Source organism: Dendrobates tinctorius, unplaced genomic scaffold, assembly GCF_039654945.1.
Source record: "Dendrobates tinctorius isolate UK_male_01 unplaced genomic scaffold, ASM3965494v1 ptg000154l, whole genome shotgun sequence".
NCBI lineage: Eukaryota > Metazoa > Chordata > Amphibia > Anura > Dendrobatidae > Dendrobates > Dendrobates tinctorius.
In genome coordinates this window covers 737,031-809,119 of record NW_027361821.1, presented here as the reverse complement: position 1 = coordinate 809,119, position 72,089 = coordinate 737,031, and the positions used below count along the sequence as shown (strand labels likewise).

General features: G+C 45.1%; 1 protein-coding gene across 1 annotated transcript; it reads left to right on the top strand.

The window, feature by feature from the left end:
• The first annotated feature begins 45,757 nt into the window (after positions 1-45,757).
• On the top strand, positions 45,758-64,982 carry LOC141050868 (homeobox protein CHOX-CAD-like). Its single transcript, XM_073547536.1, has 4 exons — positions 45,758-45,811; positions 46,538-47,063; positions 60,220-60,365; positions 64,620-64,982. Exons 1-4 carry the CDS (start codon positions 45,758-45,760, stop codon positions 64,857-64,859), a joined length of 966 nt encoding a protein of 321 aa, XP_073403637.1. The 3' UTR covers positions 64,860-64,982.
• Positions 64,983-72,089: the final 7,107 nt, after the last annotated feature.

Sequence of the window (72,089 nt, the reverse complement as noted above, 5' to 3'; positions counted from 1 at the left end):
CGCTTTGGTCATTTATAGACTGATTGGCAGCTTGTTTACATGGCAAGATAATCATGAAACAAGTGTTTTTATCAGCACTTCTTCACCTATTATCTTGCAATGTAAATGCCCCTTAAGGGTGCATTTACACTGCACATTTATCGGGAAGAAGAGCTCCTAGGAATAGAGTTGAGCGACTTTAGTCGGATCGGGTTTCATGAAACAAAATTTGTTTCAGACGAAACTGGTCCGACTAGGGTAAAAAAAGTCGGAGTTTCGTCCGAAACCCGACCCCAATGCAAGTCAATGGGAAATAAAAGTCGACATTCAATAGTAAAAACAATCGGCGCTACGCTTTACATATATCACACACAAGCAGCAAGTTTTAAGGACAAAACCACTCGATTTGTCCAATATAATAAACCATAAGTCGACATTCATCCACTCAATGCCGACTTTTATTTCCCATTGACTTGCATTGGGGTCGGGTTTCGGACGAAACTCCGACTTTTTTTGCCCTAGTCGGACCAGTTTCATCTGAAACAAATTTTGTTTCATGAAACCCAATCCGACCAAAGTCGCTCAACTCTACCTAGGAATACTCATTCCTGATAATAATACAGTGTGAACGTGCTGTTAATCACCTGATAAAAATGCATGTTTGTTGTGTGAAATGTGTAACACCACCGCCTGCATCTCTGCATGGCTTCCCATCCCCCACCATGCAGGAATACAGACGTACTCACCACCTCAGGTCATGCAGTGAGCTCTTTGTCTTCTGCTTGCTGTGTGCTGTAAGCCCTGTGTCCCCTTGCTGGATGTGCATGTCTCCTGGCTGCATGCTTAGGGCACACGCACGGTAACTTCTTAATTCTTAAACAGACAGTGCATGTGCTCCTGATGTATCCACAACCTATTGCTGAGAGGCACTTGATATTTAAGTCACCTCCACCTGTTGGAAGGTGCCTGATAAACATTCTCTTTCAGTGTGTTTGTTCAACTATTGAGTTGCCAGGTCCTGTCCTGTTTCTGATCTTACCTCAACCTGTTTCCCTGGGTCTTGTGGTACAGCAAAGGGTGTTTTACTGGATGGGAGATACATTTCTCCCAGCAGATTAATGTTTGGCCTGGTTATTCCCTAAAGACAGGACCTGCGATGATGTCATGGTCACGTGATCAGCCCATGTGATGTCTACCTCACTTGTGGGAGGGGTTATGGGCTACGTAATGGAGGTTGGTGTTTGGCACATGGTGAGTGTGTGTCTGGAAGTTACAGGAACTTGGCTGGACTTAGCCTGAACTTGTATACAGGATCCCTGTGCTGTAGGACTATAGCAGCAAGACTCTCAACAACCCTGGGAATGGCACCTGGCGGATGCCGTGGACCTGGCAGCCGCTTAGTTAAGCCCGTCACGTGCAAGGGGTGAGTCTGGTACCAGTGGTTCTCCAAGCTGGAGTATATTTATGTTTTTCCTTACTTTCTGTTAACCTGCTGTTTGCATCTTGACATTAAACCACTGAAATTGGACTTTAAGCCTGTGTTGCCTCATTACTGAAGCCCTGCCATTACCTACCAGAGCAAATCCCTACAGTCTGTATACCCTGAATCTGTACCCATATCTAATCTTTCCTGTTTCTGTTACCCTGGGGGCTGAATATCCAGGTATGAACCTTGAACCTGTACCTGAGTCTGTCTGTCTGTCTTTGTATAAATGAGGACTAATCCTTGAACCTGTTTGCATCTACTTCTGCATCTTTCTCTAAACCTGCTGTCTGTATCTGTACCTATCCCTAAACCTGCCATGTCTGAACCAGTACCTATCTTAATCTGCAGTGTCTGAACCAATATCTGTTGTGAATTCTCTCTCTGGCTTCCCTCTGGTGATTACTGAAGATAGTGGAGCTGGTCAGATTGAGAGTTCTCTTTCTGGGCTCCCTCTGGTGGTTACTGGAGGTAGTGGAGCTGATCTGATTGACAGAGGCTTGCCACCTGATAATGAGGTAGACGATTGGCGATCTGGGGTTTCTGATTGGGATTTAAGACAGCTGATCCCTCTATCCCTGCTGGTGATTTTCTTCTTGTGCCTCCTGAGGTCTGATGTCTCCTGCTCTTTCCCTTCGTGTTCAGCTAAGTGGTTCATTTGCTATTCTGTTTGCATTTGATCTGGTTTTGTTTATCTCTGCTTTGTGCGGGTCAGCTAGCTCCGGTTGGGGCTGTGGTGAATCACCGCCCATATGTTACTGCTTGTGCCAGTTTGTTTTATCCCCTGTTAGATTGGTCTCTTTTTGCTCTGCTTTCAGAATATACCAGAGTGCTGATTAGTGGGGGCAAAGTCGTGTGACTTCAGTGTTTTTGTGCATCAGACGTGTTGGACTTTTTGCAGGGTTTTTTGCGTGATTGCAGACAGTGTCTTCCTTTCCTGTCTTGTCTAGTCAGTGTGGGCCCCATCGTTTGCTCAGTCTATTTTTCTGCCTGCATTTGCATTTTCATCTTGTCTCACCAACAATATATGTTTGGGGGCTATCTATTCCTTTGGGGTCTGCTCCGGGGCAGTTTAAATTTCCCCTTTCTTGCTTTAGGCTTAGTTAGCTCTCCGGCTGTGCCGAGGTGTCTAGGATCATCGTAGGTACGCTCCACGGCTACTGCTAGTTGTGTGGACAGGATCAGGGGTCTGCATCCGCTTAGTTACCAACCTCTCTGGTTTTCTGTGACTTAGCTTGGGCCTGCTATCCTCCTCGGTGACCCATTCATAACAAATATCTATTGCTAAACCTGCAGGGTCTGATCGTGTACCTATCCCTAATACTTGCAGTGTCTGAAGCAGTAACTATCCCTAAACCTGCAGTATCCGTACTTGTATGTACCCCTAAACCTGCAATGTCTGAATAAGTACCTATTTCTAACCTGCAGTGTCTGAGCCTGTATCTATACCTAACACCTGCAGTATCTGAACCAGTGCCTTTCTATAAAACCCGCAGTGTCTGAACAGTACCTATTGCTAAACTAGTGTCTGAATTAGTACTTACTGTTAAACCTGCTGTTTCTGTACCTATCCATACACCTGCCGTGTCTGAACCAATACCTATCGCTAACCTGCAGTGTCTGAACCATTACCTATCGCTAAATCTGCAGTGTCTGAACATGTACCTATCCCTAATACCTGCAGTTTCTGAACCAATAACTAACTCTAAAGCCTGCAGTGTCTGAACCAGTAACTATCCCTATTCTTTTGTCGCTGTGCAATATTAATGATGTGTGTACACTTGCTACTTCATTGTAATTATCATGTGTGAATCTGGTAATGTTTGTCCTGCATGTACCTATCCTTGTATTGGTTTTGTGTGACATTGTTCCTGACAGCCATGTATGTACTTGTCCTTGTAATTGTCCTGTGCTTACCTGATCCTGCTTATTCCTTTTGAACCATGTCCTGTCACCCTGTCTGCATCTATGGTTCCCTGCCAGTCTGTTTGTGCTGTTCCTTGCCTGCCTGTCTGCATCTGCAGTTCCCTGTCTGTCTGTGTGGCGCCCCTGAGGGTTCAGTCGCCACAGAGGTACTGCACCTCCTCCTGAAGTGTAGTATCCCACTCCCCAGGTAAGATGGTAGCACTTGACCAGACTCCAGCACCTACATCTAGCACAGACACCTTAGAACAGCAGAGCACCCTTTATGGCAGCTGCTTTGGTTCATGAAGGGTGCTGGGTAGTGGGTGGAGCTTAGATTACACTAGTGGGGAAAGCTGACAGGAAGTTAGATCAGTTCCCCGCAGGGGGAAGCAGAGATAGGACCTCTCTGCAGTCAGAATTCCCATAGAAGGGAAGAAAAATGGTTCCCCACTGGGGGAAGGAGGGAAAGGACGTAGTTGCAGCAGCCTCCTGTGAGCTGGAGCTGCTGGCAAGGAAAGAGAAAAAGAGAAGGATCAGTTGTTCAGAAGGAAGATAGATAAGAACAGAATGTGAGGAGGAGAGAGACAGGGGATTAGGGCTAGAGCAGAGCCCTTTTCTAAGTTTAATGCGCCAAGGCCGGGCGCCGGTATCCGAGGCTGTATGTGATACTAATGATCCTACGGCAGTAACCGGAGGAATAGAAATTGTGACCACTTTATTCCCACCTAAGACTCGAAGACACAGCAGCAATGTGTGTGATCCAGGACATGATTGTAAGGAGTCCCCGAAGCAGGCTACAGCCCCCTGTCATGCGAGTGGAGTTATAAGTAACATCAAGGAGCAATTTTAGTGTAATTCAGAACTACAAGTACTTCAGATTAGCGCTAGAAAGGAGACGTTCAGAAAAGGCACATTTGGAAGGGAGTGCTGGAAGGGTGTATTATATCTGCCTGGGAATTGGCTGAGCCCCTGACCTGGAGAGCACGGCACTGAAGCGGGAACCTGTCTGTGCCAGAAACGTGAGTAAAGTATCGGAACTGCATTCAGCTGTGTCATTGCCTCCTTCCTGCACCAACCTGCTCAGCACTGCTACATCTCTGTGCCTAACACCACATAATCTACCTCAACACCTACTCCCGCTGTCCTGGGACTACAGCTCTGCCTGTGGAGAGCTACTACATCTTTGCTGCACCACACCATCTGTCCCAGAGGATCTGCACCGCAGTGCTGGTCCCTACCTTCTGACCAGATACCACAGGTGGCGTCACAAACTATCTACCTATAAACTTTATTCAGCTTCATTTCACCTATTTTACATGGACGCCCAGGGCCACAGACCGGGTCACTGCCACTGCGACACTTCCCCCTTTAAGACACCTGTCCGGTACCAAGTGATCCCCACACCTGCCCTGGGGGTGCTCCATTTTGGCATCACGAACAGGATTACGAAGCCCAGTGCCACCGGGTCCTGTGTGCCGAAGATTTGATTGATATGAGAAATGCTAAACCTAAAATGTGCAAAGGAATCGATTTATTGAACTGTGATTTTGACTGTAAAGATGGCCACCATGGAGGTGAAGTAAGATGTGCCTTCGTGGGCGGCACCCAAGAAAGAGCGCGAAACAACATGAACCTCCCCTGCCTGTTCTTCTATGCTACTGCGTCATGGCCGACCCAGAGAGGGGTCCAGATCTTAGCCTGGTATGGTGGCAAAGGTAAAGGCGCCGCCCCTCGGGGGTGGAGAGAAGCCCCATGGCGGGAAAAGGACTGGAAGAGAAGACACACTACCAGGAGGCCATGATGGAGAGCAGCAGGAGGCCTGTGGAGTGCAGCGGAGAAATGTCAGCCTCTCCCGACTCTGGACGCTGGGAGTGTCGCTGATCGTTGGCTCCCGCTGCCACACGCAGCGATGCGTGCTGGCCAGCGGGAGAGCAACAATCAAAAAACGGCTGTGCACGATCAGCGATACCCAGCAGGGGGGCTGGTCGCTGATCCCCGTCACACACAGCGATCTCGCTGGTGAGATCGCTGTGACGTCACACAATCATCGATCTCGCTAGCTAGAGCCTGCTAAAGCTGATCTAAAGCTGGCTGGATTGCTGGATCTGACTAACCTCAGTCCCCCAGCACTTCACCCAAACTGCAGAAATAAAGGTGCTTGTGTGAACAGCCTGGAGAGCGCACAATCATGTCTATATTCAGGAGCGCATCATTCCCCCAACAAATAAGAAGCTAAGAGGCAAAAGAGTGGTGTGCTCCTGAAAATGGAAATTGCCTGTTGTGTGATTCAGACCACCAATGGTCAATGTTATTGCTCATTGTCTAACATTAAAAGAGTTGCTAAATTTCAGACATTTAAAGCATATATATCAGATATGCCATAAATATCTGACAGAGGTGGTCTTACTGTTGAGATCTGTATCTGTCTTGAAAGCAGCAAATATTCATAACTCCCACTAAAATGAATGGAGAGTGCGAGCATGTAGCACATCTGCAGCGAATCAGCATCTAAAAAAATGTCTGGCACATTCTGTGTAAATATACAGTATGACATAAGATAACACCTTTACCTGGCAGTGATATAGTTCAGATACATTTGCAAAATGTTAATAATTCCATTACATTATTTTATGGCAAAGCAGTAAGCCTAGCTGTGACCTCTGACATAGTGACAAGCAGTAGGATCATTAGGAGAGATTTACTAAGAAAATGTTGTTGAGGTCTGGCACAAAATGCACCAAAAACATATTATCTACACCAAATTTATTGTGTTAGGCTAGGTGCACATTGAGTTTGTCACCGCAGTCTGGATGAACACCTTAAAGGGAATCTGTCACCACATTAGACTTCTGAAAAAAAGTCCTCTCTGTCTGTCTCATATCAGATGCCTTGCTGTGAATAATCATCTTTTCTCTCTTTGTATAAATGACCTCTTCCAGGCTCTGGGGAGGATGGTGCCTGGAAGATAACTCTGCCTCCAGAGCTTGCTTTACATGAAGGGGCGTTAGCAGAGTGATGTGTAAGGGCCGCTCTTGATCTCCCTGCAGAGCTGTGTGTGATTATAAATGACAGATCTGCAGGTTCCTCTCAGCTTCCAGCTCACTGCAGACAGGGCTGCAATATTGTTACAATACAACATAGCTCAGAGAGAAGCAAAAAATGTGTTTGTAACACAACAAATTTAATTTCTCCTGTTATGCGTTAGTTACTTGTCTCACACTGGTAACTCTCTCTTCATGTTAAACAAGCTCTGGAGGCAGAGTAATCTGCAGGCACCATCCTCCACAGAGGCTGGAAGAGGTCATTTATATAAAGTGATAAAAGATTATTTCTAGTGTTGAGCATTCCGATACCGCAAGTATCGGGTATCGGCCGATACTTGCTGTATCGGAATTCCGATACCGACTTCCGATATTTTTTCAATATCGGAAGTCGGCATCGGAATCGGAAGTTCAAAGTTGATTGACAGCCTGACGTCATCATGATGCGCGGTGTGTGCGCATCATGATGCGCCGTCATTTCGGGCCTTCCGGGGGTCTCTGCCGGCCTGCCGGGGGGCTGTGCCGGCCTGCCGGGGGGCTGTGTGGACTGCCCGGGGTCTGTACCGGCCTGCCGGGGGGCTGTGCCGGCCTGCCGGTGGTCTGTGCACCCTGTGGGGGTCTGTACCGGCCTGCCGGGGGGCTGTGCCGGCCTGCCGGGGGGCTGTGCTGATGTCCGGGGGTCTGTGCAAGCATCGTCCGATGGGACTACAAGTCCCATCTGGAGATGCCTGCTACCATGACAGTGATTGACACATTAGCCAATGATGGGACAGTAGTAGTCCCATCATCCGGCTAATGTGTTAAATGTAAAAAAAAAAAAAAAAAATACTACATACATACTACATACATGCTACATACATACTACATGCTACATACATACTACATACATACTACATACATACCACATATATACTACATACATACTACATACATACTACATACATACTACATACATAACACATATATACTACATACATACTACATACATACCACATACATACTACATACATACCACATATATACTACATACATACTACATACATAACACATATATACTACATACATACTACATACATACTACATGCATACTACATGCATACTACATGCTACATACATACTACATATATACTACATGCATGCTACATACATACTACATGCTACATACATACTACATATATACTACATACATACTACATGCATGCTACATACATACTACATGCTACATACATACTACATATATACTACATGCATGCTACATACATACTACATGCTACATACATACTACATATATACTACATACATACTACATACATGCTACATACATACTGCATGCTACATACATACTACATACATACTACATACATACTACATGCATGCTACATACATACCACATACATACTACATACATACTACATACATACTACATGCATGCTACATACATAACACATATATACTACATGCATGCTACATACATACTACATGCTACATACATACCACATACATACTACATACATACTACATACATACTACATGCATGCTACATACATAACACATATATACTACATGCATGCTACATACATACTACATGCTACATACATACTACATACATACTACATACATACTACATGCATGCTACATACATACTACATGCTACATACATACTACATATATACTACATGCATGCTACATACATACTACATGCTACATACATACTACATACATACTACATACATACTACATACATACTACATGCTACATACATACCACATACATACTACATACATACTACATGCTACATACATACTACATATATACTACATGCATGCTACATACATACTACATGCTACGTGCATGCTACATACATACTACATACATACTACATGCTACATACATACCACATATATACTACATACATACTACATACAATACATTCATACAATACATACATAGACATACAGTACATATAACATAGAGTAACATACTTACCTATACTTGTCACATTGTTCCCCGAAGCCATTGTCTTTTACGGAATAAATATTAACATAACAAACCACAAAAATACTCACCCACGATCCGAAGCAGTCCACAAGTGTGTCCCACGACGATCTTGGGTAGAGAACTGCAGCATCAGCTGTTGCTGCCGTTCTCTACGGGCTGCAGGAATCCAATGACGGAAGGTAGGTATCCTTCCGCACTGTATTCCTCCGCCACTTAAAAAAAAAAAAAGTCCCTAGTCTCACTTTATGCATGCAGTATGTATGTAGCATGCATGTAGTATATATGTAGTATGTATGTAGCATGTAGTATGTATGTAGTATATATGTGGTATGTATGTAGCATGTAGTATGTATGTAGCATGCATGTAGTATGTATGTAGCATGCATGTAGTATATATGTAGTATGTATGTAGCATGTAGTATGTATGTAGCATGCATGTAGTATATATGTAGTATGTATGTAGCATGTAGTATGTATGTAGTATGTATGTAGTATGTATGTGGTATGTATGTAGCATGTAGCATGCATGTAGTATGTATGTAGTATATATGTGGTATGTATGTAGCATGTAGTATGTATGTAGCATGCAGTATGTATGTAGCATGCATGTAGTATATATGTAGTATGTATGTAGCATATATGTAGTATGTATGTAGCATGTAGTATGTATGTAGCATGCAGTATGTATGTAGCATGCATGTAGTATATATGTAGTATGTATGTAGCATATATGTAGTATGTATGTAGCATATAGTATATATGTAGTATGCATGTTGCATGCATGTAGTATATATGTAGTATGTATGTTGCATGTAGTATATATGTAGTATGTATGTAGCATGTAGTATGTATGTAGTATGTGTGTAGTATGTATGTGGTATGTATGTAGCATGTAGCATGCATGTAGTATGTATGTAGTATATATGTGGTATGTATGTAGCATGTAGTATGTATGTAGCATGCAGTATGTATGTAGCATGCATGTAGTATATATGTAGCATGTATGTAGCATATATGTAGTATGTATGTAGTATGTATGTAGCATGCATGTAGTATATATGTAGTATGTATGTAGCATGTAGTATATATGTAGTATGCATGTTGCATGCATGTAGTATATATGTAGTATGTATGTTGCATGTAGTATATATGTAGTATGTATGTTGCATGTAGTATATATGTAGTATGAATGTAGCATGTATGTAGTATGTAGTATGAATGTAGCATGTATGTAGTATGCATGTTGTATGTATGTAGCATGTAATTTTTTTTTATTTTTTTTTACATTCAACACATTAGCTGGATGATGGGACTACTACTGTCCCATCATTGGCTAATGTGTCAATCACTGTCATGGTAGCAGGCATCGCCCGATGGGACTTGTAGTCCCATCGGACGATGCCTGCACAGACCCCCGAAGCCTGCACAGCCCCCCGGCAGGCCGGCACAGCCCCCCGGAGCCTGCACAGCCCCCCGGCAGGCCGGCACAGCCCACCGGAGCCTGCACAGCCCCCCGGCAGGCCGGCATAGACCACCGGAGCCAGCACAGACCCCCTGGCAGGCTGGCACAGCCCCCCGAAAGGCCCGTACAGACCCCAGAGAGGCTGTACAAGGGAAAAACAGGATTTTTCTTATTCCGATACCGGAAGTCCCATAGACTTGAATGGGACTTCCGGTATCGGAATCGGCGATACCGATACTTTTTTTTAAGATCGGCCGATCCATTCCGATCCGATACTTTGAAGTATCGGACGGTATCGCTCAACTCTAATTATTTCTCAACACGACATCTGATATGAGGCAGACAGGGAGGACTTTTATCAGCAGTCTATAACCTGTATGCCTATAGTAATAGTTTAGATAGGTCAAATGTGGTGAATGTCCTTTACTTTTTTGCAGTGGGTCTCATAGTCTTTTTCACTTTCCCAACCCAATAAAATAAACAATATGCAGACCTGCTAGGTGAATACCGAAAGAAAACAATTTTAGCCTCTGTCTTGGTAATAGGGCCTTTGGTAACATTACAGTATGTAACATAGTAACATAGTTATTAAGGTTGAAGGGAGACTTTAAGTCCATCTAGTTCAACCCATATCCTATCCTAACTTGCCCTAACATGTTGATCCAGAGGAAGGCAAAAAAACCCCATGTGGCAAACAGTAAGCTTCACATTGGGGAAAAAAATTCCTTCCCGACTCCACATACAGCAATCAGACTAGCTCCCTGGATCAACACAATATTAAGGAAACTAGTGTATATACCCTGTAATATTATACTTTTCAAGAAAGGCATCCAGTCCCTTCTTAAATTTTAGTAGGGAATCACTCATTACAACATCATATGGCAGAGAGTTCCATAGTCTCACTGCTCTTACAGTAAAGAATCCGCGTCTGTGAGTATGCTTAAACCTTCTTTCCTCCAGACGTAGAGGATGCCCCCTTGTCCCTGTCACAGGTCTAAGAGTAAAAAGATCATTAGAAAGGTCTTTGTACTGTCCCCGCATATATTTATACATTGTAATAAGATCACCCCTAAGCCTTCGATTCTCCAAACTAAATAACCCCAAGTGTAATAACCTGTCTTGGTATTGCAGACCCCCTAGTTCCCTAATAACCTTGGTCGCTCTTCTCTGTACCTGTTCAGCTATGACTTTCTTATACACCGGAGACCAGAACTGTACACAGTATTCTAAGTGTGGTCGCACTAGTGACTTATATAGAGGTAAAATTATGTTCTCCTCATGAGCATCTATGCCTCTTTTAATGCATCCCATTATTTTATTTGCCTTTGCAGCAGCTGCCTGACACTGGCCGCTAAATGTGAGTTTGTCGTCCACCCATACACCCAGGTCTTTTTCAGTGACTGTTTTGCCCAGTGTTTTACAATTAAGCATATAATTATACATCTTGTTTGTTCTACCCAAGTGCATGACCTTACATTTATCCCCATTAAAGCTCATTTGCCATTTATCAGCCCAAGCTTCTAGTTTACATAAATCCTCCTGTAATATAAAATTGTCCTCCTCTGTATTGATTACCCTGCAGCGTTTAGTGTCATCTGCAAATATTGAAATTCTACTCTCTATGCCCCCTACAAGGTCATTAATAAATATGTTAAAAAGAAGCGGGCCCAAAACTGACCCCTGTGGTACCCCACTGCTAACCGTGACCCAGTCCGAGTGTGCTCCATTAATAACCACCCTTTGTTTCCTATCCCTGAGCCAGCTCTTAACCCACCTACACATATTTTCCCCTATCCAGATTGTTCTCATTTTATGTATCAACCTTTTGTGTGGCACCGTATCAAAAGCTTTTGAAAAGTCCATGTACACCACGTCCACTGCATTCCCTTGGTCCAGTCCGGAACTTACCTCTTCATAAAAGCTTATCAGGAACGGTCCCTTGTAAACCCATGTTGATATTGGGTCATAAGGTTATTCTTCTCCAGATACTCCAGTATAGTATCTCTTAGAAAACCCTCCAGGATTTTACCCACAGTTGAGGTTAAACTTACTGGCCTATAATTTCCAAGTTCAGTTTTTGTCCCCTTTTTGAATATTGGCACCACATTTGCTATACGCCAGTCCTGTGGTCCTGTGGTGTTGGGAAAAGCTCCTGACTGTAACACTATTGCCAGTGCGCTTGCATGGTTTCCCTTCCCCCTCCATGCATAGATGCTGGCATACTCACTGCTCTGGACCCCTGCTGCCTTATCACAGCTGGCATATCTCCTGCTTGTGCAAGCCGCACTTCCTGGCAGTGCACCTAGTGTGTGCATGAGTGCGCTCCCCCCTTCTGGAAGTGTGCGTGTACATAGCAAAATGCCACCAGCAATTGCTGAGAGGCATTTAGCATAATTAGTACACCTGCAAGATGGCGCTCAGCAGTACTCATCCTGTATTAAAGACACCCTCTCCCTTAGGGAATCGCAAAGCAATGAGTTTAGTCATTAGGCAGTGTGGTGTTCTACCAGTGCAGTTGTGAGGTCCTCTGGTCCCGGTGTTGCCATGGTCCTGAACCCGAATCACTGGTCCCATTGAGACCAGTGCCTGAACATTGTCCCTCGGTCTGTGTTAGGCCAGTCCCTGATCCAGTATCCTGGACCAGTGTATCTGAACATAGCCCTAGTCCGTGCCAGTGATCCTAACCCCTGGAGTCAGTAGCTGCAGTACTGGGATTTGCCTAGGAATGGTACCTGGTGGCTACCTGCTGCCCAATCTGTCTCCACCATCAGGAGCTCCAGTGAGCACCTAGGAGATGCTTAGCTATGCTCCTTCCTAGGCAGGCCTAGCCCTGTGGACAGTGGGTCCACAAATCCACTTGCGTCACCGTTGGGTGTAACGCTGACATAATGTATCCTGTAGAATAAGTGCAGAAACAGTGTGTGCACTTAGCCTTAGGAACTTGTTTAACGTCGTACTCAATTAAGGTTAAAGTGACTAGAGAAAAGGCATGGCTAACAGGAATTGTAAGTATCAATGTATTTCCCATTGGCATGTGCCCGTATTGACATAAAATGTTGGTGTAAAGTACACCAGCAATGAGGTGTCAAAAACAAAAATTCTCTGGGCAGCATTTTAATACATTCACCACTAGAGATGAGCGACTTTGCCTTTTTTCGGGTTGAGTCGGGTTTCGTGAAACCAGACTTTCGCAAAAGTCGGGTCGAACGAAATCGGCCGATTATCGTGAAAAGTCGAAGGCCGACTGAAACACAAAACCCAATGCAAGTCAATGGGGAAGCAAAGTCGGCAGGGAGTGGAGGACAGGAAACAAACCTACAGTGCCCTTTTGAATGCCAAAAACATCAATTCTGATTACTGAAGCTTTTCAACCTTAATTTACTTCATAATACTAGTTACGCACTGAAAAATGGGGGTTATTTGGCTAAATTTGTGGGGGGTGGGGCTGGCTCCAGGTTTTCATGTGCCCTGGGCCAAAGAGCGCCCCTTTAACACATACCAAAACTCATGATGCTCCGATACCGCAGAGAAATAGTGGCATAGTACAATGAAAAATACTTCACTTTTTATATCTCATGACTGATATCCATTTTTAATAGCTCCAAAAACGGACAGTATATTACTCCATACAGTATTATGGCCACAGCATAGTGCACTATACAGAGTAATGAGGCCCATATATTTCTCCATACAGAATCATTGGTCCCATATAATGTTTGAAACAGTATATGATGAGCTCCACATAATGCTACAGTATATGTTGGTCCCCATGGATGAAGCTCCACTGTTTTATGAGCCCAAATAATGCTCCATACATAATGGGCCCCATTTCTAATGCTCTAGTGTATAATGTGCCCTGTAAATGCTGCTCCAGTGTCTGATGTCCACCTTTGGAATACTCCAGTGCATGGTGGGCCCCATATATCATTCTCCAGAGTTTAGTGCTCCCCAAAAATTGCTATCCCAACATTGAAAACAATTAAATAAGTCTCCTCGCTATGGAATCCCTGTACTAGTCTGGTCTGGATTCCTCGTCGTCCCCATCATCCATCTCACTGCACTTGGCTGTTTAGGCAGAGGGCGTACAAACGTGATGTCATTGCGCTCTCTGATCAGACTTTCACTGTCAGGAAACGCGGAAGACGTCATGGCGGTGGAGCAAGGAGAGGTAAGTATTTCAACTTTGCAAGTGCTGTGATCCTGAGCAAGCAGGGGGGGCCCACTCGTTGGCGACGATAGTGGCACAGGACCCCTCTAATAGTACGGCGGTGTGTGGCGGTGTGTCTGATGGCGGGTAGGGGTGGGAGGAGTGGCGGGTAGGGGTGGGAGGGCCCTCCCACCGGCAGAGACACTTTTGCGTACTATGAGGGGCCCTGTGCCAGTGCCGTCACCCATGAGTATGCCCCCCCACCAGCTCAAGGAACCTGCACTTTCATCTGCACCTTCTTCTTTGTCACCGTGTAAGGTGGTATAGTATGTGGGAAGAGGAACCTGAGTTTCCTCTGGGTCAGATTCTGGCTGTGTAGAGTGTGAGGGGAATGTAGTGGTCTGGGTCAATGTACCAGCAGAATCATCTAGCAGTGGCTGGGCATCAGTGCACTTGTGGTGTCCCCAGGAGTACGGCCGCCACAGTGGCATTACCTTCCTCCTAGGGAGTGTGATGTCATGCTTGGGAGCAATGAAGGATCTCTCTAGCAGTTAAACCAACACACAACACATTTCCCACTCCACGCCAGCAGGGAGACCTCTGAACATGACTGCTGAGGAGCAGCTCTCTGTGGTCGGGAGGAGGTAAGTTAGGCCATTCTGTGCAGGGAAGGGGAAGTGTGTGGACGTGAGAAGGGGAGCTGGAGGATGGGCAGAGTTAAGGCTCACTCCTAGCTGGAGTGCATGGTCCGGATTCCGGTCTCCGAGTTTGTAGGGACACTGACGTTCCTGCAGCAGAATCCGGAGGAAGTAGCAGCTGTAAATGCTCTGTACCCAACTGAGGCTCGGAGGCCCCAGCATCGACGTGTGTGAGCTAGAAGGAAAAGGCTACGGCTGCCAGCCATACGAGAAAGTTCCAAAAGAGAGTCAACAGGGGGAACTTCATTGAACTCAGCACTGCGAGTACCTCAGATAAGCGCTAGAACGGAGGCCACACTACCTATCTGCAGAGAGAGAAATCCAAATTGGCTTCCAGGCTGACCAACGCCTTCTCCATCTGTACTCTGGGTCCTGGACAGCACCTACCAAGTACAGGTAAAGGAACTGCACAACTGTGTCTGTCATCTTTCTCCTGCGCCTGGCGCACGGCTCAGCTACATCCTGCACTGCACACCATCTCCCAACTCTTTCATCTGCCCTGCGACTACGGCCCTACCTGTGCAGGTCTTCTACATCTTAGCTGCACCACAACATCTGTCCCACAGAAGCGACACTGCAGCGCTGGTCAATCTAATCATAAACCAGAGGTGGCCTCATGTATCATTCACCTATAAATGTAATTCACCCCTTTGCATGGACGCCCAGGGCCACGGAACGGGTCACCACCACCGTGACACATCCCTGTGAGACACCGGCCCGGTACCGATTAACCCCACTGCCCTGGATGGCCACCCACACTCCATGTCAGATTCATCTTGGACTGGGGAATTCACGATTTGACTTGATAACCCATGCAAGTTAATGATAGAAAGAGCTACATGGACTAATGTGAAGTGTGGCCTGTGCCTCATTCAGTTTTGGTGGGGGTGCAGGACACAAGGAAAGGGGTTCTTCCTGACCAGGAGCCAGCACTTGACCACTCAGTGCTTGCATTTTTTAAAACTTCAGAAGAGGCGGGCATATTTGTTGGAGTCTGTTTTGGCAATGTAAGCCAAAAGCAGTTCCTCATGCTCCACCTTTAAAAGCGGTTAACCTACTCCCAGAAAAGGTATCATTCCAGGCGTTCTAGTGCCAGACCATGACGCAGGCTCTACACCTCCTGCCTTAGCTGCTATTGTGCTTTTGCCACTACCAGCAGATGCACCACCACCATCATCACCAGCTGGCCCCCCCGCACCCACGTCCGCTGCCTCTTCCACCAAACTTCAAAATTTTGCACAAAATAGACACAAAATAACATCAGATATATGGCACTGTATCAGAAATGTACAGCTCTATTCAGTCAAAGGTTAATTGTCAATCTCCATATATATTCCATCAGTCACACAGAGACGCTCACAGGCTCAGTATGGATTAGACAAGAATATAAAAAGTAGACAAAGTGTACAGTATCATCAGATAGCAGGTATATATAGCATAGATTAAACATTAACAATGTACGTCTATATATCAGGAGTAGTGTTGAGCCGCCACGCTAGTGTTTTGGTTCGTCACACAGGAGGCAAGTTCGTCGAATTTTCGTCGAACCCCATTGAAAACAATGGCAGGCAAACACAAACACATACAAACACATAGAAAACAATTACAAAACACCTTAAAAGGAGTCCCAAAGCAGAGAAAATGCTCAGTAGACAAAAATTACATATGGAAAAGGGCAACTACATTTACAAAAGAGGTGGAGGAGTAAAAGGAGGAGGTGGAGGAGACACAGATATAGGCTTGTCATTCCCTTATGAAGTCAAGAAAGGCTGGAATAAAAATGTAAAATACCAACCAAAAAAAAAAAATTCTGTAATCGAACACGATCATATATCGTCGGACTTCCCACCAATAAATTATGCCAACTGACGATCGGGCGGCGTTATTCCCACGAACCTCCAAACAGCGTCCATGAAGGCAAAGTGTTTGCTTTCCGGGGGCAGTATGATTGCTAAGCTGAACCTTAAAGGAATGTCCAAAAGGGCACCACCAGGAGTGGAGCCTGCGACTTAATTGGACTCCACCCAGGAAACCAAAACCATGCCACCTCAAGAAAAGATGCACATATTGAAAGTTTTGTCGATTGTGTGTGTGGTGTGGTATGTCCGTTTGTAGTTGTGCTAGCAATTTGTCAGCTTTATTCCGTTAACGAGCGAGACTCTGGCATGCCCCCGCGGTACACGTCAAGCTTACTAGAGGGATACGCGAGGCTCTGGCACTATCATGGTCTATCATGGCGTTACATGTCCGGGGCTGCATGCGCGCTACACTGAAAGGACCAGCTTTTGTCGCTTACAGGTGCAGATAACCAGCAGAACACCGTTAGTGATGGGGATCTGTGATTCCAATTATTCCCCGCGAACGATGATTTCCCAGTAAGTGCAGGTCAAACGCAATTCCTGAATTAGGCCTAACCGGCATTCCTGAAAAAATGCAAAAAATTACGTGTCCAAACCACAGTTGCTGTAGCTTGCTTAACAGCTCAGCAGCCATTCTCAGGCCCAGTATGGATTCGACAAGATTCTAGAAAGTTGATAAAGGGTACAGTTTCACCGGGTAACACGTATATATGTAAGATAGTTTACACATTAAAAACCTATGTCTATATATCAGGAGGCAGGCTCAGACGGTCTCAGGCCCCGTATGAATTAGACGTGATTGGACAAAGGTGAGAAAGGGTACCGTATCACTGGATAATAAGTATGTATAGCATAGTTTACACATTAAAAATGTAGGTCTATATAACAGGAGGCAGGCTCAGACGGTCTCAGGCCCTGTATGGATTTGACGTGATTGGAAAAAGGTGAGAAAGGGTACAGTATCACAGGATAACAAGTATGTATAGCATAGTTTACACATTAAAAACGTAGGTCTATATATCAGGAGGCAGGCTCAGACGGTCTCAGGCCCAGTATGGATTAGACGTGATTGAACAAAGGTGAGAAAGGGTAACGTATCACTGGATTACAGGTATGTATAGCATAGTTTACACATTAAAAACCTATGTCTATAGATCAGGAGGCAGGCTCAGACGGTCTCAGGCCCAGTATGGATTTGACCAGCTTGTACAAAGTTGAGAAAGGGTACATTATCACTGGATAGCAGGTATACAGTGGGGCAAAAAAGTATTTAGTCAGTCAGCAATAGTGCAAGTTCCACCACTTAAAAAGATGAGAGGCGTCTGTAATTTACATCATAGGTAGACCTCAACTATGGGAGACAAACTGAGAAAAAAAAATCCAGAAAATCACATTGTCTGTTTTTTTTTTCATTTTATTTGCATATTATGGTGGAAAATAAGTATTTGGTCAGAAACAAAATTTCATCTCAATACTTTGTGATATATCCTTTGTTGGCAATGACAGAGGTCAAACGTTTTCTGTAAGTCTTCACAAGGTTGCCACACACTGTTGTTGGTATGTTGGCCCATTCCTCCATGCAGATCTCTAGAGCAGTGATGTTTTTGGCTTTTCGCTTGGCAACACGGACTTTCAACTCCCTCCAAAGGTTTTCTATAGGGTTGAGATCTGGAGACTGGCTAGGCCACTCCAGGACCTTGAAATGCTTCTTACGAAGCCACTCCTTCATTTCCCTGGCGGTGTGCTTTGGATCATTGTCATGTTGAAAGACCCAGCCACGTTTCATCTTCAATGCCCTTGCTGATGGAAGGAGGTTTGCACTCAAAATCTCACGATACATGGCCCCAGTCATTCTTTCATGTACCCGGATCAGTCGTCCTGGCCCCTTTGCAGAGAAACAGCCCCAAAGCATGATGTTTCCACCACCATGCTTTACGGTAGGTATGGTGTTTGATGGATGCAACTCAGTATTCTTTTTCCTCCAAACACGACAAGTTGTGTTTCTACCAAACAGTTCCAGTTTGGTTTCATCAGACCATAGGACATTCTCCCAAAACTCCTCTGGATCATCCAAATGCTCTCTAGCAAACTTCAGACGGGCCCGGACATGTACAGGCTTAAGCAGTGGGACACGTCTGGCACTGCAGGATCTGAGTCCATGGTGGCGTAGTGTGTTACTTATGGTAGGCCTTGTTACATTGGTCCCAGCTCTCTGCAGTTCATTCACTAGGTCCCCCCGCGTGGTTCTGGGATTTTTGCTCACCGTTCTTGTGATCATTCTGACCCCACGGGGTGGAATTTTGCGTGGAGCACCAGATCGAGGGAGATTATCAGTGGTCTTGTATGTCTTCCATTTTCTAATTATTGCTCCCACAGTTGATTTCTTCACTCCAAGCTGGTTGGCTATTGCAGATTCAGTCTTCCCAGCCTGGTGCAGGGCTACAATTTTGTTTCTGGTGTCCTTTGACAGCTCTTTGGTCTTCACCATAGTGGAGTTTGGAATCAGACTGTTTGAGGGTGTGCACAGGTGTCTTTTTATACTGATAACAAGTTTAAACAGGTGCCATTACTACAGGTAATGAGTGGAGGAAAGAGGAGACTCTTAAAGAAGAAGTTACAGGTCTGTGAGAGCCAGAAATCTTGATTGCTTGTTTCTGACCAAATACTTATTTTCCACCATAATATGCTAATAAAATGAAAAAAAAACAGACAATGTGATTTTCTGGATTTTTTTTTCTCAGTTTGTCTCCCATAGTTGAGGTCTACCTATGATGTAAATTACAGACGCCTCTCATCTTTTTAAGTGGTGGAACTTGCACTATTGCTGACTGACTAAATACTTTTTTGCCCCACTGTATATAGCATAGTTTAAATATTTAAAATCTCCATGTTCTCAGTATGGATTAGATAACTATCTAAAGAGTAGAAAAAAGGAAATGTATTTGAAGCTTACACCAGTATACACCTTCGGTGGTATTTTTAAATCTTCATATATATATTTCTGTCTCAGTAAGACAGTCCAGACTCTCCGCAATAGGAAATGAGATGCATACAATTACTGACATAAATTCTAGTGATTGCAGAAATCTAGGAATTCCTATTCACGGGATAAACTTCCGTCACAATTCTCAGAGGCGATGCAGACCCTCAATTAATTAGTGTGTGGAGACAGCGAAAACCTTTTTTTGTGAAGAAAGTGTTGCTGTATCACAGTACCGTTGATCCCATCGCCATTACTCATATCTATATAATTTTGATCACAGGGAGAGATGTAAACATGGTGCTCACTGCCTATCATGCTCTGTCACGTAACTTTGGAGTGCAAAAGACAGAAGCCACAGGCCGTAGGCGATTCATTTGGATTGGCATGAGAGGGCACATTTAAAAATGTGCGCTGGAATGTCACACGTCTGTGGGTAGGAAAACTGTGAAAGCTGATGACAAACCACCACTGCATCTCATTGTGAGTCGACGTCCATAAGAAATGGAAGCCATTGATCATCTGAAGCTAGATCCCGGCCAGCGGGACAGGGCATAGCTACGTCTTAACCATCATCTTCTATCAGTTCACCAAATTTGTAGTGGCGGTCCCAGTGAAGGATTTGACAGCCCAGACTACACAGCGGAGGAGCAGGGAGAGGTAAACATTGCAAATGCTGGGGCCCTGCCCAAGCAAGGGGTGCCCATTGGTACTGGCACTGGGCCCCTCATAGTACGGCGGTGTGTCTGATGGCGGGTGTGCACCCCCACCGTCAGAGACACTTGATTGCACTATGAGGGACCCTGTGCCAGTGCCCACGCCCAAGAGTCAGCCCACCCACCTGTGCAGGGCAACGACACTCGCACGGTCGTGTGCGCTAGGTGGTGACCCCGGCCATGGGGGGAGGAGGCAGCCCAGTTAGGGAGGTTTACAAAAAGGTAAATGTTGTTGTGGGACATTCACCTACTGCTAAAGGCGAAATTGATCAAGTCCCAGGAAGAGGAGGACCAAAGAAAGCCATTTTTCTGGCAACCTATGTGTCATCAGGGTAAGGTGTGACAAAATCCTTGGAAACCCATGCATGGTTCATTTTAATGAAGGTTAGATCATCCACATTTTGGGTCGACAGACGGGTCCTTTTTTCTGTCAGGATTGATCAAGCAGCACTGAAGACTCTTTCCGATAGCACACTTGCAGCTGGGCAAGCGAGCGCCTGTAAGGCATATTGTGCCAATTCAGGCCAGGTGTCCTGTTTAGCTGCCCAATAGTCAAATGGGAATGACCTGTGAGGGAGAACATCGATATGGGAGGAAAATTAGTTTGTAACCATAGTTGACAAGTGCTGTCTCCTGTCACTTTCAATTGATGCAGTATTACCAGTCGTGTGAGCGGGACTTGAAAAATCAGTCCACAACATGGTTATGAAACCCCTGTCTCCAACGCCACTTCTGATGTGTGCACCACCAACACCTCTTCCAAGTTGCCCACCGGCCCCTAAGGCTCGAGTGACAACCATCACTGCTGCTGTGTGCTGGGAATGCCTCAACCAACCGGTTTACCAGAGTTGCTTGTTTGTTAGCCAATATTAGGTCAAGGTTCTCCTGTGGCATGATGTTTTGGAATTTGCCTTTATAGCGTGGATCCAGGATGCTGGCCAACCAGTAGTCATCATCGTTCATCATTTTGGCAATGCGGGGGTCCCATTTTAGGATCTGCAAGGCATAATCTGACATGTGGGCCAATATTCCCGGTGTCAATGATGCACTGCGAGTGCTGGGTGGAGGAGCACTTTCAGGCAAATCCACATCCCTCCAGTCATGCACAAACCCAGTACCAGACCTTGCCACGCCAACATTTTCTCTTGCCCCACGAGAAGCATCCTCATTCCCTAAATAATCATCCCCATCATCATCCTCCTCCTCCTCTGTTCGCACAGCCGCTCAACCATGTGCAGGGTGGAGTTCCAACTTGTTGCAACATCGATAATTAGGCGGTGCTTGGGAAGGTGGCGTAATCGCTGCAGCTTCTGCATACGACTGGAGTGCACCGGCGACCGGCGGATGTGCGAGCACAGTCTTCGAACCTTATGGAGCAGGCCTGTAAACTCCGGATAATTAGTGAGGAAGCACTGCACCACCAGGTTCAAGGTGTGAGCCAAGCAAGGTATGTGTCTGAGTTTTGAAAGGGCTATGGCTGCCACAAAATTTCGGCCGTTATCACTACCTTGCCTGCCTCAAGATGTAGACTGCCCAGCCATGACTCAGTTTGTCGCTGAAAGTAGACGGCCAGTACCTCCGCCGTGTGTCTATCGCCCAAACACATCATCTGAAACACAGCCTGCTGACGTTTTCCACTAGCTGATCGATAGTGGGACACATCGTGTGCACCACTGTCAGCTGCGGATGCATTGCTCGTGCGACTGCGCTCTGTGGATGAGCTTTCGCTTCTGGAGGAGGAGGAGGGTCGAACGCCTACAGCCAACTGTTTCCTATACCGTGGGCTAGGCAGCACTGTGCCATCACAGCTGTCCCCTGTGGACCCTGCATCCACCACTGTTATGATGAGTCACCGAAGGAGGAAGAAACAAAATATCAGCTAAGTCCAGAAAAACCAGAGAGGTTGGCAGCTATCGGATTGCAGACCCCTGAACCTATCCACAACAACTAGCAGTAGCCGTGGGGGGTTCCTACAGTGCCCTAGACCCCTCGATCACAGCCGGAGAACTACATAGCCTAAAGACAGAAAGGGGAAAAACTAAACTGACCCAGAGCAGACCCCAAAGCAATAGGCAGCCCCCAACATATAATGACGGTGAAGCAAGATGAAAACACTAACACAGATAGAAAGATAGGTTGAGCAAATGATGGGGCCCAAGCTAACTACATAGGACAGGATAGGAAAGCTGCTGTCTGCCATCCGCAAAAACCCTATCAAAATGAGCCAACCGACTGATAGGAAAAACAGGCCCTGAAGTCGCTAGGCTTCAAAAGACTATATCAGCACTCAGGTATATTCTGAAGACAGAGCAAAAGATCAACAGATCAGAGACAAAAATGGAGTTCAGCTCATCCCCAGCCGGGGATGGCAGAACTCCCAAAAAAACAAGGCAAAACAAAAACAAAACTGAAGAGTACAAAGAAGAGCAGAAAAACTTAGCTTTGAGATGCAGGAACCAGACTGGTCTCCAAGAATCCAACAGGAAAATCACCAGCCAGGAAGAAGGGCGTCGGCAGCCTTATATCCAGTCCTCAATTCCAGCCACCCAGTCATCATCTAGCTGCCCAGGTGTTTGGCAATCAGCCTCACTACCTTCCTTCACCAGAGGAGGGAGTTCATCAGACCTCAATGATGAATGGAAAAATGAACTCACAACAGTACCTCCCCCTTGAGGAGGGGTCACAGAACCCTCATCCATGCGACCAGGGCGATCCGGGTGAGCCCGATGAAAGGCACGCACCAATCTTTCGGCATGAATATCAGAGGCAGAGACCCAGGAATTATCCTCCTGACCATAACCCTTCCACTTAACCAAATACTGGAGTCTCTGTCTAGCCAGACGGGAATCCAGTATCTTCTCTACCTCATATTCCATGTTACCTTCAACAAATATAGGGTCAGGAGGTGCCACCACAGGAACTACTGGTTCAACAAACCTCTTCAACAAGGACTTATGAAACACATTATGAATTTTAAATGTGACAGGAAGAGCCAACCGAAAAGGGACCGGATTAATAATCTCCAAAATCTTGTAAGGTCCAATAAATCTAGGCTTAAACTTAGGAGAAGCCACCTTCATAGCGATATTTTTTGATGACAACCAAACCATATCACCCACCTTAAACTGGGGACCAACAGTCCTACGCCGGTTGGAAAACCGCTCGGCCTTTTCCTGGGAGAGAGACAACTTATCCACTACTTGGTCCCAGATCTGGTGCATTCTCTCCACCACAGTGTCAACACCTGGACAGGCAGAAGGCTCCACCTGCCATGAAGAAAATCGAGGGTGAAAACCAAAGTTACAAAAAAAAGGTGACATCAAAGTGGCAGAACTAGCTCTATTATTTAAAGCAAATTCGGCCAAGGGCAAAAATGAAACCCAATCATCCTGATCGGCAGAAATAAAACATCGTAAATACGACTCCAAAGTCTGGTTTGTTCTCTCCGTCTGCCCATTGGTCTGAGGGTGAAACGCAGAGGAGAAGGACAACTGAATTCCCAGATTGGGACAGAAAGTCCTCCAAAATCTAGACACAAACTGAACTCCTATGTCAGATACAATGTTCTCAGGAATCCCGTGCAAGCGAACCACCTGTTACAAAAACAAGGGCACCAACTCAGAGGAAGATGGCAACTTAGGGAGTGGTACAAGATGGACCATCTTAGAGAATCTATCACAAATCACCCAAATAACAGTCATTCTCTGAGAGACAGGCATATCAGAGATAAAATCCATTGAAATATGGGTCCATGGCCTCCTGGGCACCGGCAAAGGCATCAACAAGCCACTAGAGCAAGAACAAGGTTTAGACCGGGAGCAAGTCCCACAGGACTGCACAAAATTCCTGACATCATGAGACAAGGCTGGCCACCAAAAAGACCGACTCACCAGATCTCTAGTACCAAAAATACCTGGATGACCAGCCAATGCAGAGCAATGAACTTCAGACATCACTCTCTTCCTCCACTGGTCAGGAACATACAACTTTCCACTGGGACAACGCTCAGGTTTGTCCTGAAACTCTTCCAGAGCACGTCTCAAATCGGGCGAGATGGCAGAAAGAACTACCCCATCGCCTAAGATGGTAGCAGGCTTAGTCACAACAGGAGAATCAGCAAGGAAACTCCTAGAGAGGGCATCTGCCTTGACATTCTTAGTGCCCGGAAGAAAAGAGACCACAAAATCAAAACGTGTGAAAAACAAGGCCCACCTAGCCTGTCTAGGATTCAAGCGCTTGGCCGACTCCAGGTAAATCAAATTCTTGTGGTCAGTAAGGACCACGACTTGGTGTTTGGCTCCCTCCAACCAATGTCTCCACTCCTCAAATGCCCATTTCATGGCCAACAGTTCCCGTTTCCCCACATCATAGTTACGTTCGGATGGGGAGAACTTTCGGGAAAAGAAAGCACAAGGATTCATTTTAGATGTCACAGGATCTTTTTGGGACAACACCGCTCCTGCACCAATCTCAGAAGCGTCCAGCTCCACCTGAAACGGGAGTGAGACATCAGGTTGCCGCAAAATCGGAGCAGAAGTGAATTTTCGCTTCAGCTCCTGAAAGGAAGAAACAGCCTCCGGAGACCAATTCAGCACATAAGCACCCTTCCTAGTCAAATCCGTCAATGGCTTGGCAATACCAGAAAAATTAGCTATAAATTTCCGATAAAAATTAGCAAAACCCAAAAACTTCTGGAGGGCCTTCAAAGAAGTGGGCTGAACCCAATCATAAATGGCCTGTACCTTGGCCGGGTCCATTTCAATAGTTGACGGAGACAAAATAAATCCCAAAAATGAAATCCTCTGTACCCCAAAAAGGCATTTCGATCCCTTGACATACAGGTAATTCTCCCTCAAAATCCGGAACACAGTCCGAACATGTTCCACATGAGAGTCCCAATTCTTGGAGAAGATCAAAATATCATCCAGATAGATAATCAAAAATTTATCCACAAAGTCTCAGAATATATCGTTCATGAAGCACTGGAAGACAGAAGGGGCATTAGTGAGCCCAAAAGGCATCACCAGGTACTCAAAATGTCCCTCCGGAGTATTAAACGCCGTCTTCCATTCATCCCCATGCTTAATGCGAATAAGATTATACGCCCCCCTGAGGTCAAGCTTGGTAAACCAGCAAGCACCTTTAACTCTGGAGAATAGATCAGAAATCAGGGGTAACGGATACTGATATTTAACAGTAATTTTGTTGAGGGCACGATAGTCAATACAAGGCCTAAATGAACCATCCTTTTTAGCCACGAAAAAAAAAACAGCACCTAACGGTGAAGAGGATGGTCTAATATGACCCTTCTCCAATGCCTCCTTAATATAGGATCGCATAGCCTCGTGCTCGGGTACAGATAAATTGAAAAGCCGACCCTTGGGGAATTTACACCCCGGGTTCAGCTCAATTGCACAGTCATAACTCCTATGAGGAGGCAAAGACGCAGACTCATTCTCACTAAATACATCATAAAAGTCAGCCAAATAGTCAGGAACATCATGCGACTGGGGAGAGGTGGAGAAAACAGGAGCATCACTAAGGGCACACCGACAACCCCAACTCACCACAGACAAAGATTTCCAATCCAGAACTGGATTATGGATTTGCAACCAGGGAAACCCCAGAACAATGGTATCATGCAAATTATGCAACACCAAAAATCTGCAATTTTCTTGATGGTCTGGGGCGACCCACATTACCACCTGGGTCCAAAAGTGAGGTTTATTCTTCGCCAAAGGAGTAGCATCAATACCCCTCAAAGGGATAGGCGTCCGCAGAGGTGTCATAGGAAATCCACAAAAGCTTAGCAAAATCCAAGTCCATCAGGTTCAGAGCTGCTCCTGAATCCACAAAAGCCTTGGCGGAAAACGTGGACAGGGAGCAGATCAGAGTAATTGCCAGAAGAAACTTAGGTTGAACACCACCCACAGAAAACGTGTGTGCATGTTTCTCTCGTTTAGGGCAGACAGAAATAATATGCGAGGCATCTCCACAAAAAAAGCACAGCTTATTACGCCTTCTGAACTCCTGACGTTGCGCGCTAGACAAAACTCTATCACATTGCATAGGTTCAGACATTTGTTCAACAGGTGGCAACATCTCTCGTGTAGTTTTGCGCTCACGTAAACGCCGATCCACCTGAATGGCTAATGACATAGAATCGTCAAGACCAGAGGGAACAGGAAATCCCACCATAGTATCTTTTACAGTTTCTGACAAACCCTTCCGAAAGAGGGCTGCCAAGGCACCATCATTCCAGGTAGTAAGGACCGCCCACTTTTGGAATTTTTGACAGTACAACTCTGCCGAATCCCGACCCTGGCTTAATGCCAACAGGGTCTTTTCAGCCTGATCAATAGCATTAGGTTCATCATACAACAGCCCCAAGGCTTGAAAAAATGCGTTCACATTATTCAGAATAGGATCATCAGGTTTCAAAGAAAACGCCCAATCCTGGCGATCGCCACGCAGCAAAGAGATGACAATTTCAACCTGCTGCGCGGAGTTCCCCGACGAGTTAGGCTTCAAGGCAAAAAATAATTTACAATTATTCTTGAAATTCAAGAATTTAGACCGATTCCCAAAAAACACATCAGGAGTAGGAATCTTTGGTTCAGCAGTATGTGAATGAGCAAGATAGGCGGAAATTCCCCACACTTCAGCAGCGAGCTGCTCCACACGATCAGACAATTGCTTCATCTCCATTGAGAGAAAAATTCCCCCTACGGCCTCAGAGATATAGAGGAAAAAATATGCACACAAAAAAAAAAAAATCTGACACTTTTTTTTTTTAACTCTTTCTTTTTTTTTACTTTTTCTTCTTTACAATTCTCTCCTGCTATTGAGTACCCTAGGATCTGCGGTATGGCTGGTGATACTGTTATGATGAGTCACCGAAGGAGGAAAAAACAAAATATCAAGTCCAGAAAAACCAGAGAGGTTGGCAGCTATCGGATTGCAGACCCCTGAACCTATCCACAACAACTAGCAGTAGCCGTGGGGGGTTCCTACAGTGCCCTAGACCCCTCGATCACAGCCGGAGAACTACATAGCCAGACAGAAAGGGGAAAAACTAAACTGCCCCAGAGCAGACCCCAAAGCAATAGGCAGCCCCCAACATATAATGACGGTGAAGCAAGATGAAAACACTAACACAGATAGAAAGATAGGTTGAGCAAATGATGGGGCCCAAGCTAACTACATAGGACAGGATAGGAAAGCTGCTGTCTGCCATCCGCAAAAACCCTATCAAAATGAGCCAACCGACTGATAGGAAAAACAGGCCCTGAAGTCGCTAGGCTTCAAAAGACTATATCAGCACTCAGGTATATTCTGAAGACAGAGCAAAAGATCAACAGATCAGAGACAAAAATGGAGTTCAGCTCACCCCCAGCCGGAGATGGCAGAACTCCCAAAAAAACAAGGCAAAACAAAAACAAAACTGAAGAGTACAAAGAAGAGCAGAAAAACTTAGCTTTGAGATGCAGGAACCAGACTGGTCTCCAAGAATCCAGCAGGAAAATCACCAGCCAGGAAGAAGGGCGTCGGCAGCCTTATATCCAGTCCTCAATTCCAGCCACCCAGTCATCATCTAGCTGCCCAGGTGTTTGGCAATCAGCCTCACTACCTTCCTTCACCAGAGGAGGGAGTTCATCAGACCTCAATGATGAAGGGAAAAATGAACTCACAACACACCACATTAACCCAGTGCGCAGTGATGGACACGTAACGGCCCTGGCCATGCCTACTGGACCATGCATCAGTTGTGAGGTGCACCTTTCCACTCACTGATTGCTTGATTGCGTGGACAATGCGGTCTTTCACATGAAGGTGGAGGGCTGGGATGGCTTTGCGAGAAAAGAAGTGGCGACTGGGTAGGTCATAGCGTGGTACTGCGTAGGCCATGAGTTCGCGGAAAGCTGCACTTTCAACCAACCGATAGGGCATCATCTCTAACGAGATTAGTTTGGCAATGTGGGCGTTCAAACCCAGTGTACGCAGATGAGAGGATGAGTACTTTCTTGTCCTACTCATAGTCTCTGGTAGGGTGAGCTGGACTTGAGAGCTGCATATGGTGGAACTAGCGGTGGACATGGCGGACTGAGAGAGGGTTGATGATGGTGATGGAGTTGGTGTTCTTTCTGATGGCCTAGATTCAGTCTTTCGCTGCAATAACAGTGTGATTCCCTGACTGATTTGCCCTTGCGATGACAACTCAACATTTGCTGCTGGTGGTGTGCTAACCGGTGGACTTACAGTGGAAACAATGTAGCGTTGCTGACTACCTTCTTTGGGAGCAGTAGCACATGTGGTACGTGAGTTTTGGTAGTCCGTCCATACTTGCAAGTGCATGGTGGTTAAATGTCTTAGCATGCAACTGGTATTCAAATTTCTCAGATTTTTCCCTCGGCTAAAGGTCTTTGCGCACTTCTTTGCCTGATCATTAGGATTTTGTTCAAAAAAAGTGCCACACTGCACTCTTCCTACTATGGAAGACATTTTGAGGCCTTGCACGCTGTGCTATTTTGACCGTCTGGCCAAGCTGTCCTGCAACTCTTTTGGTTTTTGTAACCCGTTTTTGGACTGCTCCGGGACTGCCAGATAACAGCTGTTGCGATGTCGATGCCCGCTGCGGATGCTCCTCCTCCTCTTCTGAGCTATTGGCAGCGGCACCCTCTACCCCCAATGGATGCCAATCTGGGTCAACAACTGGGTCATCCATCACCTCCTCTTCAATGTCATGTGCACCTTCCTCTGTGTCACCGTGTATGGTGGTATAGTATGTGGGAAGGGGCACCTGAGTTTCATCTGGGTCAGATTCTGGCTCAGTACACTGCGAGGACAATGTAGTGCTCTGAGTGCATGTACCAGCAGAATCATCTATCAGTGGCTGTGCATCAGTGCACTCCATGTCAGATTCATCTTTGCCTGGGTAATTCACGATTTGACTTGATAACCCAGGCATGGTATGTGAAAACAGCTCCATGGTGTAATCTGTAGTGTGGCCTGCCGCACCCTTCAATTTTGGTTGGGGTGAAGGACACAAGGAAAGGTGTGGTTCATGAACATGAGCCTCCAATGATGACTCAGTGCTTTTACTTTTTAAAACTTCAGAAGAGGAGGCGATAGAGCTGGTGGATGAGTCAGCAATGTAAGCCAAAACTTGTTCTTGAAGCTCCGGTTTTAAAAGCGGTTTACCTACTCCCAGAAAAGGGAGCCTTCGAGGCCTTGTGGAGCCAGACGATGACGCAGGCTCAACACCTCCTGCATTAGGTGCTATTTTGCTTTTGCCACTACCAGCAGATCCACCACCAACACCAACACCATCATTACCAGCTGCCAACCCCCGCCAGCTTCCATCACACTTCCTCATTTTTTGGGAAAATGTACCCAAAAAACCACCAACTATATGGTACTGTAAAACAAGGTACAAGGTGTATATAGTAGTGGGGAGAATTTGAATCTCTTTAGACTTCAGGACACAATTGGATTCTGTCAGGCCCTGTTTATTTTACACCGCAATGTGACAGGCAGATTATGGATGGTGTAATAAAGGTGGATAGAGGACTGTGGAGAATTGTAATCTCTCTAGACTTCCGGATACAGTTGGATTCTGTCAGGCCCTTTTTATTTTACACCGCAATGTGACAGGCAGATTATGGATGGTGTAAGAAAGGTGGAAAGAGGACTGTGGAGAATTGGAATCTCTCTAGACTTCAGGACACAGTTGGATTCTGTCAGGCCCTGTTTATTTTACACCGCAATGTGACAGGCAGATTCTGGATGGTGTAAGAAAGGTGTTGTCACGCGGGGCTTAGGACAACTAAGGCAGAAATACCCGGGGCCCCTGTGGTGTCCCTTTCACTAGGGGAAACCCTGTCTGACCCTCAACCCAGGGTTTTTGCTGAAGGTGCAAATGCCTGAGCCTCCACCCTTTCCTTATCTCTTGCTCAGCCCTGCACTTAGCCCTCCACCCTCCACCCAGTGAGGAGACACACCACCAAAGCTCCCACACAAATAAGACAGACAGGGAGAACTTAAACTGCACTGCGCCGCACACACACAGGAATATACAGTAATGTGAACAGGGCACAACTAAACACAAATATGGGAAGGAGAAAGGATAACGACGGATCATACGACACCAGATACGAATCTCTCTCTCTGCAACACCTCCACTCCAGACCGGAACCACTTGGTATGAAAACACAAGCTATAATCGGCGACGCCCATATGCCAGTATGACTATTTAAAGACCGTGGGCGTGACTAACCTTCCAACCTGGTCTCCAGCAGGATTAACCCCCGAGAGCCTGAAGATCAAGCCGGCGCCACTGAGGCTATAGTGGCTGGAGGTGGAACTACCTCTGCCTGCCGGACGCTGTGGTGTGAACAGCGTCCGACATGACAGTACCCCATCTTCTACGAGGGACCCCAGGGCCCTCAAGACTCATAGGACCCGGCTTGTCCTTATGACGACGGTGAAAAAACTGACCAGCCGATCCGCATGTATGTCTGAGGCTGGAACCCAAGACCTCTCCTCCGGACCATACCCCCGCCAGTGCACCAAATACTGCAGAGTACGGCGTACTACTCAAGAGTCCACTACCTTGGCGACCTCGAACTCTAAATCGCCATCCACCATGACTGGAGGTGGCATCGGCGTCGTGTCCACCAAGCCTACCACCTTTTTCAATAAAGCCCTGTGAAAAACGTTATGTATTCTGTACACCGCAGATAGTTCCAACCGATAAGCCACTGGGTTAATGATGGCAGAAATCCTAAAAGGCCCAATAAACCTTGGACCCAGTTTTAAAGATGGAATTTTGAGTTTTATGTTCTTCGTAGCTAACCACACCCATTCACCCACACACAGGTCCGGACCTGGCACGCGTCTACTGTCAGCCACCCGTTTGTACCTGGCACTCATGCTCAACAAACGCTGTTTCACCCGCCTCCAGACTGATGACAATTGGGCTCCTAGCTGATCCTCCTCTGGGACACCCCCGGAGTCACCCTGACGTAAGGTACAAAACTGAGGATGTTGACCGTACACACAAAAGAATGGAGACTCTCCTGATGACTCTTGGAGGTGATTATTTAACGCGAATTCGGCCAGAGGAAGGAAAGTAGACCACTCCTCCTGGTTGTCGGACACAAAACATCGTAAATACTGTTCTAGATTTTGGTTCATGCGCTCAGTTTGTCCATTAGACTGTGGATGAAACGCCGATGAATGTGACAACTTGATCCCCAACCTTGAGCAAAAAGCTTTCCAAAACCTCGCCACAAATTGCGTACCCCTATCATATACTATGTCAGATGGTACTCCGTGGAGTCTGACCACCTCCTTCACAAATACCTGAGCCAACGTCTTAGCATTGGGCAAAGAAGACAACGCCACAAAATGCGCCATCTTTGAAAAACGGTCAACCACCACCAGGATGACCGTGTTCCCTGCCGAGGCTGGCAAGTCAGTGATAAAATCCATGGAGATTTCTGTCCATGGCCTATTGGGTACCCCCAGAGGCTGTAGCGTGCCAGCAGGATGGGTTCGGGGTGACTTAGCCCTAGCGCACGTGATGCAAGCTGCCACGTACGAGACCACGTCCTGCCGGATTTTGGGCCACCAGAAACGACGCGATACCAGCTCTAAGGTGCCCTTCACCCCTGGATGACCAGCCAGTACCGAATCGTGGTGTTCCTTCAACACCTTAAGCCGAAGATGCAGGGGTACAAATGATTTGTTGGCGGGAAGTCCTGGTGGTACCTCCTCTTGGGCCTCGGCAATCTCCGCCTCTACCTCCATCGTGAGAGCCGAGACCACTACCCCTTTCTGGAGGATGGGTACCGGCTCTTCCCGAGGTTCTCCCCCCGGAAAACACCTAGACAAAGCATCCGCCTTGGAGTTTTTAGCCCCGGGACGGTACGTCACAAGAAAATTGAAACGAGTAAAAAACAATGCCCAGCGAGCCTGCCTAGGAGACAGACGCTTGGCCGACTCCAGATAGAGCAGATTCTTATGGTCGGTGATAACTGTGACCTGGTGAGCCGCCCCCTCCAAGAAGTGTCGCCATTCCTCAAAAGCCAGTTTGATGGCCAACAACTCCCTGTTGCCGATATCATAATTCCGTTCGGCCGGCGACAGGTTCTTGGAGAAGTAGGCGCATGGATGCATCTCGCTCAAGGACGAGCCTTGAGACAGTACTGCCCCCACTCCCACCTCCGGCGCATCAACCTTTACCACAAAAGGTTTAGACACGTCTGGTTGCACCAGAATGGGGGCTGAAGCAAAACTATTCTTCAGACGCTCAAATGCACGTATAGCCACCTCAGGCCAGTTCGCCAGATCGGCACCCTTTTTTGTCATGTCCGTGAGCGGTTTGGCGACAGTCGAAAAGTGTTTTATAAATTTCCTATAATAATTCGCAAACCCAAGGAACCGCTGGAGTGCTTTCAGACTCTCCGGCCTCTCCCATTGCAGCACCGCTTGCACCTTAGCGGTGTCCATTTTAAAACCGGCTGCAGACACAATATATCCCAAAAAGGGCAACTCCTGGACAAAAAATAAACATTTTTCCAGCTTAGCATAGAGCTGGTTCTCCCGGAGCAACTGTAACACCTGCCTAACATGCTCCAAATGAGTGTCCCGATCGCTAGAATAAATGAGGATATCATCCAGGTATACAATCACAAATCTCCCCAGGACATGAGCAAATACATCATTAATAAAATGTTGGAAAACGGCAGGCGCGGTGGTCAACCCAAACGGCATAACCAGACTCTCAAAATGACCCTCAGGAGTGTTAAACGCCGTCTTCCACTCATCCCCCTGATGGACCCTTATGAGGTTATACGCCCCCCTGAGGTCCAGCTTGGAAAACCATTTCGCCCCCGCTACCTGGTTGAACAAATCCGGGATCAACGGCATTGGGTAGGGATCACGGATAGTAATCTGGTTTAACTCTCGGAAATCCAGACACGGGCGTAACCCCCCATCTTTCTTCTTAATGAAGAAAAACCCCGCGGCTACAGGCGAGGACGAAGGCCGGATGTGTCCTTTGCTCAGACTCTCCGCGATGTAGTCTTTCAGAGCTTGCCTCTCAGGACCAGAAATATTAAACATCCTGGCCTTAGGTAATTTGGCCCCGGGTTTTAACCTAATTGCACAGTCATAGGCTCTATGTGGAGGCAGTTCTGAGCAACCCTTCTCAGAGAAAACATCCGCGAAATCCTGCAAAGCCTCCGGCAGGCTGGGCGTCACGGCGGACACACATGTGGCCAAGCAATTGTCTTGGCAGAAACCACTCCATTGCACTATGTCCTGAGTTTTCCAATCAATTACCGGGTTGTGCCTGGACAGCCATGGAAAACCCAGGACCATTTGAGCTGGGAGATTACGGAGGACCCTACATGTAACCGACTCAGAATGTAGGACCCCAATGTGGAGTTTTACCTCTGCCACAAACTCAGTAATCTCCCCTTGAGGGAGGGGAGCAGCATTAATGGTCACCACCTGTATGGGGTGAGGAAGTTTTTCGATCTTAAACCCGGCGGTGTTTGCAAACTCCTCATCTATGAGATTGGTAGCGGAACCGCTATCCACAAACACTGATATAGGTAGCTCTCTGCCAGCGATAATAACCTTGGCAGGGAGCATACATTGAGATACCATCATGGAGGATATGCATACGCTCACTTGGGTCTCCTCCATACCCTCTGAGCTTAACAGTTTTCCACCGATGTGACCCTCTTAGGTAGTACCGGGCAAACGTTAACATAATGACCTCTTTTACCACAGTAGAAACATGCTCCGGGCTTCCGGAATCCCGGAGCGCGAGGCTGAACCTGTGCCACGCCAGCAATCTGCATAGGTTCAGGGGACTCATCTACTTCAACCACACCTGCACCTCTGCTTTCCCCCAGAGGTAGCGTCTCCTGTGCCCCCTGACGAAAACGGCGATCAATACGTATCACCAAACTCATGGCAGACTCCAATGATGCCGGAGTCTCATACATCAGGAGGGCTTGTTTCACCCTCCCTGATACCCCATGAATAAACTGGCTCCGCAGTGCTGGGTCATTCCACTGTGTGTCTACAGCCCAGCGGCGAAATTCCGAACAATAGTCCTCTGCCAAGCACTCCCCCTGGCGGAGGGCGCGGATTTTAGATTCCGCTAGAGCCAGTCAGTCAGGGTCATCGTAAATGAGCCCGAGGGCAGAAAAAACATTATCGACCGAATGAAATGTAGCAGAGTCAGCTGGTAAGGAAAATGCCCATGCTTGGGGGTCACCACTCAGTAATGACAACACCAGCCCTACTCGCTGGGCCTCATTACCTGAGGAGATTGGCCGCATGCGGAAGTATAATTTGCAGGCCTCCCGAAATACGACAAATTTGCTGCGATCGCCTGAAAATCGTTCTGGCAGCGGAAACTTCGGCTCTGCACCGATACCTGCAGATGCCGTTTGCACCTTTGCTACTACCAGGCCCTGCTGCTGAACTGCCCCTTTCAACTCGGAGACCTGTAAGGACAGCGCCGCCAACTGGCGGGTTATGGAATCCATGGGATCCATGGACTCCTGAAAAAATGTGGGCCGATTATAATGTCACGCGGGGCTTAGGACAACTAAGGCAGAAAAACCCGGGGCCCCTGTGGTGTCCCTTTCACTAGGGGAAAACCTGTCTGACCCTCAACCCAGGGTTTTTGCTGAAGGTGCAAATGCCTGAGCCTCCACCCTTTCCTTATCTCCTGCTCAGCCCTGCACTTAACCCTCCACCCTCCACCCAGTGAGGAGACACACCACCAAAGCTCCCACACAAATAAGACAGACAGGGAGAACTTAAACTGCACTGCGCCGCACACACACAGGAATATACAGTAATGTGAACAGGGCACAACTAAACACAAATATGGGAAGGAGAAAGGATAACGACGGATCATACGACACCAGATACGAATCTCTCTCTCTGCAACACCTCCACTCCAGACCGGAACCACTTGGTATGAAAACACAAGCTATAATCGGCGACGCCCATATGCCAGTATGACTATTTAAAGACCGTGGGCGTGACTAACCTTCCAACCTGGTCTCCAGCAGGATTAACCCCCGAGAGCCTGAAGATCAAGCCGGCGCCACTGAGGCTATAGTGGCTGGAGGTGGAACTACCTCTGCCTGCCGGACGCTGTGGTGTGAACAGCGTCCGACATGACAGTACCCCATCTTCTACGAGGGACCCCAGGGCCCTCAAGACTCATAGGACCCGGCTTGTCCTTATGACGACGGTGAAAAAACTGACCAGCCGATCCGCATGTATGTCTGAGGCTGGAACCCAAGACCTCTCCTCCGGACCATACCCCCGCCAGTGCACCAAATACTGCAGAGTACGGCGTACTACTCAAGAGTCCACTACCTTGGCGACCTCGAACTCTAAATCGCCATCCACCATGACTGGAGGTGGCATCGGCGTCGTGTCCACCAAGCCTACCACCTTTTTCAATAAAGCCCTGTGAAAAACGTTATGTATTCTGTACACCGCAGATAGTTCCAACCGATAAGCCACTGGGTTAATGATGGCAGAAATCCTAAAAGGCCCAATAAACCTTGGACCCAGTTTTAAAGATGGAATTTTGAGTTTTATGTTCTTCGTAGCTAACCACACCCATTCACCCACACACAGGTCCGGACCTGGCACGCGTCTACTGTCAGCCACCCGTTTGTACCTGGCACTCATGCTCAACAAACGCTGTTTCACCCGCCTCCAGACTGATGACAATTGGGCTCCTAGCTGATCCTCCTCTGGGACACCCCCGGAGTCACCCTGACGTAAGGTACAAAACTGAGGATGTTGACCGTACACACAAAAGAATGGAGACTCTCCTGATGACTCTTGGAGGTGATTATTTAACGCGAATTCGGCCAGAGGAAGGAAAGTAGACCACTCCTCCTGGTTGTCGGACACAAAACATCGTAAATACTGTTCTAGATTTTGGTTCATGCGCTCAGTTTGTCCATTAGACTGTGGATGAAACGCCGATGAATGTGACAACTTGATCCCCAACCTTGAGCAAAAAGCTTTCCAAAACCTCGCCACAAATTGCGTACCCCTATCATATACTATGTCAGATGGTACTCCGTGGAGTCTGACCACCTCCTTCACAAATACCTGAGCCAACGTCTTAGCATTGGGCAAAGAAGACAACGCCACAAAATGCGCCATCTTTGAAAAACGGTCAACCACCACCAGGATGACCGTGTTCCCTGCCGAGGCTGGCAAGTCAGTGATAAAATCCATGGAGATTTCTGTCCATGGCCTATTGGGTACCCCCAGAGGCTGTAGCGTGCCAGCAGGATGGGTTCGGGGTGACTTAGCCCTAGCGCACGTGATGCAAGCTGCCACGTACGAGACCACGTCCTGCCGGATTTTGGGCCACCAGAAACGACGCGATACCAGCTCTAAGGTGCCCTTCACCCCTGGATGACCAGCCAGTACCGAATCGTGGTGTTCCTTCAACACCTTAAGCCGAAGATGCAGGGGTACAAATGATTTGTTGGCGGGAAGTCCTGGTGGTACCTCCTCTTGGGCCTCGGCAATCTCCGCCTCTACCTCCATCGTGAGAGCCGAGACCACTACCCCTTTCTGGAGGATGGGTACCGGCTCTTCCCGAGGTTCTCCCCCCGGAAAACACCTAGACAAAGCATCCGCCTTGGAGTTTTTAGCCCCGGGACGGTACGTCACAAGAAAATTGAAACGAGTAAAAAACAATGCCCAGCGAGCCTGCCTAGGAGACAGACGCTTGGCCGACTCCAGATAGAGCAGATTCTTATGGTCGGTGATAACTGTGACCTGGTGAGCCGCCCCCTCCAAGAAGTGTCGCCATTCCTCAAAAGCCAGTTTGATGGCCAACAACTCCCTGTTGCCGATATCATAATTCCGTTCGGCCGGCGACAGGTTCTTGGAGAAGTAGGCGCATGGATGCATCTCGCTCAAGGACGAGCCTTGAGACAGTACTGCCCCCACTCCCACCTCCGGCGCATCAACCTTTACCACAAAAGGTTTAGACACGTCTGGTTGCACCAGAATGGGGGCTGAAGCAAAACTATTCTTCAGACGCTCAAATGCACGTATAGCCACCTCAGGCCAGTTCGCCAGATCGGCACCCTTTTTTGTCATGTCCGTGAGCGGTTTGGCGACAGTCGAAAAGTGTTTTATAAATTTCCTATAATAATTCGCAAACCCAAGGAACCGCTGGAGTGCTTTCAGACTCTCCGGCCTCTCCCATTGCAGCACCGCTTGCACCTTAGCGGTGTCCATTTTAAAACCGGCTGCAGACACAATATATCCCAAAAAGGGCAACTCCTGGACAAAAAATAAACATTTTTCCAGCTTAGCATAGAGCTGGTTCTCCCGGAGCAACTGTAACACCTGCCTAACATGCTCCAAATGAGTGTCCCGATCGCTAGAATAAATGAGGATATCATCCAGGTATACAATCACAAATCTCCCCAGGACATGAGCAAATACATCATTAATAAAATGTTGGAAAACGGCAGGCGCGGTGGTCAACCCAAACGGCATAACCAGACTCTCAAAATGACCCTCAGGAGTGTTAAACGCCGTCTTCCACTCATCCCCCTGATGGACCCTTATGAGGTTATACGCCCCCCTGAGGTCCAGCTTGGAAAACCATTTCGCCCCCGCTACCTGGTTGAACAAATCCGGGATCAACGGCATTGGGTAGGGATCACGGATAGTAATCTGGTTTAACTCTCGGAAATCCAGACACGGGCGTAACCCCCCATCTTTCTTCTTAATGAAGAAAAACCCCGCGGCTACAGGCGAGGACGAAGGCCGGATGTGTCCTTTGCTCAGACTCTCCGCGATGTAGTCTTTCAGAGCTTGCCTCTCAGGACCAGAAATATTAAACATCCTGGCCTTAGGTAATTTGGCCCCGGGTTTTAACCTAATTGCACAGTCATAGGCTCTATGTGGAGGCAGTTCTGAGCAACCCTTCTCAGAGAAAACATCCGCGAAATCCTGCAAAGCCTCCGGCAGGCTGGGCGTCACGGCGGACACACATGTGGCCAAGCAATTGTCTTGGCAGAAACCACTCCATTGCACTATGTCCTGAGTTTTCCAATCAATTACCGGGTTGTGCCTGGACAGCCATGGAAAACCCAGGACCATTTGAGCTGGGAGATTACGGAGGACCCTACATGTAACCGACTCAGAATGTAGGACCCCAATGTGGAGTTTTACCTCTGCCACAAACTCAGTAATCTCCCCTTGAGGGAGGGGAGCAGCATTAATGGTCACCACCTGTATGGGGTGAGGAAGTTTTTCGATCTTAAACCCGGCGGTGTTTGCAAACTCCTCATCTATGAGATTGGTAGCGGAACCGCTATCCACAAACACTGATATAGGTAGCTCTCTGCCAGCGATAATAACCTTGGCAGGGAGCATACATTGAGATACCATCATGGAGGATATGCATACGCTCACTTGGGTCTCCTCCATACCCTCTGAGCTTAACAGTTTTCCACCGATGTGACCCTCTTAGGTAGTACCGGGCAAACGTTAACATAATGACCTCTTTTACCACAGTAGAAACATGCTCCGGGCTTCCGGAATCCCGGAGCGCGAGGCTGAACCTGTGCCACGCCAGCAATCTGCATAGGTTCAGGGGACTCATCTACTTCAACCACACCTGCACCTCTGCTTTCCCCCAGAGGTAGCGTCTCCTGTGCCCCCTGACGAAAACGGCGATCAATACGTATCACCAAACTCATGGCAGACTCCAATGATGCCGGAGTCTCATACATCAGGAGGGCTTGTTTCACCCTCCCTGATACCCCATGAATAAACTGGCTCCGCAGTGCTGGGTCATTCCACTGTGTGTCTACAGCCCAGCGGCGAAATTCCGAACAATAGTCCTCTGCCAAGCACTCCCCCTGGCGGAGGGCGCGGATTTTAGATTCCGCTAGAGCCAGTCAGTCAGGGTCATCGTAAATGAGCCCGAGGGCAGAAAAAACATTATCGACCGAATGAAATGTAGCAGAGTCAGCTGGTAAGGAAAATGCCCATGCTTGGGGGTCACCACTCAGTAATGACAACACCAGCCCTACTCGCTGGGCCTCATTACCTGAGGAGATTGGCCGCATGCGGAAGTATAATTTGCAGGCCTCCCGAAATACGACAAATTTGCTGCGATCGCCTGAAAATCGTTCTGGCAGCGGAAACTTCGGCTCTGCACCGATACCTGCAGATGCCGTTTGCACCTTTGCTACTACCAGGCCCTGCTGCTGAACTGCCCCTTTCAACTCGGAGACCTGTAAGGACAGCGCCGCCAACTGGCGGGTTATGGAATCCATGGGATCCATGGACTCCTGAAAAAATGTGGGCCGATTATAATGTCACGCGGGGCTTAGGACAACTAAGGCAGAAAAACCCGGGGCCCCTGTGGTGTCCCTTTCACTAGGGGAAAACCTGTCTGACCCTCAACCCAGGGTTTTTGCTGAAGGTGCAAATGCCTGAGCCTCCACCCTTTCCTTATCTCCTGCTCAGCCCTGCACTTAACCCTCCACCCTCCACCCAGTGAGGAGACACACCACCAAAGCTCCCACACAAATAAGACAGACAGGGAGAACTTAAACTGCACTGCGCCGCACACACACAGGAATATACAGTAATGTGAACAGGGCACAACTAAACACAAATATGGGAAGGAGAAAGGATAACGACGGATCATACGACACCAGATACGAATCTCTCTCTCTGCAACACCTCCACTCCAGACCGGAACCACTTGGTATGAAAACACAAGCTATAATCGGCGACGCCCATATGCCAGTATGACTATTTAAAGACCGTGGGCGTGACTAACCTTCCAACCTGGTCTCCAGCAGGATTAACCCCCGAGAGCCTGAAGATCAAGCCGGCGCCACTGAGGCTATAGTGGCTGGAGGTGGAACTACCTCTGCCTGCCGGACGCTGTGGTGTGAACAGCGTCCGACATGACAGGTGTATAGAGGACTGTGCAGAATTGGAATCTCTGTAGACTTCAGGACAAAGTTTGATTCTGTCAGGCCCTGTTTATTTTACAACGCAATGTGACAGGCAGATTATGGATGGTGTAATAAAGGTGGATAGAGGACTGTGGAGAATTGGAATCTCTGTAGACTTCAGGACACAGTTGGATTCTGTCAGGCCCTGTTTATTTTACACTGCAATGTGACAGGCAGATCTGGATGTTGTAAGAAAGGTGGATAGAGGACTGTGGTGAATTGGAATCTCTCTACACTTCAGGACACAGTTGGATTCTGTCAGGCCCTGTGTCTATAACACCGCAATGTGACCGGCAGAAATTGCCTAGTGTATGACAAACTACAAGGTGTATATAGAATTGGGCAGAATTGGAATCTCCCTAGAGTGTAGGTCTGTAAGACCGGACAAACTCCTCGGCTTTTCCTTACAGAGTCACACACTTAGATAGTTTCAATTTGACCGTGATAACAGCCGTTACACGGTACTGAGAGAGGAGCGTGCACGTACACCGCTATACGGTGTATGTAAAATTGTCAAGCTCCATGTTTTTGTACACGGACTGACACACGCTGTCTCTCTCTAGTTTTGAATGTAATCAAACAGCAAATATACTAAACTGTTTGAAAAACGGACAAAACTATAAGGTGTAGGTCTGTAAGAACGGAAAAACTCCTCGACTTTTCCTTACAGAGTCACACACGTAGATAGCTTCAATTTGGCTGTGATAACAGCCGTTACATGGTACTGTGTGAGGAGCGTACACCGCTGTACGGTGTGTAAAAAAATGAACGCTCACTACCTCACCAGGACAAAACAATACAATTTGGATTGCTTTTAAAAAAGCAGTTTGAACACCAGTGTGTACACAGAAATGCAGCTAGCCTTAAAAGTCAGGCTAATCACCAACAGCGCTGCTGCACAAAAGCAAAAATCTTCACCTTTCACTGCACAGTAACTACAGTGAAAAGTTGACATGGATTAAAGTTGACTCAACCTCTGTCCTGTGTCCTTGTGTGTACCACATTGAGCATGGAGAAAAGAAAGAAGACCAAAGAACTGTCTGAGGATTTCAGAAAGCAAATTGTGAGGACGCATGAGCAATCTCAAGGCTACAAGTCCATCTCCAAAGACCTGAATGTTCCTGTGTCTACTGTGAGCAGTGTCATCAAGAAGTTTAAAGCCCATGGCACTGTGGCTAACCTCCCTAGATGTGGACGGAAAAGAAAAATTGACAAGAGATTTCAACGCAAGATTGTGCGGATGTTGGATAAAGAACCTCGACTAACATCCAAACAAGTTCAAGCTGCCCTGCAGTCTGAGGTTTCAACAGTGTCAACCCGTACTATCCGTCGGCGTCTGAATGAAAAGGGACTGTATGGTAGGAGACCCAGGAAGACCCCACTTCTTACCCCGAGACATAAAAAAGCCAGGCTGGAGTTTGCCAAAACTTACCTGAAAAAGCCTAAAACGTTTTGGAAGAATGTTCTCTGGTCTGATGAGACAAAAATAGAGATTTTTGGGCAAAGGCATCAACATAGAGTTTACAGGAGAAAAAAAGAGGCATTCAAAGAAAAGAACACAGTCCCTACAGTCAAACATGGCGGAGGTTCCCTGATGTTTTGGGGTTGCTTTGCTGCCTCTGGCACTGGACTGCTTGACGGTGTGCATGGCATTATGAAGTCTGAAGACTACCAACAAATTTTGCAGCATAATGTAGGGCCCAGTGTGAGAAAGCTGGGTCTCCCTCAGAGGTCATGGGTCTTCCAGCAGGACAATGACCCAAAACACACTTCAAAAAGCACTAGAAAATGGTTTGAGAGAAAGCACTGGAGACTTCTAAGGTGGCCAGCAATGAGTCCAAGACCTGAATCCCATAGAACACCTGTGGAGAGATCTAAAAATGGCAGTTTGGAGAAGGCACCCTTCAAATATCAGGGACCTGGAGCAGTTTGCCAAAGAAGATTGGTCTAAAATTCCAGCAGAGCATTGTAAGAAACTCATTGATGGTTACCAGAAGCGGTTGGTCGCAGTTATTTTGGCTAAAAGTTGTGCAACCAAGTAATAAGCTGAGGGTGCCAATACTTTTGTCTGGCCCATTTTTGGAGTTTTGTGTGAAATGATCAATGTTTAATGTTTTGCTTTTTGCTTCATTCTCTTTTGTGTTTTTTCACTTAAGACAAATTAAATGAAGATAATAATACCAAAGAATTTGTGTTTGCAATCATTTTCAGGAAGAAACTGAGTATTATCTGACAGAATTGCAGGGGTGTCAATACTTTTGGCCACAACTGTATATGAATGAATAAAATAGTTCATGAAAAGTTAATATACTAAACTCTGACTTTCTAAAGTTTATACTAATTTAAGTTTTTTGGGGTTTGGTTTTTTTTCACAAGTAATAAAATGAAAACCAATGTTATACTCTGCATCATAATTCAAGACCGTTCCCGCATCAGTGTCTGGGACCAGTGGCAGAAGGAAAGTGGTAGTGTGAAGCCTAAGGCAACATCCCAGCTGTGGGTGACAATTAGTGACTTCAGTTACATGAAATGTCACCAGCTTAGACAATACATTATCATGTTCCTGTGTATATATTTTGTGGCAGTAGTCATGTGGCCTGTCATCAAGCCTGAACAAAATGACCACAAATGGTGTTTTTGTAAGTGTTACAGCTCCTCGCCGAGCCCCCAGAGAATCCTATGAAGTCATGTTTGTAATTGCATAGGAAGCAAGACGGTTGTAACAACCCTGTAACTGCATGGCCTCCCATCCCCCGCACACCAACTTACTTTCTGCTTCAAGCCATGCTGTGAATTCTGTCTGTTGCCAGCTCTGTGCCTCTGCTCTCCATGTTTCCAGACTGTGTGTATAGGGGGGCGGCGCTTGAACTCTCTGGTTCTTATGCAGTCAGGGTGCACCTGTGTAATCTGTCCCTGACCAATCACCTGGAGCCCTTGACTATTTAGTTTCGCCACTGCCACTGAAACATTGCCTGTGCAATGTCTAAACTCAGTTAGCTCCTTGCTGCTGAGCTAGCCAGGCCCTGTCCTATGTCTTGCCTTCTCTGAAGGCTCTTAGTCTGTATTCATGTGTCTCGGTACCTTGCCTAGCATTTCTCTGTCCGCCTGCCAGGATGCAGAATATCCTGGTCCTTGAGTCTTGTTCCCAGTGCCTCTCTGTCTGAACTCAGTCTTACCTTTGTCTATCAGTCTCCCTTTCTCCTTGTCCGTGGCTCCCTTCCTTGCTGTGTCTTTCCTTGTGTCCTCCCTGTCTGTGCATCTGCACTCTCGCAGCTTTATCTGTGCATCTGCACTCTAGCCGCTCTGTCTGCACGGCTCCTGCTGCCGCTACAGAACCTCTTGCTGCAGCTTCTCTCCACAGACCTTGTGGTTCAGCTTTGCTCCACTCCTGCTGCCGCTGCAGAACCTCTTTCTGCAGCTTCTCTCGCCACTCCTGCCTTTACCTGCACCTCCTGTGTGAACAGGTCCAAACCTGTTCCTTCTTATTTCACTCTTGCCTGCCTGCATCCATACCTGCACCTCCTGTGTGAACAGGTCCAAACCTGTTCCTTCATATTCCACTCCTGCCTGCCTGCATCCATACCTGCACCTCCTGTGTGAACAGGTCCAGACCTGTTCCTTCATATTCCACTCCTTCCTGCCTGCATCCATACCTGCACCTCCTGTGTGAACAGGTCCAGACATGTTCCTTCATATTCCACGCCTGCCTGCATCCATACATGCACCTCCTGTGTTAACAGGTCCCTACCTGTTCCTTCTCAAGCCGTGCCCGCCTGTCCTGTGTCTGAAGCCGTGCCCGCCTGTCCTGTGTCTCAAGCCGTGCCTGTTTGCCCAGTGTCTCCAAGCCACGCCTGCTTGCCCTGTATCTGTCGTACCTTCTTGCCCTGTGTCTCAGTCTGCCTGTCAGTCACGTCTGTCCAAGTTACTTGTCTCCAAGTGGGATCAGCAGCCACAGCCAGACACCACCCTGGAGTGGCACCCGACAGCTATCTGCCGCACAAGCCTGACCTCACCATCAGAGACTCCAGTGAAGACCAAGGTAGCTGTCGCAGTCACGCCCCTTCCAGTGTAGTCTGGTCTGTGGCACAGTGGGGCCACAACCCCCCGGCTCGCGCCATTCAGCCAAGGCGCGAGCATGACAATGGTTTTGTGGACGTCTTGTCTATGCCGGCTTGGTACAGTGTGACATGTCTAAACATTGCAACCACACATGCCCCACAAAATGGCACCATAAAGTTTGTTGGAACCATTTTCCCATATAGAGGCAGAGAATGCATCTCACAAATTATAAAACTGTTCCACATGGTTAATTGTGCCCTTTCCATGCTAATGTTCCATCCAAGTCACATATTAAAGAATAAAGAGATACTTTATGATCATAATTTTACAAAAAGTAACAATAAACACAAAACATCGGGCCCGAGTCATCTCAGCGTTTATCTCGTTAGTTCTTATACACCTGTCAGACTAAAGCAGATTTTTGAGGACGGACCGGACTTATGCTGGAGGAACTGCACTCAAAAAGCTAACCTATTAAATATTTTCTGGTCATGTCCTAAAATAATCGACCTGCGGAAAGAAGTAGCTAATTTATTGAGCAATATTAACAACTCTGAAGCTGAATTGTCTCCTCAACTGGTTTTGTTCTTGCTTGATTCAAATCGACTTCCCCCCAAAATTAAATATCTCGCAATTCATCTATTTGCTGTAGCAAAAATACTTTAAGCATCTAAGTGGATATCAATAGATGTTCCCTCCATTTCAGAAATAATGAAAAGAATGTCTACCCATAATTCTTTTGAACATTCTTACGCTCTAAGAAACAATTCTTTAAAAAAATGTTATTCCACATGGTCATCTTGGAACTTATTTCTTTCCTCAAGTTGGAATGCCCTCTTTTTTAGGTTAAAAGCTTTATTATATGCCATGAAGTACAAGTACAATTACATATTTAACAAAGCAAATTAAACATTGTTTTATTATAAATATTGTTTCAATAAGTATGATATTTTCCCCTGTTCATACTCTCCACGTTTATCTGATCCAACCTTCTCCTATGCCCTTTTCTTTCCTTCCCCTTCCCCTCTACCTTTCCTAACTTTTCCTTCCACATTCTTTTCCTCTTGCATTAACCTTTTTTTCTCTGTTGATTCTTCTTTGACTATATCTTCCTACCTACATGTTTAATAGAGCAAGTTTTAGATCACTCTGTTAAGTTTTATTACTCTCCTTATTGACTATAGTTATAATCCCCTTCCCAGAAACTGATAAAAATCCCCCAAATAAAAAGAATATTGTTGTAAAGTGATACATTTTTGCTGTAACTCTTTTTGAGTTCTCACGTTATTTTTGTCGTGCTCCTGCAATGTGGGCACAGTTGGGGTAGGACAAGATTGTGTTAATCACCGATCACAAAATTCATGACAAATGGCGGTGTTCCCTACACCACAGATCTTACTCCAGTAGCTGCAGGAGTAAGATTTGTGGCAAGGCACACACAAAAGTGCACACCACTTATCAGATGCTCCTGATTCATTTAGAGGATTATGCCTCTTCATGAATCGACAGTCTTACACTCCACCTACCCCCCTCATCAAGACTGGTGTGAAAATTGCCGGACCATCATCTATACAGTTTCCAAACAGCAAAAGCCTCATGTTTGGTTACCCCTCAAAAAAATAGGAAGGCCTGAGAATGGTCTTTTTTTGCCACCTAAGTATCTGTGACATGTCATGCAGTACTTAGGAGTCTGAAATTACTATTGACATTTACTATTATTTTCCATGGTCACGGCAACTCCAAAACTCTTTTTTTTGGGGGGGAACTTAGGTTACATGAAGTAGTGGTATCTAACATGAGATTATGTGCCTGGATGGAAGATTAGACAGTAGTAATGACAATGCAAAACTGCTTAGACCATTATGGGGTGAAGCAAAATTGTAAAGTGAATGGACAGGGGTCAGGACACATGGGAAAGTTTATATTAAGGCTCCAGATAAAAAGGAAGCACTGAAAGTAGCAACAAGGTGATGAGACTGGGACATCCAGCCTTTCATTTGAATGCAAATGTATTTGGGGGGCAGGCAGTTATCTCTGACATCAGACAGGGCCTTAGTAAACTGTTAGGGCCAGCACCTGGTCACACCATTGTTAGTCATGTGTAGGAAAGGGACTCCAGGGCTTGCAGGGGTCATTTACAGATAGAGCAAAAGAGTGAGAGAAGCAAGGGTCATTCCAGGAGTACTTCAGCTAATGATGACAATGCTAGGACTGGTCCACCTCTGAATATCACATGTGGTCTTCATCCTGGGTGTAAAGACGGTAGCATGTATCCACTTTCTGTAAGATCAGCAAATAGTATTAACAACCACACAGGACAAAATTATGGAGCCAACCAACCATATTTCAATTACGTGGCATATCACCACGGGCCGGCAATGGATAACCAAGCGCAATCTTGTGGAGTATGGGGATCTCAATATGGATCACCTCGGGAAGACTGGAATACATATTCTGCATCACCATCCAACACCAGTTCCTTACAGCCATCTGACTTATCACCAAACCAATTTCCTTACAATTCTCCTGGTTACAATTCTCCACATCCTTCAGGACATGGGATTTTACATTCAGCAGAGGGAAATCATACAGTTGCAATTTCTCCAGGCAGCCAAAGCCAAAATTCTTATGACTGGATGAGAAAAACAGTACAATCCACATCAACAGGTGAGAAATATATCTGTGTTTTTATATATATATATATATATATATATATATATAATATAATAGGCAAAACAACCACATTTTGCCAAAGTAAATTTCAAACCATTGCTCGTTTAGGATTGATGCAAGGATTAAGAATTGAAGTTGAAAATTGCGCTTTTCAACGTTTAGAGTTCTGATGTTTTAGGTTTAGGTCTCAGAATCTGGATAAGCTTGATTTTCCTGACATTATAGAACACCATGATTATTGAACAGTAAAGCTAATATTAGCAAACGAGAGCTAACATCACAATATACGGTTTTAAAGCTCCATAATTCACACCTTAGCAGCGGGTTGCTGACATTACAAAAGTAAATATTGTACAAAAACTCATTAACACAAGTCAGGGAAATGGTAGTAAAATGTTGTGTTTATTGGAGGGTGTGTGCCGGTCGTAATAAATCTATGAGAACTGTCAAACTAATATGACATAGCAACAGCTTTAGAGTTCAGAGGGGTTTATTTAACATATACATACAATCCAAAATGTAGTTGTACATGTGCTTTACACCATGTAATCATATATTTTACTGCAAAAATGTATCACTGAAGGCAGATTGTATCAAACAGTTGCAGAACTATAACCTTTAGACACTAGACGTTAGATATTTGATGGTAGCATATATTTGGGCAATTGTCCGTCAATCAATAAACAAGTAAATGACAAGAAAAATAAAAAAAGATAATAAAATATTCAAACCTAAATGTAATAACTAAGGAACATAAGATCCCATGCCATCTGAAAAAGATATAGCGCTGTAACATTCAAACACAACGTGGGGATCTTCATTAACACTTCAGTGAAGAGGAGAGAAAATCTGGAGATAGATTCTCCAGTGGAATTATTATTAGAAAAAAGGGTATCATTAACCAAATGGAGAGATTTTATTAAACATACTATATTATTCATTTTATATCTCTATAGGAATAAATGAGGAGGATTCTTCTAATAAATGCTCAAAAGGTGGTGCACAAAACGCAGGCCTCTTCCATTGTTTATGGTCGCGTGATAGGGTTAAGGACGTTTAGGAAAAGGTATCAAATTTATTTAAGGCCACACATTGATTTAACCTTATGCTGGTTTTATTCCAATATACTAATAGAAACATCCCCAAAATTATAATTATTATTATACATTTATATAGAGCCATTTATTCCATGGCGCTTTACATGTGAAAAGGGAAAATATAGACAAGTACAATAAACGTATAAGACAAGGGACACACAAGTACAGAAGGAGAGAGGACCCTGCCCGCGAGGGCTCACAGTCTAATAGGAGTTTGGGCGGCAAAGAAGACTATACTTTATGATTGCACACGCCAACCTATATAGAAGATCCAATCTATATTAATCCCCTAAAGTTACATGTATAAAACCAAAAGAATTTTCCAATTGGGACAATGACGATAATACAAATGATGTACCCAATAAAAGAAAAAAATAGGGGAAAACAAGTATATCATTATCACAATAGAAATATTCTTTTTCTATTCATACACTTTATGATTGGTTTAAAGAAAAATTTGAATTTAAGGTAGAACATTTAAAGAGAATAGAAAATATACAATAATTGTTTCAAGATTATCTATTAAGTTACCTAGGCATTACCTAGGGTGCCTATGCTGACATGAAGCGGAGGGGGTGGGGTAAAACATGACGGGGGTGGGTTTGGCTATTGCTCCATTTTTTTTTCGTTATTATGCAATTTTATGATTTATTTGAATATTAAAAAAATAATGTGACTGCTTTTCAATACTTTTTACTATTAGGATGTAGGTTGGTAGAGGTGCGTACAGAGCATAAATCTAAATTAACCCTTTGATCTGATACAATTAAGGCAAAAGGAAAGAGTGGAACTGAATGTTTATAAACTCAACAATTGTCATCTTATTACTTATCACTTAAATCGCTATTTGTACATACAGTATGTCATATGCCTCCCTATAGACTGATCCTTCAAAAATTGTTAGAATCTGCCAATGGAAAATCAGAATAAAATCTAATGTCTTCACCCACCTTTAGAATTATATCTTGACCCACATCAGTTATTTCAGGGTATAAGGTTGCATATACTAAAAAAAGGGTAAAACCAACACCAAAACTTACAGGACACACTGTGGATATGATTATATACCGTATTCCTTTTTGTTCTCTGCGATGTGGGAACAGGTGATATAAAAATAAATTCACTTCTATTGTACTGTACTAAGTTGCAGATTTGCAGTGAAGAATACACATCAAAAAGCTGCAGCAAATCCACTGTGCCTGAATAGATGTAAATACTTATGCCCCCCCAAAAAATTGAGAAAAGTATTCAAGGAGTGATACCTTTATCGGCTAACCAGAGAAATTATATTTGCAAGCAAGCTTTCAGGGCTCAGAAGGCCCCTTCATCAGGCTAGATTACAAGTGAATTACTGAGAAGAGATGGCAACATTTAAATAGGAATTATAACAGGACATGAGGTGATACAGCTATTTTTCTGGCTAACACGGTACCACAATATTATTTTGTATTGTACACCGTGTCTGAATGAAACCATAATATAATGTATTAATCTACTGCTGGCAATTGACCAACCTATGGCCATTTTGCATAAGACAACGCTACCAGAAAACTGGTTGTGTTTCTGCATTCAGATTCTGGGGATTTTATTTGCTATGAAGACAATTAATTATCCTTACAACCACTCTGTATAATAGCTATAATTGCCCCATGTAAATGGGATGTTAATGGAAATTTAAGCTCTCTTTCTTAGGAGACAGCACATAGAAAATATGTAAAATATGTAATGACATATATTGTTGAGCATTGTTTAACATGTGATAACTCAATGAGCAAATTACAATATTATAGAACGGATTCTAGGGTTATGATGACTTCTGCATATGCTGGACCAGAGAGCAGACGGAAGGCTGCCTCTTCTTTACATGCTAATGATGGTGTTTTGTAAACTCATTGTGAGGTCCTTGGTTTTTGGTCACATTGTCCATGGTTTAAGGACTATCTGTCATATTGAGGTAGCAAGAGCCTTTTCACACTTCTTCCCCTTTTAGCTTTGATATGCAATTTTGTCTTCCCATATCCCCCTTTCTCCTAAGGTTATACTGCTGGAAAGAGTGCTGATTTTCACAGAAAATAAAAGACCACAGGCTTTTATTACCCGTGTAGACACTTTATGGCAAAAGATTATGCTATAAGATAGATAGATAGATAGATAGATAGATAGATAGATAGATAGATAGATAGATAGATAGATAGATAGAGATATGATTTTGTTACATCTTCTCATTGTTTTTTCAGTTGAACTATTTCTCTAGAATACTCTGGATACATAGTAAGCATCAGATGTTACCTATAGATAAATACAGCTGGCAAAGTCATAAAGTTGGGGGTTGAGCATGGGAAGAACTGAACATAAATACATTGGCTTTTACTCTACAATGAACACTACTATACAAAGAGCGCACCAAAAGTCCCTTCCTTTTTGTGCATGATACAAAAGGAATTTTTGTGAAGGTGCAATAAATAAACAACAGAATCAATTGGGCGTTCTGTAAAAATAGTGTCCACAGGAAAGAGGCAATTTAGAAAAATACATAAAGGATATGTATACTTTTTGGGCAAATTCCTAAGAAATTTGCATTTACGATTTTATTTTATAAATAAATATATATCTTATACTTTAAACAAAAATAGCTAGTCGGGTAATACATTATAATATATAGTCAAATATATAATAATCTGTACTTATTATTTTCCTATATATATACATACATATGTGTGTATTACAACTAAAAATGCTAATCAAGTAATACATAATTTATAATAATAATACTAATAATAAATTTTATTTCTATAGCACCAACATATTCCGCAGCACTTTACATTTCAGAGGGGATTTGTACAGACAATAGACATTACAGCATAACAATAATTACATAGATCATAACAGATACCAAGAGGAATATAAATAAATAAATAAATAAATTTTTATTTTTATAGCGCCGACATATTCCGCAGCACTTTACATTTCAGAGGGGATTTGTACAGACAATAGACATTACAGCATAACAATAATCACATACAGTAGATTATAACAAATACCAAGAGGAGTGAGGGCCCTGCTCGCAAGCTTACAGTCTATGAGGAAAGAGGTAGACACGAAAGGTGGGTGGTAACAGTTGCCCTGATTGTATGGACCAGCCATAATGTTAAGTGTGTAACAGTACAGACACAGAGGGCTAATGGATGCATAAAGCATGTGGGAACATGATGCTGGGAACCTGGTTATGGTAAAATTTTTGGCTCTGCCACACAGGGATAGGTTAGGTTAATGTGTTGAGGCGATAGGCCAGTCTGAATAAGTGCGTTTTCAGGGCACACTTAAAATTGTGGGGATTGGGGACTAATCGTATTGACCTGGGAAGTGCATTCCAAAGAATTGGCGCGGCACGTGTAAAGTCTTGGAGACGGGAGTGGGAGGTTCTGACTATTGAGGATACTAACCTCAGGTCATCAGCAGAACGGAGGGCGCGGGTAGGGTGGTATACTGAAACAAGGGAGGAGATGTAGGGTGGTGCTGAGCCATGGAGGGCTTTGTGGGTGAGGGTAATAAGTTTATACTGAATTCTGGAGTGGATGGGTAGCCAGTGTAATGACTGGCACAAGGTAGAGGCATCGGTGTAACGATTGGTGAGGAATATGATCCTGGCTGCAGCATTCAAGACAGATTGGAGAGGGGAGAGTTTTGTAAGAGGGAGACCGATTAGAAGAGAGTTACAATAGTCGAGACGAGAATGAATAAGAGAAACAGTAAGAGTTTTTGCAGAGTCAAAAGTAAGAAAAGGTCGAATTCTAGAAATGTTTTTGAGGTGCAGATGACAAGAGCGAGCCAGTGATCGAATGTGGGGGGCAAAGGAAAGCTCGGAATCAAGTATGACCCCAAGACAGCGGGCATGTTGCTGGGGAGTAATAGTGGAACCACAGACGGAAATGGCAATGTCGGGTGTAGGTACATTAGTAGCGGGAGGAAACACAAGGAGTTCAGTCTTTGATAGGTTCAGTTTCAGATATAGTGAGGACATGATATTAGACACAGCGTTTAGACAATCGCCAGTGTTTTCTAGAAAGGCTGGCGTGATGTCAGGAGAAGAAGCGTATAATTGGGTGTCATCAGCATAGAGATGGTACTGGAAACCAAATCTACTGATTGTTTGACCAATAGGGGCAGTGTACAAGGAGAAGAGGAGGGGGCCTAGAACCGATCCTTGAGGAACCCCAACAGTAAGAGGAAGGTGAGAGGAGGAGGAACCGGCAAAAGAAACAGTAAAGGAGCGGTCGGAGAGATAGGAGGAGAACCAGGAGAGAACGGTGTCCTTGAGGCCAATGGAACGGAGCATAGTGAGGAGGAGCTGATGATCCACAGTGTCGAATGCTGCAGAGAGATCCAAGAGAATTAGCATGGAGTAATGACCATTTGATTTAGCTGTTAGCAGATCATTAGAGACTTTAGTGAGGGCAGTTTCAGTGGAGTGTAAAGAGCGGAAACCGGATTGGAGAGGGTCGAGAACAGAGTTTTCTGAGAGATAGCGGATAAGACGGGAGTGGACCAGGCGTTCCAGGAGTTTAGAGATGAAGGGAAGATTAGAGACAGGTCTATAGTTAGCGGCACAATTTTGGTCGAGGGATGGTTTTTTAAGTAGTGGATGTATGATGGCATGCTTAAATGAGGAGGGAAAAATACCAGAAGAGAGAGAGAGGTTAAATATTTTAGTTAGGTGAGGGGTGACAGCAGGGGAAAGGGACTGGAGGAGATGTGACGGAAATGGGTCACTGGTGCAAGTAGTTGGGCGAGAAGATGCAAGGAGCCTGCTTACTTCTTCTTCTGTGACTGGTTCAAAATCAGAGAGTGAGTTAGATGCAGTGGGGGAGGGAGGACAGTGCATGGTATGAGGGGATTTGGAGATAATTTCCTGTCGGATCTGGTCAATTTTTTCTTTGAAGTAATTGGCCAGATTGTCAGCTCGGAGCTCAGTGGTTGGGGCCTGTACTCTTGGATTGAGTAGAGAATGAAAAGTGTCAAAGAGACGTTTCGGGTTATTGGACAGTGAGATGATGAGGGTGTTGAAATAGGTTTGTTTGGAGAGGTGAAGGGCAGTGTTGTATGTTCTAAGCATAAACTTAAAATGGATGAAATCTTCGTGTATGAGGGCCCTGCTCGCAAGCTTACAATCTATGAGGAGAAAAGGAGAGACACGAAAGGTGGGTGGTAACAGTTGCCCTGATTCTTTGGGTAAGCCATATTGTTAAGTGTGTAACAGTACAGACACAGAGGGCTAATGGATGCATAAAGCATGTGGGAACATGATGCGGGGAACCTGGTTATGGTAAAACTTTTGGCTGTGCCACACAGGGATAGATTAGGTTAATGTGTTGAGGCGATAGGCCAGTCTGAATAAATGCGTTTTCAGGGCACGCTTAAAATTGTAGGGATTGGGGACTAATCGTATTGACTTGGGAAGTGCATTCCAAAGAATTGGCGCAGCACGTGTAAAGTCTTGGAGACGGGAGTGAGAGGTTCTGATTATTGAGGATGCTAACCTCAGGTCATCAGCAGAATGGAGGGCATGGGTAGGGTGGTATACTGAAACAAGGGAGGAGATGTAGGGTGGTACTGATATAATTATATATAGGTAAATATATAATAATCTGCATCTGCATTTGTTATATATGTACATATATACAGTATATATATATATATATATATATATATATAGACACACTACCGTTTAAAAGTTTAGGGTCACTTAGAAATGTCCTTATTTTTTAAAGAAAAGCACAGTTTTTTCCAATGAAGCTAACATTAAATGATTCAGAAGTACACTCTATACATTGTTAATGTGGTAATTGACTATTCTAGCTGAAAATGTCTCGCTTGTTTTGCAATAACTTAATAGGTGTATAGAGGCCCATTTCCAACAACCATCACTACAGTGTTCTTATGGTACTTTCTGTGTGCTGTGTAAGAAGGCTAATGGATGGTTAGAATACCCTTGAAAACCCTTGTCAAAGTATGTTAGCACAGCAGAAAACAGTTTGGCTGATTAGAGAAGCTATAAACCTGACCTTCCTTTGAGCTAGTTGAGAATCTTGAGCATTACATTTGTTGGTTCCATTAAACTCTCAAAATGGCCAGAAAAAAAGAACTTTCATGTGAAACTTGACAGTCTATTCTTGTTCTTAGAAATTAAGGCTATTACATGCGAGAAGTTGCAAAGAAACTGAAGATTCCCTACTACGGCGTGTACTACTCCCTTCAGAGTAGAGCACAAACAGGCTCTAACCAGAGTAGAAAGAGAAGTGGGAGGCCCCGCTGCACAAGTGAGCAACAAGACAAGTACGTTAGAGTCTGCAGTTTGAGAAATCGACGCCTCACAGGTCCTCAACTGGCAGCTTCATTAAATAGTACACGCAAAATGCCAGTGTCAACGTCTATAGTGAAGAGGCGACTCCTGGATGCTGGCCTTCAGGGTAGAGTGGCAAAGAAAAAGCCATATCTGAGACTGGCTAATAACAGGAAAAGATTAATTTTAATTTGTGCAAAAGAACACAGACATTGGACAGACGAATCCAAGTTTGACGTGTTTGGATCACACTGAAGAACATTTGTGAGATGCAGAACAACTGAAAAGATGCTGGAAGAGTGCCTGACACCATCTGTCAAGCATGGTGGAGGTAATGTGATGGTCTGGGGTTGCTTTTTTGCTGGTAAAGTGGGAGATTTGTACAAGGTAAAAGGGATTTTGAAAAAGGAAGGCTATCACTCCATTTTGCAACTCCATGCCATACCCTGTGGACAGAGCTTGATTGGAGCCAATTTCATCCTACAACAGGACAATGACCCAAAGCACACCTCCAAATTATGCAAGAACTATTTAGGGAAGATGCAGGCAGCTGGTATTCTATCTGTAATGGAGTTGCTAGCGCAGGCACCAGATCTCAACCCCATTGAGCTGTTGTGGGAGCAGCTTGACTGTATGGTACTCAAAAAGTGCCCATCAAGCCAAACCAACTTGTGGGAGGGACTTCTGGAAGCATGAGGTGAAATTTCTCCAGATTACCTCAGGAAATTAACTGCTAGAATGCCAAAGGTCTGCAATGCTGTAATTGCTGCAAAGGGAGCATTTTTGACGAAAGCAAAGTTTGAAGGAGAAAATTATTATTTCAAATAAAAATCTTTTTTTCGAACCTTGTCAATGTCTGGACTAGATTTTAAATTCATTTGGCAACTAATTTGATTAATAAATGTATACGTTTTCATGGAAAACACAAAATTGTCTGGGTGACCCCAAACTTTTGAACGGTAGTGTGTACATATGTAAATATATATATATAATATACATATATATATATATACACACAGTGAGTCCATATAGTCATGGTGCACTTTTGACCAGTCACAGGAAAACAACAAAAGATGATAGAAATGTAAAATCTGCACCAAATAAAAGGAAAACCCTCCCAGGTTTTGGTTTTTCAGAATCCGTGACCAAAGTGCTACGTGAATATCGGAGCGTTCATAACGAAACGCCACCACATAGGAATAACATTCCTTGGTGGGATAAGCAGTTGAAGGAAATCGGCAGTTTGGTGGAGAAACCCCGTTCTGGTAGGCCATCAGTCAGTGACGAGTCTGTAGAGGCTATACAGGATAGCTACCCAAGGAGCACATTTCTATCATCTTTTATTGCTTTCCAGTGACTGGTCAAAAGTGCACCATGACTTTACAGACTCACTGTATATATATATACACACAGTACACATATATTAGACTATAAACTAGAAATGCTCATTGGGCAATACATTTAATTCATGCTGTCGGTTTGCATTGAATTTCTTATTATTTCTGTAGCATATTAAACTTGTATTCTTTTTTCTTATGGGTCCATATTTTTACAATAAAGAGATTCTATAGTACTGACAACCACTTTTTATATCTGTTATTGAGACATGTTGAGGCCATGGGAGATAGTTTATAGGTTTGGACCATCCTCCATTAGAACAGAGCCTCTCTGCAGAACCGTGGTTATCCAATGGAGACAATGAATGTTGTGTCATGTACAATCAGTAAGGAGTCTTCCTTTTGGTAACAGCTGATTGTTACGTGGCTTGTCCAATCCAGTCATCCCTTTATACACAATTGTTATGTAGCATTAACAAAGAATCTATCAGTATTCCCAGAAGTGAAGGATAACATTATCCATAAAATAGATGATAATTTACTAATCCTTAGTGATTTGACCACTGAAACCGACACCAAAAGATCTGGAAATGGGGCTTTGTAGGAGTCTTGAATGGAGCATCGGTGAGCATTTTCGACCTCCTCTCCATTCATAGAATCATAGAATCATAGAATCATAGAATCGTAGAGTTGGAAGGGACCTCCTGGGCCATCTGGTCCAACCCCCTGCTCAAAGGCCAAAGACATTCATTGTCTAGAACGCTGTCAAAGTAATCCAAGTCCAGTGTTTGACTATTTACAGCAGCCCTCTAGACATTGAATGGAGTGCAGGTCAAACATGTCCACTTCCTCATCTTTCAAGATGGGGCTCTGAAAAAATAAGTCACTGCCAGGGTAGTATGGCAGCTGAGGATTCCTCTCTCTCCACTGGAAACACATCAGCTCAGCCAAGCATCAATGTAAAAGGTGGAGTCAGGATTAATAGCTGCCCGCCAAATGAGTGTTGGGCCAAAGGTGTATGGGTCTCTATATTAAAGGGGTGGTCGGAAATGAACATTCATCTTAATACAAAATCCCCATTTATTTAATGTGCTGATCTCTTTTTTGTAGTACACTTTAATTAAAAAGTCCCTAAATTCCCTCACTATGCTATCTAACTGCTTTATTCTTTTCTTTACTACTTTCTGTTTGACGTTTTGCTTAAGATTCCCAGACAGTGCATGCTTGGAAACTCAAATGAGTCTTCATCAAGTGGTCACTGCCGCAGTCTATGCCCCTGCCCTGAAGCAAAACGTCATCAGTGATGACCGTTTCAGCGGCTGGGCTAGTCCCGGCTCTACTGAGCACGCGTTGGTTGTCAATATCAACATATGCTCAGTAGATTTTTGTCACTATGCAATATTCACAGTGAGAATGCGCTCCCTCCCTCACTGGTTTTTACAAAAAGTGACAAGCCAGCAAGAGAGTGCAGTCAGTGTCCACTGTGAGGAGAAAACCCAGGAAGCAGAAATCAGTTGCAGGGTCGGAGCTGGTCTCTGCTTGCTCTATCTCTCATTACAATGCACACTGACAGTGCGCTCTTTTGCTGGTTCATCACTTTAGCTTCAAACCAGCCTTTTATGTACAGTTGTGACCAAAAGTATTGACACCCCTGCAATTCTGTCAGATAATACTCAGTTTCTTCCTGAAAATGATTGCAAACACAAATTCTTTGGTATTATTATGTTCATTTAATTTGTCTTAAATGAAAAAACACAAAAGAGAATGAAGCAAAAAGCAAAACATTGATCAGTTCACACAAAACTTCAAAAATGGGCCAGACAAAAGTATTGGCACCCTCAGCCTAATACTTGGTTGCACAACCTTTAGCCAAAATAACTGCGACCAACCGCTTCCGGTAACCATCAATGAGTTTCTTACAATGCTCTGCTGGATTTTTAGACCATTCTTCTTTGGCAAACTGCTCCAGGTCCCTGATATTTGAAGGGTACCTTCTCCAAAATGCCATTTTTAGATCTCTCCACAGGTGTTCTATGGGATTCAGGTCTGGACTCATTGCTGGCCACCTTAGAAGTCTCCAGTGCTTTCTCTCAAACCATTTTCTAGTGCTTTTTGAAGTGTTTTGGGTCATTGTCCTGCTGGAAGACCCATGACCTCTGAGGGAGACCCATCTTTCTCACACTGGGCCCTACATTATGCTGCAAAATTTGTTGGTAGTCTTCTGATTTCATAATGCCATGCACACGGTCAAGCAGTCCAGTGCCAGAGGCAGCAAAGCAACCCCAAAACATCAGGGAACCTCCGCCATGTTTGACTGTAAGGACCGTGTTCTTTTCTTTGAATGCCTCTTTTTTTCTCCTGTAAACTCTGTTGATGCCTTTGCCCAAAAAGCTCTACTTTTGTCTCATCTGACCAGAGAACATTCTTCCAAAACGTTTTAGGCTTTTTCAGGTAAGTTTTGGCAAACTCAAGCCTGGCTTTTTTATGTCTCGGGGTAAGAATTGGGGTCTTCCTGGGTCTCCTACCATACAGTCCCTTTTCATTCAGATGCCAACGGATAGTACGGGTTGACACTGTTGTACCCTCGGACAGCAGGGCAGCTTGAACTTGTTTGGATGTTAGTCGAGGTTCTTTATCCAACATCCGCACAATCTTGCGTTGAAATCTCTTGTCAATTTTTCTTTTCCGTCCACATCTAGGGAGGTTAGCCACAGTGCCATGGGCTTTAAACTTCTTGATGACACTGCACACGGTAGACACAGGAACATTCAGGTCTTTGGAGATGGACTTGTAGCCTTGAGATTGCTCATGCTTCCTCACAATTTGGTTTCTCAAGTCCTCAGACAGTTCTTTGGTCTTCTTTCTTTTCTCCATGCTCAATGTGGTACACACAAGGACACAGGACAGAGGTTGAGTCAACTTTAATCCATGTCAACTGGCTGCAAGTGTGATTTATTTATTGCCAACATCTGTTAGGTGCCACAGGTAAGTTACAGGTGCTGTTAATTACACAAATTAGAGAAACATCACATGATTTTTCAAACAGTGCCAATACTTTTGTCCACCCTCTTTTTTATGTTTGGTGTGGAATTATATCCAATTTGGCTTTAGGAAAATTCTTTTTGTGTTTTTTAATTTAAGACAAATTAAATGAAGATAATAGTACCAATGAATTTGTGTTTGCAATCATTTTCAGGAAGAAACTGAGTATTATCTGACAGAATTGCAGGGGTGCCAATACTTTTGGCCACAACTGTATAATGGCCCTGCTGAATTGCCCTTATTAGAATAAACAGAAGTTGTACAGCAAAACATAAATGGAATAGTGACTTGTCAGTGCTAAACCTCCTTTGCATCATCTAAAAGTATGCATTCTCATCCACGTGTAATGCAAATTCAAGTAGTCTTTTCAGAAGGGGTGGAAATGACCTGATTATGGCTTCATTTACACTGGGTGATTATCAGAAACAACCATTTCTAGAACGCTCGTTTCCCGATATATGACCTTTGTAGACAGGCTGCCAATCACCCAATGAATGAGCTTGCTTAAACAGCAATGTCCTGTATAAAAAGGACAAGGGCCAAGGAGGATACTGTATTCCCACAGAGCAATCATGGTAATGATCACTCTGTACGCATAAAAATGCAGTTGACCTCTCCAATAGGTGATCATCTAATGGCCAGGATCGTTTGATCAAGAAATCACAGCCTAAAATGTTTGCCTGTCTTTGGTTTAGAGATTATAGTTACGATTTATCTGATTATGGCTGAATCTATCACCACTGGCAGGTTGGAATAAAATATCTTTAGTTCACTTTTTCTTAACCAGTATTAATCTCGCTGAACTTTCCCTAACATGAAAGGGAGTCTGACCACCCATTTACTGCCCTGGCTTGTCAGAAAGGATAAGATCACCTTGTAGCTCTTTGTCTCCTATCAGTTTAGAATTAGCACCTCAATAGCATTTAGAGAACCAATTTAGGGCATCTTTGTTCCTCTGTATGATTCCAAGCCAACTTCAAAGAAAATTAGGAAGGATCAAAGGCAGTAGCACACTTAAGTTGTGTTGTATTTGTTTGTTATCTTCACAGTTGTGTTTTGCTTTTGTTCCTTTGCTTTTTTCCCCCTTGAGTTGTTCACATCCTGTCTTGGTAATGTACAACTCACCTGGAGGCAAGTTCCATCCAAGATATAATGGACATAATGCTTCCTTCAGAGTAGGAACCAATGTAGTCTGGCACCATCCATAGAAATGCATATACTCTAGGCTGCATTAAGTTGATGAGCTGGTTTTGCTACTACTCATTCGTGGAATGCCCGATATATATATATATATATATATAATTTGGTTATTTTGCAACTTATTTTTTTTGTAGGAAAAACAAGAACCAAGGAAAAATATCGAGTTGTTTACACCGATCATCAGAGACTGGAACTGGAAAAAGAGTTTCATTACAGTAGATACATCACAATCAGACGGAAAACTGAACTAGCTGCAAATCTAAGTCTTTCTGAGCGACAGGTAAATATCCATTAGGCCACTTCACACGTTCAGTATTCGATCAGTATTTTACATCAGGATTTGTAAGCCAAAACCAGGAGTGGGGGATAAATACAGAAGTGGTGACGTGTTTCTATTATACTTTTCTTGTGACTGTCCCACTCCTGGTTTTGGCTTACAAATAATGATATAAAATACTGACCAAATACTGACCTTGTGAACGTGGCCTTAAATAGATTTACAGATTTGTTTACACATCTTTAGAGATCAGCTATTGACTAAGTGCACCTGTAACCTGGTAGGAAACCTGACAGCAAGTGTTTGTGAACACTTGTCATGATCCAGGCTGGATCTGACAGTTTAAATGGACAAAGTTGAACTTTTTTTCCTTTGGCTAGGTGCCAAAGTGATGTGATTGCCCCCGGTGGCCATTAGAATTATTACACGTGGTGTTTCATTCTAAGTTGCCCGGTAGTGGTGAATGGTAGCGCACCTTAGTTTTAGAGTTAATGTGCACGCCAGTACAAATCAGGTGTTAGGCTCTATATAAGAGAGCCAGGTGGTTCAATCACTGTTGGTGATATTGTGTGTTAGTCATTCACAAGGAAGCCTGGGTGAATGAAGGCGCTGAACATGAGTCCTGCGCAGCCCAGCCAGAGGGGACGAGTGGCAGCTAGGTGGTCTGCAAGAAGGGCTGGCATGGCGTGGTGGAGTCACAGTTTATGGTGTTGGCAGGAAGTGTATCCAGGGTCACGTGCGTCACATGGGTTCGCCTTGCGGTACTTGCTGCGTCCAGACACTCGTGACCGTGACATTATCACCAACCTTACATTTTTTTACTCTGGTGAGCTTTGGCCATGTGGAGACCGCTGAGTAATTGCTGTCAGGCCTCACAGAGGTGAGTGGGGAGCGGCAGGGTGTTTAGAGCCGCTGCAGCAGCAGTTATCGGGGTCTGGGGCCTCTGCTCAGCTAACCAGGAAATCAAAATGGCGGCTTTGGCAAATTGCAGGTCTGGCAAAAGCCCCTTGAGTCACTGCTGGGGAGCGGGACTTGTTCATACAGGTGGACGTAACCAGACAGGTGGGTGGAGTTGGTGATCCCCATGGTGCTGTCTGGGGTTCCCCGAGGTGAAGAGGTATGTCCCTGTAGTGAGCAGACTGGTGATAGTCCGCGGGGCCCACGCCAAATCTTCAGTACCACCGAAGAAGCCGCCCCTCCTGGTCGTGTGGAGGCGACCAGTGAGTGTATTTTTCCTCCATATTCCGGCGGCTCTGGCAAAGTGCCCCCTAGAGTCACTGCTGGGGAGCGGGACTGGTTCAAACAGGCGGACGTAACCAGACAGGTGGGTGGAGTTGGTGATCCCCATGGTGCTGTCTGGGGTTCCCCAAGGTGAAGGGGTACGTCCCTGTAGTGAGCAGACTGGTGTATAGTCCGCGGGGCTCACGCCAAATCTTCAATACCACCGAAGAAGCCGCCCCCTCCTGGTCATGTGGAGGCAACTAGAGAGTGTATTTTTCCTCCATATTCCTGCGGCTCTGGCAAAGTGCCCCCTAGAGTCGCTGCTGGGGAGCGGGACTTGTTCATACAGGCGGACGTACCCAGAGAGGTGGGTGGAGTTGGTGATCCCCATGGTGCTGTGTGGGGTTCCCCGAGGTGAAGGGGTACGTCCCTGTAGTGAACAGACTGGTGTTGTGGTCCGCAGGGCTGACGTCGAGTCTTCTGTGCCACCGAGGAGGCCGCCCCCTCCTGGTCGTTTGAAGGATGGCGACCAGCGAGTGTATATTTCCTCCATATCCCGGTCCCTTCACCTCCAGGTGTGGGCAGCGGGTGTGCTGCGGGGGAGTAGGGACAAATCTCACCCCTCGCCATTAACCGACCCTGGGAGGCGCAGACCTCATGGTGGAGGGGTTGGAGGGTGGTGTCCCTTGGTGAATAGCGGGGGTGTGAGTGTGGTGACACAGGGGGACGCCTCTGTTGTCAAGTCCAGAATGAGTTCACCAAAATATGACAAACAAATGTGTGGCAATAAACGTTCAGGTCCGGACCTGTGTGTGAACGAGCATGTATGGGTGGCCACCAAAATACATCTTGTGGAAGTGTGTTGTGGAGTCTGATCAGCTCATAGCAAACATACACATACATAAACTCGTTCCCAAGGTCGGTGCTGTGGAGATGAGTGGTGCCTCCAAAACATACATTGCCAATACCAGAGGTGCGTTTGTCATTAACCTGAAGTGTCAGGTAGTGGTGGGGTGAACTCAGAATCTGGGCGTCCCCGCTGTAGGTGTTTCCCTAATGAGGAGTGGTCTTGAGGTCCAGAGGCCCCTCATTAAGGAGGGGGTACGGTCATGATCCAGGCTGGATCTGACAGTTTAAATGGACAAAGTTGAACTTTTTTTCCTTTGGCTAGGTGCCAAAGTGATGTGATTGACCCCGGTGGCCATTAGAATTATTACACGAGGTGTTTCATTCTAAGTTGCCCGGTAGTGGTGAATGGTAGTGCACCTTAGTTTTAGAGTTAATGTGCACGCCAGTACAAATCAGGTGTTAGGCTCTATATAAGAGAGCCAGGTGGTTCAATCACTGTTGGTGATATTGTGTGTTAGTCATTCACAAGGAAGCCTGGGTGAATGAAGGCGCTGAACATGAGTCCTGCGCAGCCCAGCCAGAGGGGACGAGTGGCAGCTAGGTGGTCTGCAAGAAGGGCTGGCATGGCGTGGTGGCGTCACAGTTTATGGTGTTGGCAGGAAGTGCTTGCATGGCTTGGTGGAGTGACGACTATGGAGAGAGTTGGACTCCGCATGCGGGACTTGGTTGCTGAGAGCTGGACTCAAGCATGCTTGACTTTTTGGGCAGAAGCTGAACTCATCTTTGGGACTCTGTTACTGGACTTCTGCAATTGGTGGTGGACTCTGCTCCAAGGCTGCACTATGGTGAAGGATCCAGTTATGGTGATGGATCCGGGTGGAGGAGAAGATGCACACAGGTGGTGGGCTCTGTTGCTAGGAGCGTACGCAACAGAGCAAAGCTAAGTGGTGTTTCCCCTGTTTTGTCATCTTTCCTCATGTGTGTATTAGTGCAGTGGTGGGATTAGTTTCCGCACCGACCAATTCCCTAGTGAGGGTTTAGGTCATGACGAGCTAGGGTTTGTAGGTTCCTGTTGCGCGCCCGGTGCGGAACCGGCATAGGGAACGTTAGGAGTGCAGGGACACTGGCTCAGGGGAGCTCAGGAGGTCTCCACTTCCCTATTCCCTATCGCAGGGCCCACCATTGTTAATGTTTCCCAGGTTTCCCTTATTGTATACATGTTTCCGGACATGTATATAGGTGTAATGTCTAAATTCGCCAGTTGGAGGCGGTGTATCCAGCTGCACGTGTTTATTATTTAAATTCGCCCCACTGGAGGCGGTGTATCCAGGGTCACGTGCGTCACATGGGTTCGCCGTGCGGTACTTGCTGCGTCCAGACACACGTGACCGTGACACACTTCAACTTTAGACTGTTGGTTTAATGTTTGGACTTGTTGAATTCTGCAGAGGCAAGATGCCCATTCACATTGTAGATAATGCCTCCGATGTAACCTGAAATAGAAGAAAAACGAGTTATATTATACTCACCCAGGGGCGGTCCCAGATCAGGTTCGGGTCCGGAGGGTGTCGTGGTCCGGTCCGGCGCCTCCCATCTTGTAACAGTGACGTCCTCTTCTTTGCTTTCCGTCTCGGCTCCTGCGCAGGTGTACTGTATCTGCCCTGTTGAGGGCAGAGTAAAGTACTGCAGTGCGCAGGCACCGGACCTCTCCGACCTGGTCCGGCGCCTGTGCACTGCAGTACTCTGCTCAGCCCTCAACAGGACAGAGCAGTGCACCTGCGTCGGAGCAACGAAGGGAAGCAAAGAAGAGGACATCACCACTAGAAGATGGGAGGCACCGGACCGCAACACCCTCCAGACCCGAACCGGACACGGGACCGCCCCTGGATGAGTACAATATAACTCGTTTTTCTTCTCTTTCAGGTTACATCGGGGGGGCTTAGCTACAGCATTACAGAATGCTGTAGATAAGCCCCTGATGGCGGTGCCGGAAGCTGATAGTCCAAAAATGGGGTGACAGATTCCCTTTAAAGAGGTTTACCTGCTGTAGGAGTTCCTTCCCAAGTTACAGCACTGCCATTACTATATATTTTATGTATGAACAAATAGTTGTTATCAATGATACATGATATTTTGGAACATTCATTGCTCAATCAACATTATTTATTTTTCTTATGACTCTTGCAGATAAAAATATGGTTCCAGAATCGCAGAGCCAAGGAAAGGAAACTCATCAAGAAGAAAATGAATCAATTTGATGGAACAAGCTCTTTGCAAAGTGATTCCAGTTCAGCCAGTCCTAATCCACTTTGTGACTCTCTGCCACATGCAGAAATGTCAAGCTCTTTGTACCAGCCACCGCAACTTGCACACAACTTGAACAATGGTCTACAACCTAACAGCATAATCCAGCAAGTCACTGTATAAAGGGGTTGGAAATACACAGCCATTCACAACCACCTAGGAGAGATAAAGACATTAGTGGTTCCACTGAAAATTGTCTTTACGTATCATCAGCTGCTTATCCACTTTTCTTTCCTAGTGATTTCCCTGACGTACTAACCTAATAGCAAATCGTTGACTGTGAAAGGTGTGTTTCTCCTTTACCCCACAGCACTACCTCCTCCAGTGACTATATATATTTTCTTGCTCCTGAACTGGTTTGTAAATAAACTAATTCAATGAACCAAAAAAGATCCACTGGTCCAATGACTACTACATCTCCATACATGTAACCTTGGATATTATAACTGCTGCAAACATGACACTGGATGTCACAACTGTACTGCACATGTGTTTCAATAGATAATGTAAAACTCTTTGGCCCTGATTCATTAAGACAGGTATATTTTGTACGCCAGACTAAAGGTTCATTTATGTGAAACAGAAAGACAAGAAAGAGGAAAATTGTAAAACTTTGCATATTATTCAGTCTTGCATTAAAAACTGAGAAAAGGTAAAATCATGAAGGTTCATATCCAGACATCAAATTTATGCCTTTTCAGCAGACACTCGAAACACGTTGACCCAATGTCTGGACATCTACTGTCATAATTGTACTTTTTTCCCAATGTTTAACTGCCATGCTGTGATGGTCTTCGGTAAGGAAGGGTGGCCTCAAACTGTCCCCAGAACTGGGACCCTAACTATCTCTGTCCCGAGGGTACTCTTGAAGGTAGAGAGGCTGTGTCTCTGACTTTACTGTGCTCCTGTTATCCCCTGATATCTCCCCTCCCCTACCCCATGAGGCATGGGACAGAAATATAAGGCAAACAAGGCACAAAGACAAAACAGGAATAATAGAAAGCAACAAACGTACAAACACTCACCAAAGGTAAAGAGGTATATAGGGAAGGATAGGAATGTACCAACCAAATGGGAATAAGGACCAGGAGATAAACACACATGTACTAAAGCAAACTAAAGATCACTACTACAACAACTTCACTCCAGCCACTTAGCTTTAGCTCTCAGCACAGGAAGACAAATCTCTAGTAGCAACAACGATCTCCTATTCAGCACAGCGTCTCCAGGTATCTAGGAAGCAAAGATTTCACTGGCAAGACAAAGAGATTCTGGCTAGGTTTTATAGGGAAAGATAATGACCAGACCAGAAGCAGCTGAAAATGGAGCTGCACATTTGTGACCAACATCGAAAGGGTCATTAACCTCTTCAGCACCAAAGGAAACCAAAGCCATATAATATGGGACACAAACACACAGGCTAAATGGATGATCTGTGATTCACAATATGAAGTGGTCTTCTACCCCCAGATCTCCCAGGAGGATGTGACACACTTAGGACAGTACCCTCCCTTCTATGAGGGACCCCAGGACCCTTGGGGCCGGGTTTATCCGGATGGGCCACATGAAAGAACCATGTCAACCTACCGGAATTAACCTCAGATGCCAGCACCCACATCCTCTCCTCTGGACCTTATCCCTTCCAATGTACCAGGTACTGTACAAAGTGGCAAACCATACAGGAATCAATGATTTTTGACACCTAAAGTTCTAAATTGCCATCAACAATAACTAGTGGCAGTAAAGGTTATGTTTCCACAGGCGCAACAAATTTTTTGCGCAAAGACTTGTGTAAAACATATCTTGAGAGCTGGCGGAAGCTGGAGATGAAAAGCTACAGGGTTCATTACGGCAACCACATATAAGGACCAATAAACCTAGGACCTAATTTCCAAGAAGGAACTTTCAGTTTAATATTTTTGATGTACAGCCATACAAAATCATTCATCCCCAGGTCAGGACCTGACAATCGTTTCTTATTAGTCATACGTTTAAATTTGTCCTTCATGATCTTTATATTATTCTGAACCCCTTCCCATACCGATGAGAGCGAAGAAGAACATTTTTCTTCCCCAGTAAGCTGCAAAGACTCATCTTTACTGCAGATACAGAATTGTGGATGGAAGATATATGTACCAAAAAATGCCAACTTACAAGTGGACTCAATAGTGCAAACTCAGCCACTGGTAGAAAAGAAGATCAATCCTCCTGGTTAGCTGACACAAAACATCTGAGGTAAGTCTCCAAACTTTGGTTTAGGCGTTCAGTATGGCCATCAGTTTAAGTATGGAATACCAAAGAAAGGATCGATGCATCACTAACCGAGAACAAACCGCCTTCCAAAATTTAGATACAAATTGGGTCCCCGATCTGACACCACACCGGAGGGAACCCCGTGAAGCTTCACGATCTCAGTGACAAACACCTGAGCCAGTGTGTTGGTGTTAGGGAGAGAAGTAAAGCAATAAAGTGTGCCATTTTCTACACCTATCCACTACAGCTAAGATAACAGTTTTACCAGAGGATGAAGGAAGATCCGTAATGAAAGCCATGAATAAATGAGCTCATGGTCAGTCAGGAATGGTTAATGGTAAAAGAGCCCCAGATGGACGAGTAACATATATAGACACAACACGAAGACACAAAGTCAACTACATCCTTACACAACCTTGGCCACCAAAAGCATTGAGAAAGGAGGTCCAAGGTCGCCTTACTACCTGGTTGACCAGCCAGAGGGTTATGATGTGCCTCCAAAATGTTAAGATGCAGAGGTACAGGAACAAACAATTTCCTTAAAGGACCATCAGCCATAAACCTGAGCCTTCAATACTTCACCCTCAGGTTCAGATCACACTGAGGAGACGACCACCCCTTCTTGTAAAATAGGGACAGCATAGTAAGTACTGCCACACCCAGAGAGAAACTGAAATACAAAGCATCCGCTTTGACATTGTTAATCCCAGGACAGTCATACACATGATAGGGCGCCAGTTCTTAACAGCGCTTTTCAAAGAGCACCGCCTCAAAATTAGACAGGAAAGATGGAATGTTTTTAGTGGAGACACTAGAAATAATAGCACCTAGGCAATTATTTTTGTAAAAATCACTCCACCTTATTATCTCTCTGGCCCACTAGTCTATAACCGGATTATGCTTAGTCAGCCAAGGAGCATCCAACACAACAGGAGTAGAGAGACCTTCCAAGATAAAAAAAAGAAAGGAGCTTTCTGTGAAGAATCCACATGTACAGGTTCACACCATGCACTACTTGCGTAAAATTTCCCTGATCGAGAGGTGCAGAGTCAATTTCAAATATGGAGACAGCTTCGCCAGAGTACCACAGGGAATACCAATGTCCCATGCGAACCGAGCATCCACCATATTGACTCCTGCCCCACTATCCAAGAGGATAGATATTTTCTCAGTTTTCATATCGATAACCACTTCTGCCGATACGAAAAACTGAGCTACACATGCAGAGGAGATATATACACCTAGGTAAAGAAGGACAGACCCCAATGATATGCTCATTTTGACCACAGAAAAAATACAACCCGTTTTGCGGTGAACTGCAAGAAACACACCGAATGGAGGCCTCTCCTAAATGCATCAGTTATTCAGAGCACACAAAGAGAACCTTGGTTTTAGGCTGCACCATGGTGGGTGGAGTCACAACAGGTCTATCCCTGAGGCGTCTATCTATGCCTATGGCCAGAGCCATGGCAACCTCTAACAACTCAGGAGTTTCGTAAAGGATAGTGCATCTTTAAATCTCTCAGACAGGTCCGGACAAAACTAATTCCTAACAGCAGGGTTGATTCACCAAGTGTCAGTAGCCCATGTACGGAACTCTGCGCTCTGGCAAACTGTATCCCTGCTGAACATTACGTAGCTTAGACTCAGCAAGGGAGAAACGGTCCATATCATCATACACGAGGCCTAGAGCCTCAAAAAACACATCAACCGACTGGAGAGATAGTGAGTCTGATGGAAGTGAAAAGGCCCACGATTGAGGATTTCCTTGAAAAAAAGAAATAACAATCCCAACCCATTGCCCCTCACTCACAGATGGTGCTGAACTCCGAACACAGACTTCTCCTGAGAGTCCGTTTTAGTGTTCAAAATTTTCAAGGAGAGAGAGACTCTGTGGGGATACTCTGCTCTCACTGGCAGTCCCCTAGCCATTACCATTTTACAGCATCAAAGTTTGGTTCCCTATTGACTTCTATAGGGTTTGGGTTGAAGTTTGGGTAGAGTTCTGGTACCCGAATCAAACTTTTGACTAAAATCCGGTCGAACCCGACAAACTAGAACATCCACAGGATCACTCATCCCTACTCTTGATATATTGTAGCAGCTGCTGGAGGAACATGTCTTTCTCCTTCATATTGAACCCAGGAACCGGCCTTGTGCTATCAGTGCACTGCACCCTATCTGGCATTCCTCCTAGTCTGGTGAACTGATGACTTTCCTTTTCCTTGTTCTATTTTTTTTCCGTTTCCAAGAACCCATCAGCTACACAATAAGACCCCCAACCTGTAAAGTTTTATAGATCGGCTGTCTTTAAATGCCTGTTTACACAGGCAGACCAATGTAGATGATGATTGCTCAGTGCACATAGGCTGCCATAGTTCTCAGGAGTGTGAATCCTGTTTACACAGAAGGATGCACTGTTTTGCTGCACAAAAGATCAATTCATCCAATCAATAAGCGTTGTGCTTGTTCATCGGGCGATCGCTAAAATGCCCCTTTAAAGGGAACCTGTCACCCCACCAGGGCCTATTAAAGTAAAAGAGCCACCTTCAGCAGCACTAAGGCTGCATTCTGTGAAGGTGGCTCTTATGTTTATTATCCCTAGGAACGCTGAAATAAAGACTTTTATAAACTGCCCGCCATACCTCTATTGCGTCATGGAGGTATATTTTCTCCCCCTGTCTCAACCGCCTCGCAGTCATCCATCATCCCCCTCTTGCCTCCATGCGCCACCTCCTCTGTTCCTCGTTACGTGACCGGTGCCTGCGCTCTGCAAACTTACATCAGGTGATGATGTAAGGATACCGCGCCTGCGTGTAGTGGAGACCCAGATCCTGACACACAGTGTGTTATGATGTATTCACCCTCTCCTACTGTATCCTCACCCATCCCTGTAGACTGTGAGCCCTTGCGGGCAGGGTCCCCTCTCCTTATGTACTTATGTGTGTGTCCCTTGTCTTACACATGTTTATTATACTTGTTTATATTTCCACTTTTCACATGTAAAGCGCCATGGAATAAATGGTGCTATATAAATGCATAATAATAATAATTCACACTGCGGGACTCGGAATCTGGCGCCTGCGCAGTGAGGATCTCTTCGCCTGTCCCCATCTCCCTCTGCCTCTTTCCTCCACCGTAATACGTCGGCAGCTAAGATGCAATATGACGCAATAGAGGAATGGCGGGCAATTTATAAAAGTCTTTATTTCAGCGTTCCTAGGGATAATAAACATAAGAGCCACCTTCATAGAATGCAGCCTTAGTGCTGCTGAAGGTGGCTCTTTTACTTTAATAGGCCCTGGGGGGGTCACAGGTTCCCTTTAAGGAGGACCGTGTAGGAATAAGATGTGCCAAATTCAGTAAAAGTATATATACAGCTGAGGCAAAAATTAATAGACCACTGCAAAATTTTCAGTTTGTCTGATCTTTAACTCTTTATAGGGATATTTTTGAGTAAAATGTAAATTGCTCTTTTATTCTACAAACTACGACAACATGTCTTCGAATTTCCAAGCACTAAATTTTGTATTTATTTTAAGAAAATGAGAAATGGTCAAAATAACTAAAAAATGCAGTGCTTGCAGACCTCAAATAATGCTAAGAAAATACGTTCATAATCATTTAGAAACAATACTAATGTTCTAACTCTGGATGGAAGGGTTCAGAAATCAATATTTTGTGAAATAACCATGATTTTTAATCTCAGCTTTCATGCATCTTGGCATGCTTTACACCAGTCTCTCACACTGCTTTTGGGTGACTTTATGCCACTCCTGGTACAAAAACTTAAGCAGTTCTTCCAGAGGTTTTCAATGGGGTTCAGGTCTGGAGATTGGGCTGGGCATGACAGGGATTTGATGTGGTGGTCCTTCATCCACACATTGATTGTCCTAGCATTGTGGCATGGTGCACTGTCCTGCTGGAAAAACCAGTCCTCAGAGTTGGGGAACATTGCCTGAGCAGAAGGAATCAACTGTTTTTCCAGGATAACCTTGTATGCGGCTTGATTGATACGTACTTCGCAAAGATTAACCTGCCCAATTCCAGCCTTGCTGAATCATCCCCAGATCATCACCGATCCTCTACCAAATTTCACAGTGGGTGCAAGGTACTGTGGCTTGTACGCCTCTCCTGGTCTCCGTCTAACCATTAGACAACCAGGTGTTGGGCAAAGCTGAAAATTTGACTCATCAGAGAAGATTACCTTACTCCAGTCCTCTATGGTCCAATCCTTTTGGTCTTTGTCTAACTTCAGCCTGGCTCTCCTTTGCTTCTCATTGATGAAAGGCTTTTTTCTAGCTTTACATGACTTGACCTCTGCCTCTAGGAGCCAGTTACGAACTGTTCTTGCCGTGCACTTCACCCCAGCTGCCATATGCCATTAGTTTTGTAGGTCACTTGACGTCATCCTGCGGTTGCTGAGTGACATTCGAATAATATGACAGTTATCCTGGTCAGTGGAGAGTCATTTTCGCCCTCTGCTGGTCTGTAGCCTTGTTGTCCCCAATATCTGCTGCTTGACCTTGTTGTAATGGACTGCCATCCTGAAATGTTAAGGATGGAGGCAATATGACTCTCACTGTATCCCTCTGCAAGTAAAGCCAGAATTGAGTCCTTCTTTTCCTCAATCAAGAATTTTCTTTTCAACTTGTTTGGCATGGTTAAAAGTTATTTTTTCATTCCTATTACTTTTAAGATATTACTAGCAATTGTTTTGCCATCCAGCTTGTCCTATTGCAAGAGGATTGTGAACACCACAGCAGGGTTTTTTATGCTTTCCTTCGTTAAATAAGATTTGGTTCAGGTGATCACCTAATCAGAAGCACATTAAGTAGAATGAGGTGTACTCTGGTTGGAATTCAACTGACACTGGAATGGAATGGCTATCAGACATGTAGAGAAGCTGATTTTTATACAACTGTGCAGTGGTCTCTTAATTTTTGCCAGAGCTGTATGATCTGTCAATCCAAAATCAAAGTTCACTACAGAAATGTTGTGTTCCAACAGAATAGAAGACTTTTCACGTTAACAAAGCATAGTTATAATTATTTATTTAATACATTTGTTACTTTATTGAAATCCTCATAATTATTAAAG

Bases quoted from the DNA above. Each gene is read 5' to 3' on its own strand.
- LOC141050868 (XM_073547536.1), top strand. From the start codon at position 45,758: ATGACAAATGGCGGTGTTCCCTACACCACAGATCTTACTCCAGTAGCT. The intron at 45,812-46,537 runs GTAAGATTTGTG...GGTCATTTACAG, and splicing joins TTACTCCAGTAGCTGCAGGA to ATAGAGCAAAAGAGTGAGAG. The intron at 47,064-60,219 runs GTGAGAAATATA...TTTTTTTTGTAG, and splicing joins AGTACAATCCACATCAACAG to GAAAAACAAGAACCAAGGAA.